We start from the raw sequence: 66,587 nt of genomic DNA on the forward strand, positions 1-66,587 counted from the left end.
AAGGAGCCACTGGGCGAAGTTGTTCTAGATGAAGATATGGACTGATATTGTACTTAAACAACCATATTTCCAAAGAGGATATCAACAGAGTTTCCTTGGAAACGAACTATGAGATTTAATTCAGTGACAGTAAAGCAACCGAAGCAAATTTTCTCATGCAAGGCAACACTTTGGTAGCTTCTTCAAATTGGGAGGTTGGGTCTACTCAATAAATTTCCAGGTCTTTCCTGGGGTTGAATGGGAGCTTGTAATTTGGAGATAGACCTGCTAGCAATCACAAAGAAGAAAGACCAGAGTATTGCATCAGAAGGAGCTGGTTCCCCCTTCAAACTCTCAGTAATTAGGAGGGTGTCATCATGGAAGCACTCAGCTTGATACAGCTTACAAATGAGGCATGCAGCTGAGCGTCTTATAATAAAAGCTGTTGCAGAAACTTAAAAGTAGTTAGAAATTGTATTGGTTTAGGAAAATGGCAGTCGTAGACGTCTCCTCATGAGAGTCATGGGCAGTTGGCTGGGTTTATAGTATCAGACATGAATCCTCTCTATTTAGCTGGCCTTCAGTCCAGTTAGACAGCCTTTCGTTACCACAGAGACAAAGGTATCACGGGTGTACTGCTGGCAATCTCTTGCTGGACTGATAGTTATTGCGATTCATAGACTTTGCAGCTTGTGGAACTATTGGTTCCTTTTCTCTCTTGACAGCTTGTCCAGTTTTATCTGGACTGGTCAGTTTTGTCTCTTCTCTTCCAAACCCCATGCCCAAATGGTGTGGGATTTTCAGAAATAGGATTTTATTATTTTGAGAATCTCTTGGATCCCTTTAACCATCAACTTGAAGGGTGGTTTGTCATGCCTAGCACTGAGTTTTTGTTAGACAGCCTATGTCTCTTTTGGTGGGGGTATTATTAAATGGCATAACACCATTTTAACTACACACACACACACACACACACACACACACACAGAGGCATACAGGCACACACACACAGGCACGCACACACACACACAGAGGCGCACACACACACACACAGGCATACAGGCACACACACACAGGCACACACACACGTGAGCTTATTAAATAATGCTTCTCTATGCCTTTATAAAGCATTCATAGTGTTACTTATTGCTACTTCCTTCCTTGCCTTCTGTGTTACCCCTCTTCTCGCTCCCCAGTTAAAGTCTTACCCCAATCCCCCTTTCCCCTTTCATAGGATTTGTTTTATTATCCTCTTATCCTCCTCTCTCAAGTTCCTTCTCCAGCACTTCCTGACAAGCTTTTCCACTTTCTAGGCTTCATAGTTTCATTAGGTTATGTGTTCAAATCCAGAGATTTGGAGCCAGGAGCCACAAACAAGAGAAAGTATATGGCATTTGTCTTTCTGGATCTGTGTTTCATCCTTCAGCTAATAATTTCCAGCTCCAACACTACATATAATACACTACTAATCTGGAGGTTGATTTTTGTCTGATTTAGTATTACTACCTGGACCCACCACTGTTCACATTTCCTTCCTGACACCTTGAAGGAGTGAGTTTTATCTGCCCTGATGATCAAAGGTGATTAGGAAGTACATTTTGTCAGTGTTGCCTCCATCCCACCTAACTCCTAGGATATTCTGTTCCAAGAAAGTGACTATGGCCATCTCTCCACTAACTGACCAGGCCACCTATCCATCGAAGTGGCGCTAAAATCCACATATTCTCAGGATAAATACAACCTCTATGCAGCCACGTTTTCCTTTGTGAAGCTTGGGGTTGGATGGATACCAAGGGTAGTCTTCATGTGTAAGGGACAGCCAACAGAGAAATATTTCTGCCAAGTGATGTAGTCTAGGAAGAGGGAACAAAAAAGGAGTACCTTGCAGTTCTTAAAAAAAACACCACTGGAATCTAGGCCGACATGTGTTAAAATCCTGCTTTGTTGTTTCAAGCCTGTAAGATCTTTGCAAACTCATATCTGCCAAGTTTTTTTGCAGCGTAATACCAGGTGCAGTATGCTTAACGAACAAAATATACTTTCGCTTAAGTTTGTACCAAGTGGCAACATGCAGAACCACCATGAGTGAAGAGAAATCTTAGAAATCGATGCACATTGGAGAGCTGTCTTTTTTCTTCTAATTCCTGGTGTTCTCTGTCTTGAATGAAGTTAACCCCTAAAATGCCCATGTTCCCCCACATCTCCTAAATCCTGAACAGATGACTTTGGTTGCATGTCTGGGGAAAATGACTGGTAAACAATCAAGCTCCTGCCAAAATTAGAGACAGCAAGAATTTGCTCTCAGATAAGATTAAGCTCAACCTGTGCACTGCCATCTCTCACTTCACATGCATTAGAAACAGAAGATGACCTGGCCACTTCATGAGGAAGGCCACAGATAGCCTATTAACTTATGTACTTACCAGTCTCTTCTCGTGTACCATATTACTCTCAAGGACGATGCTCATGGAGCCACTGCCTTGGTCTTTGAGCCCTTTTCTCCCTCATAAAACCTTGTTGATGAAGATTCTAACAGTTTGACACATGAGGGGTTCAGAACTGTACTGAGTGTACAAAATGTTCTTTTACAGAAACCTGTTGTTGCCCCTACAGTGTTAAAACACTACAGCAGGAGGCTGGACACACACACACACACACACACACACACACACAGAGAGAGAGAGAGAGAGAGAGAGAGAGAGAGAGAGACAGAGACAGAGACAGAGACAGAGAGACAGAGAGACAGAGAGACAGACAGAGAGAGAGAAAGAGAGAGAGACAGAGAGAGACACACACACACACACACACACAGAGAGAGAGAGAGAGAGAGAGAGAGAGAGAGAGAGAGAGAGAGAGAAATATTCTGAGGAATGGCATGAAGTCCTGAGAATTTGGGGGAGAAACTATTTCTCTAAGAACCCTCATTGCTCTTGGTCTTTGAAAATGTGTTCTAAATATTTTTTAATTAGCAAATAGTTAAGTAGCTTTCAAGAATCCAACCATGATGACAGATCTTCTTTGTGGTTTAGAACATTGGCCAAGCAACATTAACAGCAGAATGGACAAAACACAGGAGATGTGTTTACTATACCCGGTTCCTCCAAACCACAGCCAATGTTAATGCACTATGTTTGATACACACCTCAGTTAAGGCAGTAAACAAACTTCACAGCCCAAGAATAATTTTGGCTTATTTATTTCGACGAACACATTCCCACTGGGTTCCTACTGATTGTGAATTAATTTCACTCCCATATTTCCCAAGGGGAATGTTTAAGAAATTATCATATGCAAATAGGTTGTGGCATATTTCCTCTTTAATTAATTTTTTTATGTGAACCAGTTATGCTATGGAGTACTTCTATAGCACACCAAAACTTAGAACTTCTGACAGTCTGCCATAAGATCGAAACCTAAAAAATAGAAAGAAAAAAGAAGAATCACTTCAGATTCGTTTGTCAGTCTTATGAATAGATGATTTGTGGTTTTGTTTTGTCCTTTCTGAATCTGAGAACTGAGAAGTATGAAGGTTTGTTCTTTGCATATTCATGTTTGCTTAGTGACTCAGACAGGTATGGGAGGGGGTATCATCATGTGGAATAAATTGCAGTATTGTTAGTCTCAACATGCAAAGTTATTCTATGATACCTAATTTCAATCTGTTATGCCTAATTAAAGCAGTGATAAAATGAGAAATAGAGGATCTGAATTTTAAATAAATTTAAAAATATATGAGGATTTTAAAAGAACTTAATGGTGCAAAATTTCCAAGTAAAGCAAAGCATCAGGTTTAAAAGTAGGAGTTTTCAGACTTCATCTTCAGGGGCCTAGAAAGCCCAGGACCTAGTCCACTCCAAGTTCAGATTTAATATCTAAATACTCAAAAGTTTCTTGGCGAATGTGTCTGCTTCTATCACATTCCAATGCACCAATGATGAGGCCATCTAAGTTCTCACAACTGCATCCATAACAAACAGCGCTTAGAGTTATGCATGGCTAAAAGGAGAGATGATTTCACTTGCCAACATTATTTCCATTAGTAAAATATTTAATTCAAAGAATGCTGTTTTATCGAAGCACTGAGAGAGTTGATTCATTAGCCATCCAAAGTAACCCTGGGAAACAGTGAGTTAGCCCAGAGAAACCCCAAATTGCACATTATTCTGTGTCAGAACCTCTCCACCTAGTCTTTATAGGTCCTGTGACCTAAGGCAGTTTCATGGTCTTCATTTGACTTATTGCTCAAAAAAATGCATGACAAACAAGAATGTCTGGTAAAGATAAAAGACACGGAGACAGGAAAGTTTGCTCAGTGAGTAAAGGGGTTTGCAGCATAGCCTGGCAACCTGAGTTCTAACCCTAGCACCCACATGGTGAAAGGATGGAACTGACTCCTGCAAGTAGTTATCCTCTGCCCTCTACATGGACACAAAATAAATAAACATCATTTAAAAATGAAAGAAAAGGGGCTCCAGTTCACTATCATCCCGTATCTGGCAGATAATAGAAATGAGTTAAGCACCCAGTGCTGTGTCCTGGCTCCGTATGCAGTCAGCCAATTCCCAGTCTAAGCTGGGCTTCTTTGTTCAGCTGCACGGTACATGGGAATTTGACTCTCAAATTCAGAATAAACGTGGCTCAGAAGCAGACATACAAAATTACTGCTCCCACCTGCACACCACCTCTGTGGAAGCGACAGGACAGAGCAGAGATGAGAGGATGAATTTCCAGGAAAAAGGCATTGCGTCTTGACAAGGCGCAGCCACTGTTGAGTCCTGAGCAGCGACTGCATCAGCAAGCCGATGAAGATCTAGCTGGAGTAATTAAGGCAAACAGCTAATTAGAGGCTTTTGAAGCTGGAGTGAGTGAAAGAAAGGAAGAATAATGTCGAGGCGAGCCAACATGCCAAACCTTCCTGACAAATTGCTTGCCTGAAGCAGAGAGGCACAAAGCTCTACCAAAGAGAACCAAAACTGGAAGTTTTCAGATACCCAGGAAGGATGCAGAATTACCTGGTGTGGAGGGGAGAAGGGAGGCTGACCATGGGGGAGATTTATCTTTAACTCCCCTCTGGCTTAAAATATTGTTCTTTAATGTGCTCTTCTCTTTGTTCATTAAGCTACTGAAAGAAACCACTTCAGGCATTGGTTTATTTTTCTTAACAAAACAAACAAGCCAAAATCCGAAACGACAATAGCCATAAAAGGCCATTGACTTAGTTCTGATATTTCAGCTTTACAATACTGCAAGACTGAATCGTGTTCAGCGGGAATCATGATTTAAGGCCTGATTTCATGCCATTTTGTGGGCTTCTGATAGGTGGTACCATAGCCTCTTGGATGCCGTGCAGTGGCAGCAAGCCACAGTTCTCACAGCTCTTAGATGATTCTGAGGGGAAACAGCCAACACTTTGTAGCAGACTGCGCTGCTGAGCCAATATCTTAGGTAGACTAAGTATGCTGAGTGCAATTAATGCTACAACATATTTGTCAGGATACAATCCCTCCTAAGTCAAGGAGCACATGCATGTAGCTGCTCTGTTCACATACACGAAGTGTCATTGTTTGCCTAAAGCTTGCTCTGAGCATAGAGACAAGAAGGAAATATTTATCCTTGCTCAGGCTATGACTTCATCTCCTCAGAATAGAGGATTATGCCTCATGTGACCCCTTCAGAGATGATTCTCAGTTGTCCTGAGTTGATACTGTCTCCTGGAATAGAGATGTCGGCTGGCATTGAGTCAGACCGTAGTCCACAGCTCTATCATCTCTCCACCTCAAACCACAAAGATGTTGCATGCTTAACTCAAGGGTTTTGGCTTCCGCCTACGAAAATCATGCAAACTCCCACAGTGGGTACAACTTGCTACATACCCCTATCACGTTCTACCACTGAAGCATGTTGGAAACCCCATGCAGTCCTGTTTCGTGGATCAAAAATAAATGTCATCTGAACCCGTTTCCATGTACATGATTCAGATTGCAAAAGACAATTTTAGCGTGAAATTCCCCCATAGGAATCCAGAAAGAAAACTAGAGCCTTCCACATACCTGAGACATACGGTGATAGAAATCTAAATACTACAGATGCATGGATACTACAGATGCATGGTTAGGGGTGGGGGCATACACATTTAATCTCAGCTCTTAGGTAGATTTCTTAAGGGCAATCTGGTCTACACAGCCAGTTCCAGGCCAGTCAGGGCTACACAGTAAAACCTTGTCTCAAAAAAATTGCTTGGAATATTTTTATCATTACAAGTTAGAAAGCCAGCCATGATGTCACAGACATGTAATCCCAGAGTTCTGGAAGTTGTAGCAGTGGGATCATGAGTTTAGGCCAACCTGGGCTTCAATTAAGAGAAATGAGTTGGTGTGGCTTGGTATTTAACTCCCTGTACAGTGTTTGTGTGTTAGACTCCAAGTCCCATCAGCAGGACTGGAAAATATGGAAAATAACCCTAAATGTCAACCCGTAATGTAATAGTTCCATAAGGAATGTATACTCTGAGTTGCACATATTTTATAATAAATTTTGAGAAGTATGTGTGGCAGACATAGAAAAATCACTAACACATATAAATAAAAAACAAATCACAAAACAATACACAGTGTGGTGTGCATGGTTTTTTTTTAGATAATTAAAATTGGGATCATCAAAATTAAGCATGGTAGACATGAATACGCATTCATAAGTGGATTATTAAATGTCTGAAAGAATATAACCTACAACTGGTTACCTCTGAGACAAAATGAGACAGGGGTCAGAGTGACAGAAAGACTTATTTTTTTTTTTGTTCTGTTGATAACAGGAGCTTTGAAGAACAATGATCGTGGGCCTTAGAGACGAGACGGCTCAGATCTTAAGTACACTTGTTACTCTGGCAGAAGACCCAGGTTCAGTTCCAGACATCCACCTGGTGATTCGCAATCATCCGTTACTTCAGTTCCAGGGGGGAATCCAGTATCCGCTTATGACATCTGCAGGAACCAGACGTGCACCTGAGAAAAACACACACCTAAAATAAATTTATCTAGGGAGAAAAAAAAAAACAACGAACATATGTTATTCTATTGTTGGCTTATGTAAAAAAATTAAAGGTTATTGGCAGCAGTTTATAAGCTCCTTACCTATGATATATCTTAATTTCTCCCATCCTGCCTCTCCCTCTTTGCTCTCTTAGTTTTTCAAACTTACAGGATTTCTATCCTATGGGCCTATCAAGTGTCACTCAGTAACCTTCAAAGTACTTAGCAGAACTCTGCTACTGTACTATGGCGGCCGACAGAATAGACTTACAGCGGAGTGCAAGTACGCTGGCTTTCTGTAGTTATGGATAGAAACAACAGAACTCTTCTCGTAGCATCTGAGGTTAGGAGCCCATCCCTGACTAAGCCATTACACGTTGGTTTCTCCTGAGGCCTCTATCCTTCTTACAGATGAATGTGACCATATCCTGCATGCCCTTTGTCTCAGGACTCAGGCTCGGTTTGCCTCTTCTCCCAATTTCTTCTTCTGGCTGCGGCACTAGGCTGATAGATTAGGGTCCGTCCTGATGGTTTCGGTTTAACTTAACTGCCTCCTTAAGAGTTCTCTAAATACAAGCATACAAGCACGTTCTGAGACAGAAGGAACTGGGGTTTCAAAGTATAAATGTGGAAGAGACAAAATTCAACCATGACAATGAGCTGAGTATATACTTTTCCTTAAAGGGTTTCATACCCTCCAGGAGCAACCATAGAAATCTGGACTTGGCTAAACACAGATCCTCATTGTTAACAAAGAGTCCCATGGATCGGTGAGATGGCTGAGTAGTAGGTAAAGGCACTTGTCACCCAGGAGCCACATAGTGAGAGAGAGGATCCATTCCCTCAAGTTGTCGTCGGATCCCGTACCTCTGCCATGGTGTTTTCACGCTGAGTACACGCAGGCATGAAACCAACACACAAATAAATACATGCGATAATTACTTTTCTTTTTAAAAATAGAGGTCTCCAGGTCACCTAGAAGCTACTCCAAAAAACACACATGCAGAGGTCAAGCATCCGCTTATTCACACGGCTATTGTCTACAGTTGAGTAGAAAAGGGGTGGGCTTTAGGTAGAAAAGGGGTGGGCTTTAGGTAGAAAAGGGGTGGGCTTTAGGTAGAAAAGGGGTGGGCCTTAGGATGGGACTCTGCCCTGTCACTCTCCATCAGTTGTTTATGATCCAGATTCTTACCGACTTGGAGTCAAAGCCGGCGTCTTGATTTGTAGAACTCAGTTCAAAATAAATGTCGAGCACGGTTTAGGGTGGCAAAGTCAAACTCTCCTACCCGCTGCAAGAGAGCAAACTTTCAGAAACGGTTAAGTTCTGCCCCGTGAGAAGCGTAACACCAGATTCAGACTGTAAAGATGGTCCCAGGCTGTTATTGCAAACACACTCAAGAGTGCTTCCAGTTTTCTCCTTAGCATTTGCTAAAAGCCACTTTGGGGGAGAGCAAATCCATGCTAGAGTATTGGCTGCTCTTTCCAGAGGACTTAGGTTCAATTCCCAGCACCCACATTGCAGCTCACAGCTGTCTGTCACTCCAGTTCCAGAAGATCCAACGACTTCCTCTGACCTCTGAGGGTACAGGGCATGTGTGTGGTACACAGATGTATATGCAGACAAAAACCACTTACATACAACAAAATAATTATAAGTAAATAAAAACACTTTTAAAAGTTTAAAGACAGTAACTGCAATACATTAGATTCTAAGAAAAGACACTTTGGTACACAGTATTGTGACATTCAGTGTTTTATTTTAGGAAAATAAATCTAGTTCAACACACAAAATATTTCATAATAGTTAACCAGAAAAACTTTAGATAATAATTAGTCAGATCGACAGGTATAAAAATTCAATTTCATGATTCTAGAACATTGGGTTATGTATAAGTGTTTGAATATTAAGACTTTCAATATTAAGTTACCAAAATGGATACAGAAAATGTGGTACATTTACACAATGGAGTACTACAGAGCTATTAAAAACAATGACATCATGAAGTTCTTAGGCAAATGGCTGGAACTAGAAAATATCATTCTGAGTGTGGTAATCCAATCACAAAAGAAAGTACATGGTATGAACTCACTGATAAGTGGATCTTAGCCCAAAAGCTCAGAATAACCAAGACACAATTCACAGACCACATGAAGCGCAAGAAGAAGGATGACCAAAGTGTGGATGCTTCAGTCCTTCTTAGAAGGGGAAACAAAATACTCACAGGAGGAAATAAGGAGACAGTGTGGAGCAGAAACTGAAGTAAAGGCCATCCAGAGACTGCCACACCTCGAATCATCCCACATACAGTCAATACCAAACCAAGACAATATCGTGGATGCCAAGAAGTGCTTGCTGACAGGAGCCTGATATAGCTGTCTCCTGAGAGGTTCTGCAAAAGCCTGACAAATACAGAGGCAGATGCTTGCAGCCAACCATTGAACTGAGAACAGGGTCTCCAGTGGAGGAGTTAGAGTAAAGACTGAAGGAGCTTAAGGGGTTTGCAACCTCATAGGAAGAACAACAATATCAACCAACCAGAACCCCCAGAGCTCCCAGGGACTAAAGCATCAACCAAAGAGTACACATGGAGAGACCCATGACTCCAGCTGCATATGTAGCAGAGGATGACATTGTCTGACATTGATGGGATGAAAGGCCCTTGGTCCTGGGAAAACTCGATGCACCAGTGTAGGGGAATGCCAGGGCAGGGAGGTGGGAGGGAAAGTTTGAGCAAGTGAGGGAACACTCTCATATAAGCAGGGGGATGGAGGACAGGATAGGGGATTTCTGGAGGGGAAACCAGAAAAGGGATAACACTTGAAATGTAAATAAAGAAAATAACCAATAAAAAAGAAAGAAAGAAAAAGTGCTAATTTTAGCATACCTGTTATTTTATGCAAATATATATTCATGGTACATTCTTGAAGAGGACCTGGAAACATGGAAGCATGTTGGTTTTCCACAGTGACAAAGTTATAGAAAAATGAGTCTTTTCTGCTACCCTTAAGCACTCAGTGTTTTGGTAAGACACTAAAACAAAATGTTTCTACTCATATAGCACTTGCCTTAAATAAGGTATTTTTAAAACTCCAAGGGAAAGAATATTTCTGACTGATCAAAATTGGTCAACTAAAAAGCATGGAAATGGCAAACTTCTTCTATAGAAAGATTTCTTTTTTTTTTTTTTTTGGTTCTTTTTTTCGGAGCTGGGGACCGAACCCAGGGCCTTGCGCTTCCTAGGTAAGCACTCTACCACTGAGCTAAATCCCCAGCCCCCTAGAAGGATTTCTTAATGTCCTTTAATTCATTCTTTTTGTGTTTATGGACATGTTGTGTGTGTGTGTGTGTGTGTGTGTGTGTGTGTGTGTGTGTGTGTACAGATATTCAGGGATATGAGTGCATTGTAGAGGCCAGAGGTTGGTGCTGGGTCTTCAATTGCTCTGCACCTTGTATTGTTGAGGCAATATCTTTTGCTTGAACCCAGAACTAACGAATATATATTGCTCTAGTGGTCTGTCAGTCTCTACCCCTTGAATGCTAGAGCTAAAGGTAGACTGACCTGACAGACCAGCATTAACACCGGTGCTGGAGCTCATGCATGCAGGCCAAATGCTGACCCACTAAGCCACTTCCCTAGCTCTTACCTCATCATTTTCTAAACTTAAAAATTTTAGGTTAATTTCTTCAAAAAAATGAAAATGTCCTATGGCATGAACACCTCCTTAAAACACCTTTGAGTTTTGTATAAACTCTATTCATAACCCCCACGTACTTGGGATGGAGTCTCAGAGACTTCTTCCTGGTGTTTACTTCCTGATAAATACTCAAACTACCAGTGGTGCTGTGCTTTAAATGAGTCTTTGGGCACCACATCAGAAACCTTCTCTGTAGAGTTGTTTAGGGAATATTTTGTTTTGACAAGGGCCAGCCATTTGTAAATAGTCTTAAACTAAGACCATAGACCACTTTGTTTTGTTATTTCAGTCACCAGCTTAAAGAAGCAGGGTTTCTCCTAAGCCAAAAAGGTTGCCTGTACATTGTAATGTTGTGATTCCTTTAGATTATGCTTACTTGTGGTCTCTGCCCCCATAAAGTTCTCTCTCTCTCTCTCTCTCTCTCTCTCTCTCTCTCTCTCTCTCTCTTTCCCCTCCCTCTCTCAAAATCCTCACAAGAATCTAACATCTGGAGTCAATTGATCGAATCTTAAGCCTCCATTGCAATATACAATAATTGTTCACCTCAGTTGGTGCTGCTTGGCTGATAAAGCAAGGATGCCTTGTTCTCCACCCCTAAATTTCTCTCTCATTTCCTCTTTCTTTTCCTGCTAGTAAAATATTTTGTATAGATAGAAGTCTTCAACTATAATGCCTCTCATAGAATACCCAGGATTCCCTAAAATCACCAATGCTCTCCAACAGTGTAAATCAAGCTTCTCCATGAAGCAAACTGATTCGACTTGAACATTTTCATCCACACATAAAAAAGAAAGAAAACAAAATGAACGTTATTTGTGCATGTTCCTCATTTGAATCCTCTCACTTCTTTTTTTAATCAGTACATCCTCTCTTCACTCCTATCCACCCACGTGTCCAGGGCATCGCAAACTCTGCTTGCTCTTGCAAATTGTGAGGCCAGTAGCCTCTTCCGTCCTCTCAGTTCTTCCTTGTGCTGTGTTTGTTCCAATGGCTTGCTTGCCTTTGTGAACTCTCTTAAGACATCTAAACCATGCAGATTGCTGTAGGCCTTGAAAGGTGATACAGGGTACTCAGAGAAGGTAAAATAAGAAATTTGGCCTGTCAACGTTTTCAGAATATCTGATCATCTGGGTTTCCTAATATCTGTGGCCAGATGCTTCTAATCATAGACTTGAGGACAGTTTGCCAACATGATTATATCCTAATTCCAGTACTAGTTGTGAAACAATGTACCTATAAAAAATTACTCCTGTTGATGCTTTCTGCATTGGATGCTAGTCCATTTGAGAATTTAAACCCAGATATATCATCCCATTAGTACTGCTGACATTTATTCCTACCCCCAAACCTTCAATTTCATTTCTATGTGAATTTAACACAGGTGCAGACTCTGGTTGAACATGAGGGAGCAATTTTCTGATTCATTCCTTTAAGACCCTGAGGGAAACAGAGAACAAGATGCGCCAAGGTAATACCACATTGTTAAAAATTAGCTTGCTTTTCTGCTAAGGCAAGAATAGATATGCAGTTCTTAGACATGTGAACCGGGTCTCACGTACGACTCCCACCTTAGTCACTATGTGGAAGCATTTTTAAAACTCAGGTTGAAACAGTGCTTATAAAGAACATAGATTTAAAAGATGGTTGTTTTTTCCATGTCTTTTCCTGTTGTTCTTTCCATTCTATAAAGGAAGGATGTAACAGATAACGCAGAGTGGTCACTGCCTCTTCCCCATGTATACTACTCCACAAAAGGCATTCTTTTGCTTAGAGGAGACAGCATGTTATAACACAGTTTTTATAATAATGTACTAAAAATGCTTTGGTTTTATTCGTGCAGGTTATGGTGGGCCTTCTAGCTGAACAATGCATTTCTTTAGTATCTTAAAAAAAAAGAATGAAGCGGGAGGCTAATTAGCATATTTCTTACATCACCAATGGAAATTTGTTATTTGCCCTCAGGATCCACGTTGCCATTCTGCTCAACACTGTTAAATATGACAAGGTCAGTAACCCTGTTTTTGTAAGAATGAATGCTAACAAACTGGGGCCTCACACACGTTGTCATTGTTTAACAGGGTCAGTGGAATTAACGGAGAGCATTATGCACGTACAGTGCCAAGAAGACTCCATCAGCAGTCACATATAATGTTAGCCACATTAGCATACGTAGCAGAGCAACAGATGTCCTGTCTGTAAGCAAGTCAGACTAACACAAAGACGCTGCATTCAAAGTTGAACCCTTGGGAGGTTTCGAATCATGGTTCCTAAGACTATTGAGTTGGGGAGGCCACCATTCTAACCTCATCTTTGCCAAGTCTTTCCTGAAGGTCGCTTTCCACAGCAATAGGGTGATAAGGCTGGCCGGATGACATCTAATGCCTCCTGACCCTGGAGAGCTGTGATTCTAAAGCAATCAGCAAAGCTAACGCACCATCATTGTGAGCATCGTGGCAACTGATTTTAACACAGTGCTTTCTCCCGGGTATCTAGTTTTACTTCTTTTACTTAACGAAGAGGTGAGAGGTGAAGATAGGGAAATTTCAACAAGTCTGGTTGCCTAAAGTGTCCTGTGTTCAGAACCTTACAAATCTGTGGACACTGAATCTAGGGGTTACTGACAGGCGATTGACAGTCTTCCAATCACCAGTGCTATAATTAAGTCTATTTATCATAGCCTGAGAAAGCCTATGTCAAATTCCATGGGAACTGTCATAAGTCCAGTAAAATAAACATTACTAAATTCATTTTTTAGATCAAGAAATATAATCGTCCCAATTAAGACATGTTAGGATAACAAAACTCTGATTATTTGCTTTGTTAAAAATATTATTTGTTTTCTGTCATCAAACAGAAGCAAGTCATAAGCTTCATATACTACCAAGGCTGCTGTGAAACAGAACTTTAGCATCACCTAAAAAACAGAAAACTCATCACTCTATAAATGAAAAAACGAGAGAAAAAAGAAAAACAAAAAAGTCTTTTGGTGGAAGGAGCGAAAACAACGATAAGTGAAAAAAACTATTTAATGGGAAAGTGCTGTAAAGTATTGGAGATTGGCATGTAAATAAAACAAAAATAGAGGAGCAGAGCGTTGCTTTTAAATCCACTTTCGTGTAAATAGGCTTCTAGAATACAATTTATTTTTAATGCAAATTGTTCTAGTGTGATAGGACAAATTTCCTTTACATATCACATTGCTTAAACTATGTCCTCTTATCTTTAATTTTCTGTATTAAATTGTAAATGTTTATAATGGATCTTTTAAATGTCTGATACAGTGCGATTATTCTAAGGCAAAATATTTCTCGGATGAGCAACGTTATTTTACATAAATATCTTAAGGTGAGCACAGTTGTTGGAGCCCCTGGAAATTCCCAGCATCTAGCGGTGTGTCTCTCGCCCGCAGTGCTCTTCCAGGGAATTTTTGCCTGCTGATGCAAAGGTTAGTAAGCAGTGCACTTGTTTGGTTAAGACTTTTAGCCTTGACCTCCAGCTTTAAACCCTTGTCCTTTATTAATCACATGTTTCCTGAATCAAAGAGAATATTTTTGGAGCGGGAAAATTGTTCTGGGACCGAAGGAGTGTTATATACCAAACAGACATGCCCAGATGACAAATAACCCCTGCATGATAGCCAGGGTTCATCCAGCTGGTCGGCCTCATACATGTGATTGATGGTGTTGATGTTCTAAATAGGCCTAAGCTGTGCCAAGTATAGGAGCCATAACAAAGTCCTTCAGATTTACACTGCAGATAGAAGGAGGAAGCGAGAAGGCATGTTCCCAGCACATGGCAGTTCTAAAAATGGTGTCATGATTATAAGTAACCTTGCAGGGTTTGTCTGGTTTCTCTCGAAGTTAAACAAAAACTATTTGCTGGTCAGGAATGGATGGGGTCACATGGGGTCTGTCTGAACTTTATGATTACTAAAATATTTCTCTGTAACTGGACACCTGCTTGAAGCTAGAATAATATTGGACTCCATGAAGGGTCCACACACTGGCTTTTTCTTTGCCTTTTGTGGCTTCTTAGACTATACAAAAGGTTATTTTCTTATAAAAAATACTAGTATCATGGCAATGTATTGAAACCATTGAAGTAAAAGAATCCTTTAAAATGATTTAACCTCAACCGTACTCTTTCTATTTAAGATGATGTGGATTTAATCATGGAAATTCACAAAACTCTTGTTTTAAAGGTATTTAGAAAGATATCCTTAAGACAAGAAAAAGCTAAGAACTCATGTTAGATCTTTTCAACAACAGTACTTAATATTCATAGGAGGGTCTTTTTTTTGCAGATGCATATGAGTTCCTCTCTTTACATTCATATGCAGTTAATTGTATGACCTTCCATAGAACTTAGAGGGTAAATCCTAGGAAACCAGCCCTTATGCCTCATCTTCTCCATAACATTCCTTGTATTGAAATGGTTTCAGTTTGAAGGCTCTGGAAACTTGTCCTCGGAGTTGATATGAGTATGCTGTTCAGGACAAGTTCCAAGCATACACTTTAAGGAAGTTTGTTTTCGCCTTAGTAGCTTAATGCACTATACATCTTTAATGCAACCACACCCACCATAACGCTCCTGGGGCAGTGGAACCGATGACATCTTTGTCTTCACGTAGACTGCCAGAGAGCATGAAACTTAATGTAAAACCCATAGTTCCCACAAGGCATAGCCCAACGCTGTCTGTTTTGGCTGTTGGCTCTTTTATTTTTCCTTTCTAACCTCCTCCTCCTCTTTCTCGTCCTTCTTTTTTCTTCCCGTTTCTTACTAAACTATTGTCTAACTGTAACTACCTTTGTGATCCTCAAGTTGTCCAAGAACAATAGAAAACCGTTCATTAAGATTTTAGTTTCTTACAAAAACACACTTTTCCCCTGTCACCATTCTGCGTATTTCAGGGGACTATTAATAAGAACACTAATAAAATTTGAATATTGCTGAATGAACATGAATACTACAACAGCCTAATGTGATGAAATGTTTAAGAATTGTTGGGCCAGAAATATGTTTCTGCCTGCATGTGAAAAATGCATGCTTGGCCTGCCTGGTGACCTGAGTTCAATCCCCAGAAACCAGAAAAAGGTGGAAAGAGAGAACCGACTTGTTCTATGAGAGAACGAACTTGTTCTATGACCTTCACATGCACTATGTCATGCACACACACACATACACACACATATGCACGTCATGAGTGCACATGTATACATGCACACTAATAGTAATTACATAATAGTAATTAATAGTAACAAATAGTAATTAATCTATTTATTAATAATTAATAAAAACTATTTTAGAAGAAAAGAAATGTCAACTAGTTAGGTCATAAGAGGACCTTTAATATCATTGTTAGTGTTAAATATTTACTTTCAAATCGAGCGTGGACTTAATGGTCACAGAAGCTAGTTGGTTTCTGTGTTAGCTATTATTATAATATTCAGGGTGTATGAATGTGTATAACTACCTAGGAGCCTACATTGATGAGGAATAGCACATCATGGTGCTATCATTATGCTTTGATAAGTTACTATAACAGTGTTTATTATAACATCCGATAAGGAGACTAGGTAAGTCCCAGCAATTTGTGATGAGATCAGAAATCAGTTAGGTTTGGAGGGATGGCCCAGTTCTGAAGAATACTTAGAGGATGCTCACAGCATCACGTGACTTAGCAGGGTCAACTCTGATACACTTTTGTTATTGTTCGTAATGTAATAGTGTAGCAAAATCTTTAGGCGCCCCCGGAGTTACATGGCAAACTCTTGGAGAAACATCAACAGTTGTTCACTTCAAAAGCCACAAGTAGAAACCTCCTTGGGGGAATGTTTCAATGGTAGAAAACACAAAACGGAAATTTCTCTCTCCGTTGTAGTTTTAAAAACCACAACATCGCAGTAGCTTAAGGTTTTAATTTATTGTGGCACTTTGCTGGTTTTGCTGCTGTGACGGTTGTGTTTAAAAGTGTTCTATGCTTTCCCTGTTTGTCCCACAGCATCACACCAAACATAGGAGGTGTTTATTTCCTTCCACCTAGTGAGCAAATATCTAAATGCGTGAAAACATTTCTATACTTTTTTTTTTTGTACATGGCATAGTGAGTGTGAAGAAAAGCCAAGGATAAGGCCTGTATTCATATAACTCCAGAGAATTGGCTCTGGCCACTGTCTGTGTAAAAGGTACAGCCAAAAACAAATGGCTACTTGACAGCATAAATACATAGAGTTTGGCCAAAGAAATAATTCTAGTCCATGCTCTATGCTGATTGGAAAACATTTACATCTAAATTATTTTCAAATTATTTTTGATACCAAAAGATGCAAATAAAGTCTCAAGAAGCCTGTGGCTTTCTTTGCTTGTAAGTGTTCCTGCTGGCACTATGGTGAGATTAGTCATGGTTTTTCATCACATAGCTCGTAGTTGTCCCAATACGTAAGCTTCTCCACTTCAACATCTTAGAGTTCTGACTGCCATGATCTGAGTCTGCCCAGTTTCAGCATTGATTCTAACAGCAGATGACTTCGTCATGAGGGCCGGCAAGCACTCATCCCGGGTTTCTAACACTTAAGTGTACCATCCTAACAGGGCTATGAATCACAGATTCAAGCACTTGACTTCAATCCAGATTCTGAGCGCTCTGGAGCTCTTGGCGGCCAAGGAAGTGGTGACGCTCTTAGCTAGATGTGGTTAAGAAGATGCTCAGAGATCTGAATTCTCTTTTCTTCTGGGACTTTCTGGTCTTTCTTTTTCTTTTTTTTTGATCGGGGCTCTTGTGACTGCTGGTGGGTTTTCTATCATTGGGTCTGTAGTTGCTCAAACTTCCCTTGAAGCAAGGATTATCTATTAATAGCACTTTTAAGGATGTTTGCTTCTTCCAAACTTCCTCAGGAAAAAAAAAAGATCCTGCCCCTGGTTACATAACAGACTGGGAATGTCTGCTCTATTTGTTGCCTTGTGTTAGCTCCTTCTGTGTACTTACCAGGCAAAACAGAAGTTGGGGGTTCCTGGAGCCAAACTAGAATTTAGTAAATGCCTATTATGCCCCACCATCATAGATACAATGTTCCTCTTTAGCAATATTGATACTGCACAAAGTTCCTGTAGGGAGAGCTCAGTGTAGCCCAGATTCATCTCCATTTTATTTCTGTTTTATCCAATGGTGATGAAAAGGCTCCTGTTTCCTTGCTTATAATTTCCCAGAGGGAACAATGAGACTGTCATCGCCATGTTTCAGGTCAATCCCTCAAGCACTCACCTCTGCCCCCTGCTCTTAGCTTCATATTTAGCTTCACCCAAAGTTTTAGTAGGTTCACATTGCCCTCCTTGAGTTCTTTCCCTATAGACTTTCTATCGCTATTCCGAAGGGTCTAAACTATACTCCTCCCCTGTCTGTCAAAAACGGTTAATACGTGAGTATTAACGTCTTGATTTTTATCTTGTAATCGAAAGTTGCCTGCTGTGCACAAGATCCTGCTGGCCGGGAACCTGGCTGTGCACAGCGTCCGCCAGCCTCCTGCCGAGAGCAACCACACACTGAGATACGGGGTGAACTTGGTCACCCTACAGGCATTTGCCAAGCTCTGATTTCTGTGGCTCAAGGACGTGTCTTTTAAAGGCTCTTCATTCAACTACGAATCTTCCCTTCAGTCACCCACTTGTTTGGATTCAGGTGATAGCACTTGGCACAAAGAGACACATTTCCTAATAATGTTTCATTCTTTTCTGTCAACCTCTCTCTCTTTAATTCCCTGCATGTGGTACACTGGGTCCAGGTCTCCTCACTACATACCCTGAGTTCGCTGGCTCCCATTTTTGTGTCCCTTGTTCACCATTATCTTTTTCGAGAGGTGTTTTCTTTGTAACCATGGTCAGCTTTGCTGAGTCTTCACCTTTGTGGTCGTCCGTATTAATATCCTTTCCTTTCTAAAGCATCCTGGAGGGTTTTCAAAACCTTTTGATTTTCAACTTTTCTTTTGTGGCTTCCTTTTGGCTCCATTCTGGACTTGTTTAGCTGTGTCTGATCTGATTGACACGTCTGTCAGGATCATTTTTATTTTTCTGCATTTGTTGCTCAGTTTCTAGAGTTTACTTGAGCAATTTCCCTGTGTTTTAGTTGTCTCTCCCCACTTCCCCTACCACACAAACTGCCATAGATGATTACTATTGCCTACCCACTTGCCTTCGGCAGACACACCAGAGCTAGAGAGCCTTGTAACTTTTGCCTTACCTATGAGACTTTACAAGGCTTCCTCTTCTGTGTCATGAATAGACTTCTCCTGTCCTCCGTGGGAGCTCTTAGTGCATATGATTTTCTTATTGTTTTACTTCTTCTTATTTATCCCCCTTCATTTTAGTTTATACATAGTTTATACGTTTTAGTTTCTGAACACAAATACATGCACACTATATATATGCTAAATATCTCATCTCATACATATATATATCATATATATCATTTGGTTTTATTATCTTTCATGCTTTAATAAACACATTTTGTTTCTCTAGCATTACCTCAACATCAGGAGCCCTTTCAAACACTTAGTAATGCAGCCACTCCTTTGTGAACGCAGTGCAGCCCTTTAGAGTTGGATGAGAAGTTTAGCATATATATGAAAGGGAGATAAGCAAGCACAGGACTGAAACAAGAGAGTCAAACTAGAATGCAAATCTCCTCTTTAAAGGGGAGACAAGAAAAATGAGTCCATGGTTTCATAATTAGGTAAGCCTGCAGAATGCAGATTCTCTGAGGGATCATACAGGATCTCACTGAAAACCATGGTCTCTGGAATAAGATAAAAGAATATTAAGAATATCTGAATGAATATAAGAATATGACTCACAAAATAATTTCTCCTCTATAGTCACTTCAAGAGCACCCATGTTACAGAAAATGTAAAGGAACTTTAATACCCAAAGTCAAGGTAATGAATATTGGATTCAAGATCCACTCAGAGTTAATCCCTTCAACTATGCAAATAGATATTGATGAATTCATTTGTACTAGGGTGTGAGAACACATGGCTCTTGACTTAACATCCTGTGTCTTTCTATGATTTTAAGTCAGTCCCTTAGGTGGTAAGGTATTTTTGTCTCTCTAAGCTGTACTTTTAATCAAGATAAGGCCTATTTGTTCAAGTAGGTTGTTTTGACTTGAGCCAAACATATATATATATATATATATATATATATATGCTTCATCTCATATGTGTGGGGAACATATAACACTATGTGCTTCCTTCCAAGTTTTGCTAATTTAATTAGAGAGCAATGATTTTCCTGCCCTGGAGTCTAAAATAGTATTGTTTTCGAAGATCTTATCTTTGTGATTTCCATTAATGCCTTGCATGGAAGCCTTGTGTTTAACATTCTTGGATATATTGGAGACATGTACATCTGATTGGCCCTTTTCCTTTCAAAAATGGGCACACACAGCAGGACATGCTGAGCCTTTCTTCAGCGACTGCTTACTGACCCCTTGCCAGTTTGTTGTCGCCTCTTAACACTCTGCCTCTTACTTATGTAGAGCATTTCTCTCTTTCCCAAGATTCTTGCAATAATGTTTTCCGACCTAGATTTCTTTTTCATATTTTGAAAGTTTCACACACATAGCAAGATGTAAGGATGGAATCTAAGTCTAAAATTAAAAGTTATGTTTTGTAAACACCTGGCACTTGAAAATAAGTTTATAATGTAGCTTCAGTGTAATTTTGTTTTAACTACAGCCGAGCACATGGGGTCTGGTGTGGGGTTTTCCTCCCATGACCTCATGCTCCTGCTTGAGAAGCTTTTCTTATGACGCCCGCTTGGAGCTTTCATCTTCTTATGCAGATGCTCTACCTGCATTGAAAAACGTTAGTTGCCACCTTGTGCCTCCTTACTTAGTTCCAAGGAAAGCACAGGAGTCCTGTGTCTTGTCAGCCTCTTGCTCACCCCATGCTTTCTGGGTTTTCCAAGAGCTGTATGAGGCCCCAGTGTCCTACCTCTGCCTAAGATCTCAAGGTCTCTCTTGTCACACCTTATTCCCTGGTACAATGATCTCCTTCAAGAAGGCCTTGCTTTTCTATGGAGTTAGGAGACCTTTTGTAGCTCTATAACGCTGAAGAATTCATAGTGACCTTTGCGGCCAGAAATGAGAACGTTGATATAAAGAGGGCCTTGCAATGGAAGCTTTAAGCAAGAGTCCTTTGAACCTGCTGGATAGCCCCGTTCTGTTGGCATCAACACAAGAAATGAATCTGGGCTCATTTCTGCTATCAAATTCTGCACAATCAAGACAGTTGGTCTGCCTCGGCTACTGAGTCCTGGGTTCGCATAGAAACTTTAAAAAATTTATTGAAGTTGTAGCTGTTTCGTCACTTAGCAAGAGAAAAGTTAAAATTAACAAGATTGAAAAATGTTAGGGAGCATCCGTATTTCTATTTTGAAAAAAGATAGTCAAGCATGATGGCCCACCCTTACCATTGCAGTGCTGAAGAGGCTGAAGCAGAAGAGTAGGGATTTGCAGCTAGCCGAGGCTACCTAGCAAGTTCTAGTGTAGGGAGGCCTTGACTCAAAACTCTAATATATAAGTAAATAAGAAAAGCTAAATCTAGGTATGTGTGTGGATTCTAGCTAATTATGAGTTAGAGAACTCAGAGGACTTTTATGTATGCATAACCAATAGTAAAACTACATTTTTTTAGAAAGAAAAGGAAAAAAAGCTCTATCAATATTATACTGCTAAAATAGTTTCAAGGCAGTAACAATTGTCACAATATTACTGGATTCAAGTTTCTTGAAGCTTTACATAAGATTGTTTATTTTCCATCTCAAAGCTAGCACAGACATGTGTAAATCTAGCTTTCCATGCTTTCACCGTGAGAATCTACGTCCCATACCAGTACACTAATTAATTTTTATAATGGCACTTGATATAAATTAGTAGTGATTATGTGGATCATGATGCTATAAAAGCTCTCTACAAACATTCCTGCTATATTAATTAAGAAATGGACATGGATCTGTAAATTCCAATGTAACATCCTTTAAAGGAAGGAAGAATAATAGCACAAAACATTGGTCAGTAAAACAGACATCCTGACACTTGTAAAAATTGCTAATAGCCAGGCGCTCGCAAGGCCACAGCTGCTCCTACTACAATGCCATCAGTTGCTGCCGTACATGTCCTAGGAGGGTATGTCTTCATCCAAGCTTTGGTGGTGACAAAAGAAAGAATAGATTATCTTTGAAATGTGTAGCCTGATCACTACTCTGAGCCCTCTCCATACTCCCAAAGGTAATTTTTCTTCGGCTCTTTCTTGACCTGAAATCAAACCTGGGATTTTGATAATTTTTAGAATCTCTTTGACCAATGATGTTGGCATGAGCGTAACATAGACTAGGCTGGACCTGTTTAACATGTACTTCCCAGAATTACATTTAACCCGAGATTTTCCTGTTAGGAGTTGACTGATGTAATAGTTAAAGTATCCTTTCTTGTCCTTCTCTTGACTTCTTAGTAATTATGCTACACTTTAAAGATTTACCTACGCTACTTTATTTGGAATCATTTTTCTCTCCCCCCCCCCAATACCAAAGCTTCCTGTTACTCCTACTTTTCATTGTTGTGACTAATACCTGAGACAGTGTACAGGAAGATTCCTGGGGACTCAACATTTCAGAGGTTTCATTCCATGGGGTTACCTCTGTCTGTGAGTTGCAGTGGTCTGAGCATCACGTAGAAAACATATGGTAGAGCAAAGCAACTTACCTGGTGGTGAAAGAACATAATACGTCTTTCCAGGAAGTTCTCTGAGTGAGTAATTTAATCTAGGTAGGTCCTGCCTCCTAACTTCCATTATCTCTCAATGAAATAAAAAATACGATGACTCCATCAAGGGATCAAACCATTGATTAAATTAGTTAGGACTTTGAGAATCCAATCACTTCCTCCAAGCCCATCAGCTGGTAAACAAGTTCCAGTATAGGATGCTGTTGTAGGCAACATTGCATATTATTTGTGCATTTGTTTATATTTATTTGTGTGCCCACATGCATGTGGTTCCCCATAGAGGCAAGAAGCTAGTACTGGATGCCATGGCGTGTATTCGCAGGCAGCTTTCAGCAGTCCAATGTGGATGCTGAGAACTGAACTTCAGTCCCTCTGTGTTAATAGCAACTGCTCGTAGTCACCTGAGCCATCTTTGCAGCCGTGGACATTCATATTCATACACTCAGCTTCTTGCTACTTGCTCTAACTCTTCAGATTGTTCTTTGAGATTGGGGGAGGGGTGTATTTTCACTTTGTGTGCAATTTTCTATAGAACTAAGAAATGCTACATCTAAGGAGATGATACAAATCACTGCTGTATAATTAATTAGTCAAAAAAGGACTAAAATACCTAAAACTATATAATTTGTAAACAATAGAAATGTATTTTAGACAGTTGTGGCAGCTGGGAAGTCTGGCTTCCCAGCTAGATCAAGGGGCTAGCAGTCAGTGTCTGGTGAGGGCCCAGCTTCTCTTTCAACATGGTCCTTACATGGCAGAAGAAGAGAAAGCAGAAAAGGTACCTGGTTACTTACATTATCATATAAGATCACTAACACCATTCATGAGGGTTCTGTGCTGGTATCTCAATCTTTAAAGTGGACATCTCTTAACATTGTCATGTCACATCAACATGTGGACATGATCACACCGAAGCATTGTGGATCACACTTATTTCCTGCCATTTCCAGCCTGAGGTGTACATGCGTCTGCACAGCACACACAAAGACATGGCGTTACATTCTACCTTGGCAGACCTTTGTCTGGTTTATTCATTAACTGGCACCTAGAAGGTTATTAATAAAGAGTTATAGAATGTTAAAGTGAGAAAGGGATGGAGGACGAAAAAGAAAGACTCTTATTGACCATCAGCTAGATAAGAAAGAGGGGAGGACAGAAAGGCTTTGCTGATGACTGCAGGATGTTAAACTGGTGATGTTCTGTGTGAGCTGAAAATCAAGGAACACCAGACACAGAGAGAGAAGCAGCAAGATTCAGTCTTTAGTGCCTTGTGAAAGAATACGGACTTCATCCTTGGGTTATAAGAAGCTGAGGAACATCACGGTGTTTGTATTATATAAATATCACTCTCCCCTGGGTAGGGAGTGGATAGGAGAACGTAGTAAACTAGTTAGGAAGCTAATTTTAATTTAATTGCAAGTCAAGTCTAAATTACAATGACCTGCAAAAGGGTTGTGACAGAGTCCTCAACAGTAAGCACATTTCAGAAAAAGTTTGCACAGTGAGGTTGACTTTTGTTAAGGGTGAAAAAGAAAAGATTGAAGTATATTCCTCACCCTTCCCCCATGACTTTCCATCTAGCAGAGTCTGCCTTGCCCTTCAGGATGCTCAGTATAGAAGAACAGCTTTGCTGGGAAGAGGGCTTTCAGTCAGCATCTCACTTTGTAAGGTGGTGAACACATCTTTTTACTCATTGTACCCTCCTCCACTGGGGTTCTTGTGTGCAGGGTCATCTTCATAGGCTCCTTAATACCAGCAACTTCTTTAAGTTTCTCCTCAAAAAATGCTGACTCAGCAGATATAGTCATATACATATATATATACATATATATATACACACACATAAATACACATATCCATACACACACGTATATGTGTGTGTGTGTAAAATAAAAACTAGTCTCCAAGAACTTGGCAGCATGAGAAAAGGAAAGATACTGATAACGTGGAAATGAGAATTGATCCCACTTAAGGCAAGCACTTTTCATAGCAGTGGAGTTTTCTGTCCTAGAAAGATGTGATTGAAGTATAAGTGAACCACGAAGCTCATACTGCTGTAATGAGTTTATAGAGGATTCGCTGAAGTTAGCAAAATAAAAATATTAGCTTCGTGCTGCCAACTTCGAATGCAAACACAGTGATTTCATGTCTCGCTTTCATATTTGACCTTGAAATGTTTCTTTAAACTCTCTTTTGCCCTTTATTCTCAAGACTTAGATGGCATTTCACCTACTAAAATATAAGTTCATAAAGGGATTTCCTTTGTTTCCTGTGGTGGTTTGAAAGAAAATGGCTCCCATAGCTCATAGGGAGTGGTACTATTAGGAGGTGTGGCCTTTCTAAGGTAGGTATGGCTTTTTTGGAGGAAGTGTGTCACTAGGAGATAGGCTTTGAGTTTTCAGATGCTGAAGTCAGGCCTAGTGTAGCATTCAGGTCCTGCTGCCTGATGATCCAAATGCAGAACTCTAAGTTACCACTTAGCACCGTGTCTGCCTGCAGGCAACTATGCTTCCCTTCATGATGATAGCAGACTAAAGCTCTGACCTGTAAGCCAGCCCAATTACATGTTTTCCTTCCTAAGAGTCATAATGCCTCTTCATAGCAATAAAACCCAAACTAAGACAGCTAGATAACAAGAACCTGCCTCTCCTCAGCCACTGTTTCCAGAGCTGACCATCATCTAAGTGATAAAACATGGGAATCAGTTGTTCTTTTAAAATATAGAATAACTTTATTTTAATGAATTGTTATATTTCCGAGATGAAAAACAGTATAATTTTAATTTTGTTCCTTTAGTAATCTTAAGTCGGAGGTAAAGCTGTAGAATTTTAGTTTTGTTGCAGTTGTTATTAATGATTTGAGTGTGTGCTGGATAGTTTTATGTCAATTTAACATAAGCTAAAATCATGTGAGAGGATTCAATTAAGAAAATACCTCCATAAGATCTGACAAGCTTAAGGGATGTTCCCTTCGTTAGTGATTGATGAGGGAGGGCTCAGTCCATGGTGGATGGTGCCATCCTTGGGCTGCTGGTCCTGAGTTCTATAGGAAAGCAAGTCAAGCAAGCCATGAAAATCAAGACAGTAAGCAACACTCCTCCATGGCCTCTGCATCAGCTCCTGCCTACAGATTCCTGTCCTACTTGAGTTCCTGTCCTGACTTCCTTCAATGATGAACAGTGATGTGGAAGTATAATCGAAATAAACTCTTTCCTCCCCAACTTGCTTATTAGTCATGGTGTTCATAATAGCAATGGAAATCCTAACTAAGATGAGGTGGTTTTTTTAAAAATAGATTTTGTAATAAAAATGTTGATTCAAACATATCTACTTTTAGAGGTAGGATATATTCTCCTAGTTTGTTTTATTCAGAAAATAAAGTGGGTATTTATATAGTTGTTTACATAAAGGGGATCATCATTAAAAAGATTGAGCAAAGATACTACATATAAGCATATTGTAGAGTATCACCAAGCCGGAAAATATCTTGATAGATGTCTTGTTTTTAAAACAAATCCAATCAAAAGATTCACAATAAAATTAAACAGAATGATTGAAACTAAGGCAAACTCTGGCACACCACTTGTCCTGTTGTGGTCCTATGGCCTTTCCTTCACCACAGCCTTGTTACCTAAGACTTCTTTCCTAAGACTTGTCTTCCAAAAGAAATGGTGCCTACTCTGGAAACCTCAGATAAATGCTCAGCTACTAGTGAAGGCCCAGCGATCTGGCCTAAGCCTCTTACCTAGCATAATCCAGGACCTAACATCATCCAGGACTTCCTGGGCCTCTGACAAGTCCTGAATCATCATCCACAGAGATCTGTGTTTTGTTTGAGCAAGAACCAGGATACACTTGGGAGCACATAGAAATCATGATGGCTCACCTCACTGCAGCTGAGGTGGTAAGACAAACAAGAGTGGATTTTGTAGCTCATAGGCTTACGGAGGTAAAGTTTCACTGATTTCCTTTTCTAAATGGACATCATATTAAGCTATGCTCTAAATTTATATCTTCAACCCATAGATTCACACAGCAATCAGACCTCTTCAGAGATGTTTCATTGTGCAGTGGACAGCAGCTAATGCAGAAACTTAAAACTGGTCGAAGTACAAAGAGTAGGTGTCACTGAAGTGCTTAGTCATGAATGGGACATCTACATCACACTCCCTCTCCAAGGATTAGGGACCACTGTGGAAGACAGAGCAAAAAGGTTTTAAGATCCAAAAGTCAGGAAGGACCAGAGTCAGCAAAACAATGGTTCTTGGGATGGCAGGACTGCTATACACATGATGTTACAACAGCTATACAAGGCCTGCATGCCAATCCAAGCTCCAGCATTGTGTTGAGGGATCAGGGGAGGTGCTTATGAGCCTCCACCCCTTGATAAGGAGCTACTGATAACTGATGACTTCTAGGGAACAGAAAGTCAATTTTTTAGGGTATGGCCCCTGATAGGTTGACCAGTGCTTTGATGGATATCCCAACAACTTTGAGTATACAGGCAGCCAAAGCTGAACAGTGTGGATTTAAAAAATAGAAGGGTGAGGTCCAAGAAGTTGGGAAAGAGAGGGGATATTCCAAGAACTAAGGAAGAGTCATAAGGAGGAGTCCCAGAGGGGAGTAGAGGATGAATATGAAAAAAGTATATTAGGTTTGTGAAATTATTAACAAATTAATAAAATATTATATTCAAATAAAAATTTAACATTAAAACCTTTTCAAGCACATATACCTGGAAAAGATAGAAGAAATATAACAAAATGTATGGCTAGGTACAACATTGCTTTATGGTTTGTACCAGAAAACATTCTCATTTATGCAGTAAATATATCAAGAATAAATATCATATAGATAGCCCTATGCCATACATCAAGGTCCAAAAGAGTAGATACCAAGTATCCACCCTCAAGGGAGTCTCAATCCAGTGAGGTCTAAGACCCTCAAAGTGGCCATGAATACAAATAGAAACGAAAGTCATGCCTTTGCTGATAGATAATAGGATAAAGTTACCCAGGACACCTAGCCAAGTCACAAGCATCCTAATTTGAAACTAGATGTCCCCAGTGAGTGAGTCATTTTAGGAAGATGCAGAATGGGACATACAAGCATGGTGACAAGTTGCAAAACGGCAAGTCACTGACCTTAGTGGAAGCCAGTGATATCGAGGGAGTGTAAAGGAAATGAAACTGACCAATTAGGCAGGAATTGTGATCAGTAGTATGGTCTGAGAAAAGCTACCCCATCCTCACTAAGGGATGGCAAAACAGTCAAGACAATAGCATAGGCCCGACAAGTTGGGAAAATAGAGAAATTAGCGTATGGCCTCGTCCATCACTTAGTCAAGAAATCTTATTTTAAGTTCATCTAAACCATGCCCATGTTACCAAACTGCTTTAGAGACATATGTCCGTAGCTGGTAGGAATGCAAATTTTATCTCTGATGATACAGTTTCTCTGGGACTCACCCATTGAAATCCAATATCTAATGGATGAATATTAGGAAATAAACCATTTGCCTTGCAATTAGGGTCTTTCTGGGAAAGGACTGATGAAGCCTATGTATATATATAATATATAATATTATATAATCAATGGATACAGATGGTGACATTCATAGGGAACAGTCCCTCATAGGCTTTTGATCTTAAACTTTGCAGTCCCAGAACTGTAAGCAATAAATTCCTGCTGCTTGTGTACTACATAATCTAAAGCATTGTGTTATAGCAGCTCAGAAGGACAGAGACAGCAGTGTGAACTGACAGGAGATGAAATCCGTAAGCTAGAGATAGCCCACTTCCTAAACATAAAGGAAATGGTGACAGCTACCGTATACCAGGAATTATGTTTGCTGCTCTAAGAAACACAGTATTAAACTCCAATGTAGATGTGATGAGTAAGAAATGTTATTTCAAGTGTCCTTGTGCTTCCTAATAAATCTTAAATATGTGTGTGCTAGATGCTTATGAGTAGACATATAATATAGCTATTGTTTCTTGATTGTTGGGTTTTTTTTTTCTTTTTATGTTCAATTGTGCTTTTTTGGTACCAAAATTGGTTAAGGCTATGGAAATTTAGACACATAGACAATTAATGCTGTTCTGAACACTTATTTACCCATAAAGAATCTGAGCATGTTACTAGCCACGGGCTAATCCCACAGAGAAATGGTAATGTTAAGAATATGCAGAGAGGGAAAGACACTAGATACAGATCAGAACAGCCCGAGATCTCCATATGCTTTATATTCATCTGAAACAAGAAATGGAACAGTAAAAATACCCCCTTCATCCTTTAAAAAATATATTTACACAAAGAAAGAGAAAAAAATCAATAGACTCCTGTCAATTAGAGTCAGTGAAAATAAAGTTCTGGGTTAACACAGCGAGTTAAAAAACTAATACAAGCTGCTGGCTGAGGTGTCATGACCCCATCTTATTGTTGAGCTCAGCCTTTCCATTCTAAATCCCTATTTTCTGTTTATAACTTTCTCCAAAATGTTCCTTTTGACCTTCGAGTCTGATAGTTCTCTTGCCTGGTCTCAATCCAAAGGCGAATTTATTCGCAATTTGAACTAAATCTCTTCAGTCATTTCAGTTACTTGAGTTTGAAGAAAATACCTGCTTTGTGCTTGCAGAGATTGTCCAGACTTTTTTCCATGTTCAAATAGCTTAAAAATGACTTTGTTTTGAAGCGGGAGGATTGGCACGGTTATACTGCAGATTCAATTCAGAGAGAATTGGTTAAGAAATTTGGATTGAAGACCAGAAATGATGAGTCTCCATCTCACGTAGGTACATACAAGCAAATTCTCATGACTTCTGCCTATCTCTTGCATCTGTTTATAACAGTGGTCACAAGGGCACTGGCGATAACTCAAAGGTCAAATTTTACCCCTAGCCCAAAAGTCATGAAGATGCATATTTAACTTTTAAATATATGAAAAATAATCCAACCATACCAATTTCCAAACACACAGAAGTGATTTATTAATATACATTTAATATATATGTTGACTGTTAAAGAGAATGTAAAATGTGCACATTAATACACTAGGAGTACCCATATAAATTCTGCTACAGTTTAGGGTATGTAGTTCAAAGGTTCTCAGGTACTAGAATCCTCTAGACTACAGCTCAAGTTTTCTTTTTTTCCCTTTTTTTCTTTTATTAATAAGGACAACATTTAATTAGGGCTGGCTTACATGTTTTGAGGTTCAGTCCATTATCATCAAGGTCGGAACATGGCAGCATCCAGACAGGCATGGTGCAGGAGAAGCTAAGAATTCTACATCTTCATCTGGAGGCTGCTAGCTGAATACTAGCTCCCAGGCAGCTAGGAGTCCACACTCACAAGGCCACACCTAGTCCAACAGGGCCACACCCTGAACCTAGCATAGACAAACCATCACATTCTACCCCCTGGTTCCCCCATAGCCTAGTTCAAACATAAGTCTATGGAGGGCCAAACCTAAACTTAGCATAATGCAAAATATGTTTAGTCCAACTTCAAAGGCCCCCGTAGTCTGTAGCAATGTCAACAATGTTAAAATCTAAAGTTCAAAGACTCTACTGAGATTCATCCAATCATTTAACTGCAATCCCCAAAGCAAGACATCTGGGCAAACTCCATGGATCTCCATGTCTGTCAAAGCAATCATCAGATCTCCAACTCCTTTTTCCTCTTTGTTGACTGCAACAAACCTCTTTCTCCTGGGCTGGTTCCATTCTCTGTTAGTAGCTTTCCCGAGCAGATAGCCCACAGCTCTGGTATTTCATGACTGAAGCTAAGTTGAAGTTCTGGAGATGAATAAGATAAAGTATACCCAGCCAGAGAAAGTTCTTACATATTGAGAGTGGATAATAGGGCTCCGAAATAAGATTTTCGAACTTCCCATGCTCATTATTCAGATGGAGTACATAATTCACTTTATCAATGTTCCCTACTAAATAAAGGACCCGGAATCAAGTATTGATCTGTCAAAAGTATAGAAATGTCAATAGCCCAAAAGCCCAGTTATGCAAACCAGTTATTTGGAAAGTCGAACAAATTCTAACCAGGTGGAAACCAGGGTCTAGTCACTTCTCAAAAGAACAACAGTTATTTAGAAGTGTATGCTGTGTGCTAAACTCTGTCAGGTCCTGGGTCTTTGTCCTATACACTGTGTGCTAAACTCCATGCTAAGTCTTGGGCCTCTGTACCAGGTCCTTAAAGTCAGGAATCTCATGAGAACTTCAGAAGTTATCATATACTTCTTGAACTAAAACGACTACAGAATACATTTGACCAATGATAGCCTTAAATTCCATGTCGACTCATTTCCTATGAAGCTGAATTGAAATGTTGTGGGTGATATCTATGTAATTCAGTGGAATGAATAAATTCACCACTGATTTCTCCTTGGGGATAAAAGGTCTTTCTTGGTTGTGGCATCCAGGTGGTCTAGAACCATCAAAAATATAATTACAAACCGTTATTGGGAGTCAACCTAAGAACAATCTCGTTTTCTTATGATTGATTATTGGCTCTTGGAAGCCTCTCTTTTCTGAAGAGAAACAGAGGTTGGAGTGGATCTTAAGAAAGAGGAAAGGTGGAAGGGAGCTGGGAAGAATGGAGGGAGAAGAAGTTGTAGTCAGGATGATTGTATGAGAGAGGAATGTATTTTCAATTAAAAGTAAATAGAGACAAGGGTGCCACATTGATGGACACACAGTAAACAGAAAAACAAAGACAGGATGGAAAAGAAACAGCATGGCTGTTCAGAAGAGAAGTTAACCATGTATCAAACAATGGGACCAAGCTGTGCCTGTAACCCTTAAATGGAACTTTCTTCTCCAACGCTGGGTAACATTTTAAGTGTAATACGCAAAAATGAAAACACAACGAAACTTGAAGAAAAAAAAGATGGGTCTTCCTCTCATTTCGATTTTTTATGTTATACTGGAAGAAGTGTGGCCTACATAAAATTTTTGTTGACTAATGATGAGCCTTGTAGAAAAAGCTCTGTTGTGTGATACTACCAATGTCTGCCCACAAATGACTGCAAGGTACATGGAAAGGATCCACAGCCAGGATAACACGCATCGACATCAATTGCAATGAACTACCTAGAAGTAGTCAGTAGAAAGGAAGAATAAAGATAGCGCTCCCTTTACATGACCTTTGATGTTTCTTATTGGTATACCTGCCATAGATGAAGGGGAGTCTTGAACAGTTCTCTGAGAGCCTGAGGCATGCTCCGCTCCATAGCACCCGACATAGCACTGCTGGTCTGTGGTAGTTTGGATAAGAACAACCCCATAAGTGCATATGTTTTAAATGCTTAGTCTCCAATTGGGAAGGACTAGGAGGTGCTGCCTCGTTGGAGGTGGTATACCATTAGCAGAAGGTTTGACATTTCAAAAATCAATGCCATTCTCAGTCTTCGCTGACCCATGCTTGAGGATTAAGATGTGAGCCCTTGGCTGCTGCTCCAGGGTCATGCCTACCTGTCTGCTCCCACCATGCTGGTCGTGGTCCCAGTAATTCCTTCTTCTATAAGTTGGCTTGGTTGTGGTATCTTATCACAGCAACAACAAAAAAATAACCAACACATGGTCCCGTCATTTTCTGTCTCCTCATTCATTAAAAGAAAATCATTTCCGTCTCTTAACTTCCTTACACATTTGACTTTGTTGTTGTTGATGTTGTTGTTGTTGTTATTTTAGTTTGGTTGGAATCAGATGAACTAGAAGGTAACACCCCCCCCATGAAATTGTGGAGGACAATGCAAATGTATATCATGATTTAAATGGTATTGTTATGCTATTTAAGGCAGTATAATGAAAAATAATTTGCCCTTCTTATGTTAACTAAAGTTCCTTTGGGTTTGATCAGCTAGTGGCTGAATTTTCTGGCCTAAGAACCTTACAACCATGTTTAAATTACCAAGCACCACCAGAACTGATAGAATGACACTGAGAGGACATATGAGTTCTGATTTTACACATTATAACAGGCATTCAACAGTACTTAATGGATTTCCCCGTAAATGTTCCATGTGATTTTTTTTGGCTCATAGTTAGAGGAGGGAGGAACTGGGGCTGTATGAGGCTGCAGAGAAAATATGAGGAGTGCTTTCAGAGGGACTCAGCTGCGCTCCAGGACAAGGGAATTGTTCTGAAACCTTGCTAAAGCCTGTGCATGCTCTACAGAGAGCTTCCAGAAATAAGAAACTGAGAATATGGGCACTTGTTAATTCCCAGGTCATTTTTTTTATGGCTACAGTGATAAAAATTGGTTCATAAGGTCACAGATTTTTATTAATATTTCTCTAATTACTAATGCCAAGTCACCTTTATGCTTTAGGGAAAGAAAGGAAGCTGTAGGCCCTCAACAGCTCGCTGTTCCCAAACCCCGTGGGAGAGAGACCTCACCGCCTGGACAGGTGGGCACTCCTGAGACTGCAGAGCAGAAGAGACCACCAACACTGCCCACCACTGCCCACATCCCTAGCCCAAAAGGAAACTGTATACGGCCTCTGGGTTCCCTTGGATAAGGGCACAGCAGCAGCGGGTCCCCTGCATCTGAGACACCACCGGAACCTGAAGGGACCGACCAGATAAACAGTTCTCTGCACCCAAATCCCATGGGAGGGGGAGCTAAACCTTCAGAGAGGCAGACACGCCTGGGAAACCAGAAGAGACTGCACTCTGCACACATCTCTGACTCCAGAGGAAAACACCAAACACCATCTGGAACCCTGGTGCATGGAAGCTCCCGAAAAGGGCAGCACAGATCTTCCTGGTTGCTGCCACTGTGGAGAGCTCATAAGCAACACCCCACGAGCAAACTTGAGCCTCGGGACCACAGGTAAGACAAACCTTCCTACTCCAAGCGACCTGCCTAGTGAACTCAGGACACAGGCCCACAGGAACAGCTGAAGAACTGTAGATAGGAAAAACTACACGCCTGAAAGCAGAACACTCTGTTCCCATAACTGGCTGAAAGAAATCAGGAAAACAGGTCTACAGCACCCCTGACACACAGGCTTATAGAACAGTCTAGACACTGTCAGAAATAGAAGAACAAAGTAACACTAGAGATAATCTGATGGTGAGAGGCAAGCGCAGGAACCCAAGCAACAGAAACCATGACTACATGGCATCATCAGAGCCCAATTCTCCCACCAAAGCAAACACTGAATATCCAAACACACCAGAAAACCAAATCTAGTTTCAAAATCATATTTGATCATGATGCTGGAGGACTTCAAGAAAGACATGAAGAACTCCCTTAGAGAAACACAGGAGAACATAAATAAATAAGTAGAAGCCTACAGAGAGGAATCACAAAAATCCCTGAAAGAATTCCAGGAAAACATAATCAAACAGTAGAAGGAATTGAAAATGGAAATAGAAGCAATCAAGAAAGAACACATGGAAACAACCCTGGATATAGAAAACCAAAAGAAGAGACAAGGAGCTGTAGATACAAGCTTCACCAACAGAATACAAGAGATGGAAGGGAGAATCTCAGGAGCAGAAGATTCCATAGAAATCATTGACTCAACTGTCAAAGATAATGTAAAGCAGAAAAAGCTACTGGTCCAAAACATACAGGAAATCCAGGACTCAATGAGAAGATCAAACCTAAGGATAATAGGTATAGAAGAGAGTGAAGACTCCCAGCTCACAGGACCAGTAAATATCTTCAACAAAATCATAGAAGAAAACTTCCCTAACCTAAAGAAAGAGATACCCATATGCATACAAGAAGCCTACAGAACTCCAAATAGATTGGACCAGAAAAGAAACTCCTCCTGTCACATAATAGTCAAAACACCAAACGCACAAAATAAAGAAAGAATATTAAAAGCAGTAAGGGAAAAAGGTCAAGTAACATATAAAGGCAGACCTATCAGAATCACACCAGACTTTTTGCCAGAGACTACGAAAGCCAGAAGATCCTGGACAGATGTCATACAGACCCTAAGAGAACACAACTGCCAGGCCAGGTTACTGTATCCTGCAAAACTATCAATCAACATAGATGGAGAAACCAAGATATTCCATGACAAAACCAAATTTACAAAATATCTTTCTACAAATCCAGCACTACAAAGGATAATAAATGGTAAAGCCCAACATAAGGAGGCAAGCTACACCCGAGAAGAAGCAAGAAACTAATCGTCTTGGCAACAAAACAAAGAGAAGAAAAGCACACAAACATAACCTCACATCCAAATATGAATATAACAGGAAGCAATAATCACCATTCCTTAATATCTCTCAACATCAATGGCCTCAACTCCCCAATAAAAAGACTTAGATTAACAAACTGGATATGCAATGAGGACCCTGCATTCTGCTGCCTACAGGAAAAACACCTCAGAGACAAAGACAGACACTACCTCAGAGTGAAAGGCTGGAAAATAACTTTCCAAGCAAATGGTCAGAAGAAGCAGGCTGGAGTAGCCATTCTAATATCAAATAAAATCAATTTTCAACTAAAAGTCATCAAAAAAGATAAGGAAGGACACTTCACATTCATCAAAGGAAAAATCCACCAAGATGAACTCTCAATCCTAAATATCTATGCCCCAAATACAAGGGCACCTACATACGTAAAAGAAACCTTACTAAAGCTCAAAACACACATTGCACCTCACACAATAATAGTAGGAGATTTCAACACCCCACTCTCATCAATGGACAGATCATGGAAACAGAAATTAAACAGAGACATAGACAGACTAAGAGAAGTCATGAGCCAAATGGACTTAACAGATATAGAACATTTATCGAACATTCTATCCTAAAGCAAAAGGATATACCTTCTTCTCAGCTCCTCATGGTACTTTCTCCAAAATTGACCATATAATTGGTCAAAAAATGGGCCTCAACAGGTACAGAAAGATAGAAATAATCCCATGCGTGCTATCAGACCACCACAGCCTAAAGCTGGTCTTCAATAACAATAAGGGAAGAACGCCCACATATACGTGGAAGTTGAACAATGCTCTACTCAACGATAACCTGGTCAAGGAAGAAATAAAGAAAGAAATTAAAAAATTTTTAGAATTTAATGAAAATGAAGGTACAACATATCCAAAATTATGGGACACAATGAAAGCTGTGCTAAGAGGAAAACTCATAGCTCTGAGTGCCTGCAGAAAGAAAGAGGAAAGAGCATATGTCAGCAGCTTGACAGCACACCTAAAAGCTCTAGAACAAAAAGAAGCAAATACACCCAGGAAGATAGAAGGCAGGAAATAACCAAACTCAGAGCTGAAATCAACCAAGTAGAAACAAAAAGGACCATAGAAAGAATCAACAGAACCAAAAGTTGGTTCTTTGAGAAAATCAACAAGATAGATAAACCCTTAGCCAGACTAACGAGAGGACACAGAGAGTGCGTCCAAATTAACAAAATCAGAAATGAAAAGGGAGACATAACAACAGATTCAGAGGAAATTCAAAAAATCGTCAGATCTTACTATAAAACCTATATTCAACAAAACTTGAAAAATCTGCAGGAAATGGACAGTTTCCTAGACAGATACCAGGTACTGAAGTTAAATCAGGAACAGATAAACCAGTTAAACAACCCCATAACTCCTAAAGAAATAGAAGCAGTCATTTAAAGGTCTCCCAACCAAAAAGAGCCCAGGTCCAGACGGGTTTAGTGCAGAATTCTATCAGACCTTCATAGAAGACCTCATACCAATATTATCCAAACTATTCCACAAAATTGAAACAGATGGAGCACTACCGAATACCTTCTATGAAGCCACAATTACTCTTATACCTAAACCACACAAAGACCCAATAAAGAAAGAGAACTTCAGACCAATTTCCCTTATGAATATCGATGCAAAAATGCTCAATAAAATTCTGGCAAACCGAATCCAAGAGCACATCAAAACAATCATCCACCTTGATCAAGTAGGCTTCATCCCAGGCATGCAGGGATGGTTTAATATACAGAAAACCATCAACGTGACCCATTGTATAAACAAACTGAAAGAACAAAACCACATGATCATTTCATTAGATGCTGAGAAAGCATTTGACAAAATTCAACACCCCTTCATGATAAAAGTCCTGGAAAGAATAGGAATTCAAGGCCCATACCTAAACATAGTAAAAGCCATATACAGCAAACCAGTTGCTAACATTAAACTAAATGGAGAGAAACTTGAAGCAACCCCACTAAAATCAGGGACTAGACAAGGTTGCCCACTTTCTCCCTACTTATTCAATATAGTTCTCGAAGTTCTAGCCAGAGCAATCAGACAACAAAAGGGGGTCAAGGGGATAAAGATTGGAAAAGAAGAAGTCAAAATATCACTATTTGCAGATGATATGATAGTATATTTAAGTGATCCCAAAAGTTCCACCAGAGAACTACTAAAGCTGATAAACAACTTCAGCAAAGTGGCTGCGTATAAAATTAACTCAAATAATTCAGTAGCCTTCCTCTACACAAAAGAGAAACAAGCCGAGAAAGAAATTAGGGAAACGACACCCTTCATAATAGATCCAAATAATATAAAGTACCTCGGTGTGACTTTAACCAAGCAAGTAAAAGATGTGTACAATAAGAACTTCAAGACTCTGAAGAAAGAAATTGAAGAAGACCTCAGAAGATGGAAAGATCTCCCATGCTCATGGATTGGCAGGATTAATATAGTAAAAATGGCCATTTTACCAAAAGCGATCTACAGATTCAATGCAATCCCCATCAAAATACCAATCCATTTCTTCAAAGTGTTAGACAGAACAATTTGCAAATTCATCTGGAATAACAAAAAGCTCAGAATAGCTAAAACTATCCTCAACAATAAAAGGACTTCAGGGGCAATCACTATCCCTGAACTCAAGCAGTATTACAGAGCAATAGTGATAAAAACTGCATGGTATTGGTACAGAGACAGACAGATAGACCAGTGGAACAGAATTGAAGACCCAGAAATGAACCCACACACCTATGGTCACTTGATTTTTGACAAAGGAGCCAAAACCATCCAATGGAAAAAAGATAGCATTTTCAGCAAATGGTGCTGGTTCAACTGGAGGTCAACATGTAGAAGAATGCATATCGATCCATGCTTATCACCCTGTACAAAGCTTAAGTCCAAGTGGATCAAGGACCTCCACATCAAACCAGATACACTCAGACTAATAGAAGAAAGTCTAGGGCAGCATCTGGAACACATGGGCACTGGAAAACATTTCCTGAACAAAACAACAATGGCTTATGCTCTAAGATCAAGAATCGACAAATGGGATCTCATAAAACTGTAAAGCTTCTGTAAGGCAAAGGACACTGTGGTTAGGACAAAACGGCAACCAACAGATTGGGAAAAGATCTTTACCAATCCTACAACAGATAGAGGCCTTATATCCAAAATATACAAAGAACTCAAGAAGTTAGACCACAGGGAGACAAATAACCCTATTAAAAAATGGGGTTCAGAGCTAAACAAAGAATTCACAGCTGAGGAATGCCGAATGGCTGAGAAACACCTAAAGAAATGTTCAACATCTTTAGTCATAAGGGAAATGCAAATCAAAACAACCCTGAGATTTCACCTCACACCAGTGAGAATGGCTAAGATCAAATACTCAGATGACAGCAGATGCTGGTGAGGATGCGGAGAAAGAGGAACACTCCTCCATTGTTGGTGGGATTGCAGACTGTTACAACCATTTTGGAAATCAGTCTGTAGGTTCCTCAGAAAATTGGACATTGAACTGCCTGAGGGTCCAGGTATACCTCTCTTGGGCATAAACCCAAAAGATGCTCCAACATATAAAAAAGACATGCGCTCCACTATGTTCATAGCCGCTTTATTTATAATAGCCAGAAGCTGGAAAGAACCCAGATGCCCTTCAACAGAGGAATGGATACAGAAAATGTGGTACATCTACACAATGGAATATTACTCAGCTATCAAAAACAATGACTTTATGAAATTTGTAGGCAAATGGTTGGAACTGGAAAATATCATCCTGAGTGAGGTAACCCAATCACAGAGAAACACACATGGTATGCACTCATTGACAAGTGGCTATTAGCCCAAATGCTTGAATTACCCAAAATGGACAGAACACATGAAACTCAAGACAGATGATCAAAATGTGAATGCTTCACTCCTTCTTTAAAAGGGGAACAAGAATACCCTTGGCAGGGAATAGAAAGGCAAAGATTAAAACAGAGATAGAAGGAACACCCATTCAGAGCCTGCCCTACATGTGGCCCATACATATACAGCCACCCAATTAGACAAGATGGATGAAGCAAAGAAGTGCAGGCCGACAGGAGCCAGATGTAGATCTCTCCTGAGAGACACAGCAAGAATACAATAAATACAGAGGCGAATGCCAGGAACAAACCACTGAACTGAAAACAGGACCCCCATTGAAGGAATCAGAGAAAGAACTGGAAGAGCTTGAAGGGGATTTAGACCCCATATGAACAACAATGCCAAGCAACCAGAGCTTCCAGGGACTAAGCCACTACCTAAAGACTATACATGGACTGACCCTGGACTCTGACCTCATAGGTAGCAATGAATATCCTAGTAAGATCATCAGTGAAAGGGGAAGCCCTGGGTCCTGCTAAGACTGAACGTGATTGTTGGGGGGAGAGTGGCAATGGGGAGAGGATGGGGAGGGGAACATCCATAAAGAAGGGGAGAGGGAGGGATTAGGGGGATGTTGGCCCGTAAACCGGGAAAGGGAATAACACTCGAAATGTAAATAAGAAATACTCAAGTTAAAAAAAAATGAGTAACTATATTTAAAAAAAAAGAAAAGAAAGGAAGCCGTAAGTTCCCTTCTGTAGTCAAATCAGCTCTTCAAGTTAATAAAGTAAGAATCCCAACTTATTCCTCATTTTGTTGGCATGGAAGTATGATTTTTTTGTTAGTTAAACTTGATATTTTTCATATTACTTTTATTATTTATTTATTTTATAGAGCATAATTTAATTGGATCTCTTTCCTTTTCTCCCTCCCAATCCTTTCCTACAAATTTATGGCATCTCCCTTTTACTAACAGTTGATGCACATGTGTGTGTGTGTGTGTGTGTGTGTGTGTGTGTGTGTATTCCTAACTATAACCCATTCGGTCTGCATAATGTTACTTGCACTATCTTTTCGAGCTGTATACTTGGCAGTGGACATCCAGTCAGTGTGCTCTTCCCTAGGGAAGGCCATCTCCCCTACTCCCAGGTTTACTGAGTTACCTATTGCTCTTTGTGTAAGGTAGAGGCTTCATGGGCTTTTTCCCATCCCGTTTGACACATCTGTTTGTGTTGTCCTTTTTCAGATCATTTTTGCTCAGTGTATCTTCTGCTATTACTGGGAGACACAATCTCTCCAAACTTCGCTGAACCTCTTACAATGCCTTCACTCTGTTCTGCAATGTTCCCTGAGCCTTAGGTATGGCCGTGCTTTGGTGATGTGTCCACTGGGATGGAGCCACACAACTTTGCATTTTGATGGGTTGTGGTTATTTTTTTTTCTTTTTTTCTTTTTTTCGGAGCTGGGGACCGAACTCAGGGCCTTGCGCTTACTAGGCAAGCGCTCTACCACTGAGCTAAATCCCCAACCCTGGTTGTGGTTATTTTATTTGGTTGATTTGGTTTTGGTTGTTGATTGTTTTGTTTTGTTTGGAGTGGTCTCCATCCCTTGCCAAGAGAAGTTTTCTTGATGAGGCATCAAAACATAACTTATCTGTAGGCTCAGGGATAAAAGTTTACAAATTGTTGTCTATAACGGTTCACAGATTTGAGTGTTTTGTCATCAGAGAGGATTGAAGTGTGGCCATGTTGGAGTGGATTTGGTCTTGTGGCGTAAATGTGTCACTGGGGGATGAGCTTTGGGGTTTCAAATGCTCAGGCCAAGTCTCTCTCTCTCTCTCTCTCTCTCTCTCTCTCTCTCTCTCTCTCCCCCTGCCAACTCTAGCTGCCTGCTGATCTAGATATAGAAATCTGAGCTACTTCTCTAGTCTCAGCTACTTCTTTAGCACCATGTCTGCCTAAAACATCCATGCTTCCAGCCATGATGACAGTGGACCTATAAACAAGTCAGTTAAATATTTTCCTTTGTAATGGGTGCAGGGGTCATGGTGTTAAGGATTGTGATGGCTTAGTAAATTAGTGGATATAAATTCTCCAACAACTATGTTTTCACTGGCAATGACTAGGTCATTGGCTAGGTCTCTGGTACCAAGTATTGTATCTTTCTCTTTGAGTGGGCCTTAAGTTCAATTAGAGACCTGTTGGTCACTGCCAAGATATGCATACCACGACTCTACCCTTAAGGTTATCACGACATCCTGACCATTGATGTAACTCAAAGACTTCATACTTGGATAGAACTATTGCTTTCTTTTCTCTTTTGGAAGCTTGCATGTCACCCTCTGGTACCATGAAGGCTAATTCTCAGGGAGGGCATGTTCATGTCAGTTTCAGCTCAGGGGTCTCTGGAATCTGTTTCTGAGCTGCATGGTGTCCTCAGCAATAGGGATTTACTTTCCACATCTAGACAGTGGAGGGGAAGGGTGGTAACTAAGACAATAGCAGTGGACTGTATGTTTCAGGAGACTCTTATAGAACCCTGGCCAACAACTCAAAAGAGGGCTTCTCATATGTATTAAAGGTTTTCTTTAAAATGATCTTTGACCCTTGAAGGGAGCACCATCATCAAAGATAGAAAAGTACATTAAAACTATTTGTGTATATTTTCTCAGTTACATGCATTATGGGCTTAAGGATGTTTGGGATTTGGTTTGGGATTTTGGTAAATAGTTAGTAGTATGACTCCTTGTGGCTTTCCAGATATTTCACACACACACACACACACACACACACACACACACACACACACACACCCTTCATTTCTCTGAAGCTATATATTTTCTATTGTTGGGATTCTGAATACTGATTAGCATCCCCAATGTTGTTTGGGTTTGGTAGCTGTATGTATATGGACTGGATCCCCAGGTGGGGCAGGCTCTGAATGGCTATTCCTTCAGTCTCTGCTCCAAACATTGTCTTGGTATCTCCTCCTATGAATATTTTTGTTCCCCCTTCTAAGAAGGTCTGAAGCATCTTCACTTTGGTTGTCCATCTTCTTGAGCTGAAGGTGGTCTGTGGATTGTATCTTGGGTAATCTGAGTTTTGGGGCTAATATCCACTTAACAGTGAGTACATACCATGTGTGGTTTTTTTGTGATTGGGTTACCTCACTCAAGATGATACTTTCTAGTTCCATCCATTTGCCTAAGCATTTCATGAAGTCATTGTTTTTAACAGCTGAATAGTATTCCATTGTGTAAATGTATCACATTTTCTGTATCCATTCCTCTGTTGAGGGACATCTGGGTTCTTTCCAGCTTCTGGCTGTTATAAATAAGGCTGCTGTGAACATAGTGGAGCATGTGTCCTTGTTATATGTTGGAGCATCTTTCGGGTATATACCCAAGAGTGGTATAATGGGTCCTCAGGTAGTACTATGTCCAATTTTATGAGGAAACTGCAGACTGATTTCCAGAGTGGTTGTACTAACTTGCAATCCCACCAACAATGGAGGCGTGTTCCTCTTCCTTCACATCCTTGCCAGCATCTGTTGTCACCTGAGATTTTTATCTTAGCCATTCTCACTGGTGTGAGGTGGAATCTAGGAGAGTCATCACCTATATTTCCAACATATGATGAACAAAGGAAACTTACAATAGTTAGGTTACCTGCTGTACTTGAAGCAGAGACCTTCCCTATAACAGAACTTCCTTTGTAAGTTGCAGAGCAGTTCATGTGTAATCCACCAAAATCAACTGAAAATTCCTTTTACTGAAAATTGGAAAGCAAGAAAGATAGGAATGGAGGGAGAAATTGTAATTAAAGAAATTAATTCACAGGAGGATGTCTGTGGCAAACTACAAGTGAAATTCCCAGATCTCTGGTTTATATATGATCTGTTATGTGTAAGTCAATTCTCTCACCGTGGCTTTCATAACAGTTTCTAGGACATGGGCCTACCAAGCACAGCTGACTACTGAGTTTAAAAATTAACAAAGAAAGAGCATGCAATCAGAAAGCTACAATAGGTTTCTCTCTAGACTGCAAGTGCAGTGTGTGTGTGTGTGTGTGTGTGTGTGTGTGTGTGTGTGTGTGTTCAAAAAGAGGTGATTCTTAGTTAACCATTTACACTCCTTTGCAAGGGGCATCTAAATTCCTCCAGCCCCTGAGAAGCTCACAATCACATAAATCACACTTTTTTGTACCATTCTTGAAATATAGTGTCCTGATATAGTAAAATACTATTTGTCAAGAACATATTAACAAATGACTTCTTAAATAACCCCCGAATCTCCTGAAGCCTGTTTTCTATTGTTCAAGGTTGATGCTGCAATTGCCCCTGTTACTCTCTTTCTTTCTATTGTGCTGTATGCGGGGTTCAGACACCCAGGCACGCCTTACTCACTAATTTATGCTCTGTACCTTTTTGTAGAAGAGTCAAGGATTTATATTTAGAACTCTGGGACAGATCTTCCTATCAAATATCTGTATGACCTATGAGAAGTATGCCTGTGTGGTTCCTCTTATATAAAATGGATATAACAATAATATCTATTCAATTTCATGTATCTTTACTCATTTTTGCTTATTTTCTGTGGACTCCATGTTCATGCCACTGAAGATATCCTTGCCTAAAACTTAACAATGCAAGAGTTTTGTTGCAGATCTCTCACTGCCATGTTGAACACTCCTTTAACTGAGGCACTTGCAGTCCCTACTAAAATGTAAACACATCATGCTACATTCAGTCAACGGAGCCTTTCTGTATTGTCACCTGATTGTCATTGATTTCAGATTATAGCAAACATCTAGCAGGGCATGTGTAGCTGTATTTCAACCAATGTGGGATGACAATGTAGGAAAATAATCAATATTCATATGCTGCACATTGTGGAAAGGATGGTACCAGAAATTAGATATTATTAAGAAGCCATGAAAGCCCAAGAGGAAGGAACGTGCAAAGGAGAGCATCAGAACGAAGTAAAAGAGAGGCCTTTTCATTAACTAAATTCATTCTTTATAATTTCATTCCTACATACAATGCAATCCCATTCTCACATTCACAGCTTCTTATTGTCTTGTTAGATATTGAATTTAACCAGGTGCTCTGTGTGGCCATGACTTTGGAACAATCTATTTGAGCCTGCTGAGCTCAGCATTAAATACACAACAAATGTCATTGACTCGTCCAGGATGCATCAGTAGCCAATAGTTCACCAGGGAGAGGCATGGTACCATAAGTTCCTCCCCAATTTATGACTGACCATTAATAGGACCAATCTTGTGTTGGTCCAATACAAATAACCATGGCTACTATGAGTCCATTGTTGCAATGGCTGTATCATACCCAGAAGACTGTATTCTCTCTATATCTTGGGTGGTAAATCCTTTCTGCCCTCTCTTCCATGACATCCCCTCAACTTTAGAAGAGGTGGGAAACATATCCTGTTTGAGAGATACTTGAAAAGGCACGTGACTCTATATTGACTGATACTCACTGCAAAGAGATGTCTAGCTTACAAATTCTGAGAGTTGGATTTGTCTATGGATAAAAACACAGTAAATTAGAATGCCAATTGATGCCTTGACAATTGAACAATAGTAGTTCCCCTCTAGTACCATGACTTCCCCAGGCCTGTGTTTGTTACTGGATTTATAGTGCCAGGATTAGATTTTCTCCTGTGGAGCAGGTCTCAAACCCAATCACAGAGAACACCCTGCTGACTCTCCCTATTTACTTGTTTAGACAATAACTAATTAATACTAACTGCAACAACAGTAACAATGACAGCTATACCTAACATGTCTCAAGCACATGAAATCACGTTCCTGATTTGTATCACTTCATCGAAGTCTTTCCATGACTCAGTGATATCAGGCAATATTAGTTTACAAAGGAAGATTTTGGAGATGGAGAGCACAAATGATTTGCTCATGTTGCTCTAGCAATGACTCTGGTTCATGACAGACAGAGCTTTGAACCCAAGTGAACCTAATCTATCTTACGTTTTAAAGATTATATAAATACATGATCATACTTGGCTACCATGTGTCTCAACTGAAAATTCTGCTGGCATGGCCGTTATAAGTTCAGGTAAGCCTGGGGGGTTGAGTTTCCAGTGCACTATATAAGCAGATCTCAGTAGCAGGTCAGAACACGACATCAAGACAGAGGAACACACAGAGACCTAGCCAACATGAAGGCAAAACTCAGCCTTGTTCTATTTTCCTCGTGTTCCCACAAAAGCCTCTGTTGCAAACAAAGAAATAATCTGCATAAAATAACCTTAAATTTTCAAATTTATGGAAAAGGTAATAAAGTCAAGGTTTGAATGAGGGAGCAGAAATCCACACAGTTAAGACAGCACGGGGTGGGGGTAGTTTGTACGCACAGCAGCAAGCTTGGCTGAGTCAAAAGCTGAGTATCCCAACCGGCACCAGGGGCCTTTCTGCAAGTGAAGTGGTCAGCTGGACTGGAGATGGCTGAGCCTCTAGCAGAGTGAACCTGTCCTGCATCTCCAATTAGAGCCGAGGGAGAGGGATGCTAGCCCCATGGTCCAGAAGAGACTGAGAGTGTCATCTAATTTCAGAGTACAAGAAGAGGGCTGCCACTTAGATATTCACTTTTTCAGTCATTTCTAAGCTAGAAGACAGCACAACCATCTGACATTATAATATTAGTTCCACAGAAACATGACACACAAACTAATTTGTCACAGTTGAGGTGTGTGGCACGTAAGGAAACAGGAGGACCTCCTGAACAGAGTCTTCTGGAACACATGTCTGGGGAGATGTTTTAGTTAGTTAGGGTTAATGCTGAAAATTACCACAAACTGTATGACTTAAAACAACAGAAGTTTTATCTTTTGGTTCTTGGGGTGAGAACTCAGGGTTCATGCATCAGTGGGTAAAGCCTTGAGAAAGCCTCTGCAGAAGAAAGCTTCTTGCTTCCTCCAAGCGTCTGGAGGTCTCCAGCAGTCCTCGGTCTCCTTTGGCTTGCAGTACCATCACCCGAGTTTCTATCTCCATTATCAGTGCACCCTCTGCCCTATGTCTGCGTATCACTGTGAACCCTCTTCTTTTTTTTTTTTTGTACCTTATATCTTTTTTTTTATTAACTTGAGTATTTCTTTTTTTTTTTCCGGAGCTGGGGACCAAACCCAGGGCCTTGCGCTTCCTAGGCAAGCACTCTACCACTGAGCTAAATCCCCAACCCCAACTTGAGTATTTCTTATATACATTTCGAGTGTTATTCCCTTTCCCGGTTTCCGGGCAAACATCCCCCTCCCCCCTCCCCTTTTTTATGGGTGTTCCCCTCCCCATCCTCCCCCCCTTGTTGCCCTCCCCCCAACAATCTAGTTCACTGGGGGTTCAGTCTTAGCAGGACCCAGGGCTTCCCCTTCCACTGATGCTCTTACTAGGATATTCATTGCTACCTATGAGGTCAGAGTCCAGGGTCAGTCCATGTATAGTCTTTAGGTAGTGAGCCCTCTTCTTTAAAAGAAAAAAGGAATTCAGTGCTTGGATATGGAGCCCACTATAATGCAATCTAACTTCTTTGTAACTCTATAGGCAAGGGTGCTGTTTCTAAAGTCAAATTCTGAGGTCCTAGGGGCCATAGATTTGGAGAGATACTCATGAAGCCATTCCAATGGCTTGTCTGTCTGTCTGTCTTTCTGTCAGTAGTTGGACTGCTCTTTTAATAGCACATTTGCATATCTTTTCAAAGTGACCACTACCATAATGCCTGCACAGCCCACAAATTAAAGTTCCACTAGAATTTTCTTTGTACCACCACAAAATAACAAAATCTTTAATAATATATTTGCTGAGGGAAGAAAATGAGCAGAGATTGAATTCTTTCCATAGTACTGTAAAAGAAATTAAGTTTTTACCATTAAACTATAGAAACAGTTTATTGATGATAATGATTGAGAATTTTAAGAGATTATAATTTTAAGTCTTGATTAGAAAAAGATACATAGTGATTTGATTTTAAAAATCTGATAAAATAATTATAAAATATTTTGTTTATATTTCTAAAATTATAAGATTAATATAAAATTAATATAGAATTTTATGTTTCAGAAACTAATTCCTTCTATTATGTTTTTCTTCTAATTAACTTGGTTATAATAAAAGCTTACAACATTCCATATAGACACTTCTATCTCTCCATTCTTTCCAACCTGTTTTAAAGTGGATATAATTTTTGTCTCTATATCGAAGCATGAACAGTTATAAAGTACTATTACAATCAATAAAGAAAGTTGACTGAGTCATAAAAAGGAAAATCGGAGTGAAATTTTTGCAAGGTACGTTTATGAATATCTAAGAAAGAGATAGTACCAACTTCACACAAGATTCTTCAGAGAATAACGAAGAAATGCCTCACTCAGATTTTGATATCAAGTTAATATAATCCTGATACTGAGCCATGGCAGTTCCTAGAAAATATTAGCCAGTCTCATTGAGGAACAAAGGTGTGAGAAGTTTTCAACAAAATATTAGTGAACTAAGGACAACAATGCAGTTCACGGACACTCATGCTCTTGGGAAGTCCTGGGTTCAATTCCTATCATCCTATGGTGGCTTCAGTAACTCCAGTTCCAGGGGATCTAATATTCTCTTCTGGCTTACACAGATTGTAGGCTTGCGCATGTTACACACGTGGAAGCAAAATATTCCACACACAACATATAAAAAGTTGGAAAATTTTGAAGATGGTACAAAAAATTTTGGATATATTCCAGGAATGAAAGTTTGTTTGGCACGATAAAATAGAGTGATATAATTTATTACCACCAAAGTAAATTGAGAGAAAAATGGTATTTTAGTAATTGTAAAATAACACATTTAAATTTTTTTGGAGTGTTTTTGTTTGTTTGTTGTTTGTTTCCTGAAACAGGGTTTCTTTGTGTAATAACCCTGGATGTCATGGAACTCAAGGCCAGGCTGGTCTTGAACTCAGAGAGCTCTACCTGCCTTAGTCTCCCGGATCCTGGAATTCAAAGTGTGAGCCACCACTGCTCAACTTAAAATGTCTTAATAAACAAAGGGAAAGGCAAGCAGATGTCTGTCGGCATGAGGAGGCCATGAGGAGGCCTAGTCTATACAGTGAGTTCCAGGCCAGCCAGGGCTACATAAGACCCTGCCTCAAACAAAACAAACAAACAAACAAACAACAACTACAATAACAAAACACATTTTTAACAAGTTAACGTTTTCTCATTTGTATGAACCTATGGGGGAAACAAACCGTAGTAATAAACATATACACTGAATCGCAGCCCATTAAACAAAATTAGAGGTGATTATATTACTTTCATTATATTTTCAAACACTAGTATGACTAAATACTATATGCCCCTGACTTGTGTAGCCACCGTTGACATAGCTACCTGCTATATTTATTTATTTTAACACACTGCATTTTTCATGAATATAGTCAATGACATTATACACTAAAACTCAGTGAACTATTTTTAGAAAAGGATATTAAGTTGGGAGGAGGACATTGGGGAGGATATTGGAGAGATAGAAAAAGACAATATGGTCAAAATACATGGTATACATGTATGACATTCTCAAAGAGTGAAATTTTAAAATATAGAAGATAAAATAAAATGAACTTCCTAATAAAACAATGAGCAAAATATGTGATTAAGATCCCCAAAGAATATGTGTGGATGACTCACAGCAGATGCTAGCCAGGATGTGGAGAAAGAGGAACACTCCTCCATTGTTGCTGGAATTGCAAGCTGATAGAAACTAGAAATATCATCCTGAGTGAGGTAACCCAATCACAAAAGAACACACATGGTATGCACTCAGTGATAAGCGAATATAAGCCCAAAAGCTTGGAATAGCCAAGATACAATTCACGAACCACATGAACTCATGAAGAAGGACGACCAATATGTGGATGCTTCAGTCCTTCCTAGAAGGGGGAACAACAATACTCACAGGAGGAAATACAAAGACAAAGTGTGGAACAGAGACTGAAAAGCTATCCAGAGACTGTCCCACATGGGGAGGCATCCCATATACAGCCACCAAACCCAGACAATATTGTGGATGCCAAGAAGTGCATGCTGACAGGAGCCTGATATAGCTGTCTCCTGAGAGGCTCTGTCAGAGTCTTACAAATATAGAGCCGGATGCTCGGAGCCAACCATTGAACCGAACAGGGTCCCCCTGGAGAAGTTAGAGAAAAGATTGAAATAGCTGAAAGGGTTTGCAACCCCACAAGAAGAACACATTATCAACCAACCAGACTCCCCAGAGCTCCCAGGGACAAAGCCACCATCCCAAGAGAACACAGGAATGGACCTTGGCTCCATCCCCATATGTAGCAGAGGATGACCTTTTCAGGCATCAGTAGGAGGAGAGGTCTTTGGTCCTGCCAAAGCTCAATGTCCCAGTTTAAGGGAATGTCAGCGCAGGGAGGAGGGAGGAAGTGGGCGGGTGGGTGAGGGAGGACCCTCATAGAAGCAGGGGGTTGTGGGATAGCGTGTTTCTGCGGAGGAAACCAGGAAATGGGATAGCATTTAGAATGTTAATAAAAAATGCAACAAAAAACAACAAAAAAACCACAAAGTCAAAAATATGAAGAAAATAATTGTCATTATTGTAACTGAAGAAAATTATAATGAAATATTAATTAATATTTAAGAGATTTATAACCATATCTCATAAGCAGTTGGGAATGTAGAGTAGTGTAAGCACTTTAGAAAGTATATGATATCACCCAGCACACTTAAATGGTACATCCTTTCTAACCCAGTGTTTCTATTCTGACCAGTACACATTTGCAAAACTCCTATGTGTGTGCTCCAGAAATTCAAAAAAAAAATGGAATGTTTACATGATCATTGTTTTTACATTATTGAAACAACTGAAGCCAACCCAGATGTCTGTCAACAGAAGAATAATTAAGATCAAGCAATAGATATTATGTAGCATTTAAGAATAAGAACGTCTTAGATTCACACAGCACAAAATGATCATGGAAGAATAATGTTTACAAAAAAACCAAAATTACAAAGATGTAAATCATGGAAGCTCAGTCATAGATATGATTGTGCTTACATGAAAGTCATAGAATTATGAAATGAATTAGATCTACACATGTATACTACATACAATCATAAAAGAAAGCAAAGAAATTAATAACGCACTATTCAGGGTTATGGTTACCTCTGGGAGGCAAGAATTAGTGGGTCTGGGAAGGATCCACGCCAAGAAAGATTCTGGGACAACTGTGTTCTATAGCTTAAGCAGAGAGGTGGGTATATGACGCTTCATTTTATATTTCTCTTGTATAATGTATGGATATTTTCCTATGGGCTTCAAGAAGTCACCTTATACAAAGTACTTGTATCTCATAGGGGCATTATGTCTGCTTTGATTTTTTATTTTTCATGGTTGATCCAACATAGAAATTGTCTCAGTGTTATTTATCAGTTTCATCCTGTGTGTGCAAGGAATAAATATAAGTAAAAATAAAATCATTTTAACTATAGATTTTAACTATAGCAGCTTACTGAGATCTGGGAAAGCCTCACGAGCTCCAATTGCCATCTCTTGCAGAAGTTGAGTGTTGAGTCTGGGAAGAAATGGGACAAGGGAATGAATGGATGGGGAAAGGAGGGTGTGCCTTCAGAAAGATTAGCCAAGGTGCCTTGCACCATTTCCTGTTTTTCACTCTCCAACTCCAGAAATTCCTGAGCTTCACCAGATCAACTGCCTGAGTAGCCCATTGTTGGAATAGTAGAGCAACACAGCCAAAGGCAGAGAAACATCAGCTTCAAGACAAGGGACCTACCAGCACCTTCAAAAACAACTTCTAGCAAGTAGTAAAGAGAGAAAGACTAATAATGATCACATCCCTGGAGAACACTTCCATCCACTGCCCCTTCTCTTGGTCTCATATCCCTGAAGATAGGAGAGAAGAAAATTCATAAACATATATTCCAATGTTGTTTCACATTGTCTACTCATACAAAGGAGATGACCACACAACTCTGCCAGCCATGCTCCTTACTAATATACCTGCCCTCTCCCTTATGAACCAGTGTTTATGAACCTACTAGGTGCACTAATAATTTCATGCAACTAGTGGCAATACCCAATAACAATATGAAAAAATAATAGGAACCAGAGTGAAATGTATGCTTTCACGCTTTATTTAAATTCCAACTCCTCCAGCGTCTGGTTGCTTTTCAGCTCAATATAATGTCTTCAGGGCCTGGGCCAGCAATCACACTAATTTGCATGAGCACCACTGTTTAAATAGCTCCTTAGCTCTCTGTGAATGTCCTTCTATATTCTATTACCTCTCTTATGCATTAATCAATGTCTCTATTCTAGTAGGACTGGAGCATAGGTAGAGAGGTTGACAGTAGCTTCCCAAGCTGCCAAGCTGGTAAAGAAAGAGAGAAAAAGCAGCCCTCCATGGAGAGTATTAGAAAGAACAATAGGAGGAACAGTAGTCCTAACCCCCAAAGAGGAGGCTCAAACTTTTGTTTGAGCTGTTATGGTCCATTTTATTTGACCTGCAATGTTTTTGTCTGAAGTTGGACCATTAACCCTTCTAGGCTGACGTCGCTATCAGAAAGGTCGGTCACAGGCATCAACAGGGAGGGGGTTCCAAAGATGTCTGTGCCCCAAAATCTTACAAACTAACAGCTAAAACATAGATAGCAATCCAAAGTCAGAGCAAAACCTTTCCTGGCCAGTCACGGCCTTGGTGAATTAACGGAGTACATGTTCTAAAGCCATTGCCATCTGCGTGTATCCATGACTCAAGACATGTAATACGTTGTTTATTGGCATAGTTAAGACTCATAGGGGGGAAACTCAAATGCATACCCTTGTCAAGTCTGCGTATGTTTTTATGAGTCACAGTTATGTCCATAGCAAAGAAACGCAACCTATCTTTCTCTCCTGTATGGATGAGTGTGGAAATGAAAGGAAGGCTTCTTTTTCCCTTGGCCTAATTATGTTCTTCACCCAATGGTTCAGCGTGGTACAGAGCAGTCAGGCATTACCAAAAGGTACACCTAGGTCCCTAGTGGTAGGTGTGTCTTTGCTACTTAGTTCCAGAACCCCATAGGTTACCTGACCTCTAAACTTAAGCATTCTCTTCAGGAAAATGGAGACATTAATAATAAATTTTAAACCTCTAAGAGCACAATCAACTCTGTTTTACCTATTTCACGGCAGTTGTGTGTGGTTTGGCCTAATACTAGTATATACTCCATGGTGTTGTTCTAAGGATTGTGGGAGAAAAATAGCATAATTTGAATTGTCATTGCAAATTTTTCTTTACTCATTCTGTGGTTGAGGCTGGGGTTGAGAAATGGAATCCTCTTTGGCAATGAGTAAGAAGAGGACGCCAAACAGGACGGCTCCTGGCAAATCTTGCTGAGCTTTATTTAACCATGACTGGGAAAGGTTCTCCTCGTCAAGGTTCAGGGATCGTATGGAAGTGCCTGGTGAAATTCTAAGCAGAAACCTTCAGCTTTCCCAGTGTGAGAGCCAAGTAAATCTACCTCCACCATAAAGCTGAATGAATTAGCGTTGTTGAATTAGAAATTGTCAGCTCGTACTTGGGCTTGCCAAAGTACCTTCAGGGAGTCCTCCAGAAGCGCACAAAATAGCATAGAGATTTAAATTTTAAGGGTCTTTATTTTTCTCTAATCTTAACTGGGTAACCTTTAAGAAGTAAGACCAGAAACAAACATACAGTAGTGAAACAAAATACTAGGGCAAACTACAGTCAAAGGATTCTCAGCTTGGGTGTGTGTAAAGGATTAGACTATTCATTTTAACACAGAATCCAGCCCAACCAACCAGCGTGCTCACACGGTTTGATTTCCAAGATACCTTAGAAAAAGGATGAAGAGGGTGAAAGGCCCAGCATTTTAGTGCTGGCCACCTCTCAAATGCTGCATGTATCACTGTATAGCCTTAAAGAACAAGGTCCTCTCCAGTCCAAACAACTTCTCTGAACTCAGAAAATAGATTCTGCTATCCCCTTAATCCTGGGCTGAGCTCCAAGACGATTGGAACTCTCCATAAGATATTTCTAAAAATATTTTGGATTTGGCAAATGCAACAAAATTTTGCTTTTTAAATAATTTTCTGAATTTTTATTCTGGGGGACATTCAAGGATAAATTTAATTTTCATGTCTTTGATTAATTTGGACTTCACATAACATGTTCTAAGAGCTACTTTACAACCTAGGAAGAAATGTCAGTTGTATTCTCCACAAAATGGACAGACTCAAATGAACTAAATTGACCACATGCTTCTAAGTCTTGTAGAATTGATACTTGGAGAATTCTCTTCATTCACCCAGATGTTTATAATGCATAACATTTTCTAATATAATAGGTAGGAATAGAAAGTAAACCTTTCCTCTCTTGCTCTCTTGCTCTTACTCTCTCCTCTTGCTTCTGCTCCCTTGCCCTCTTCCCTCTCTCTCACCATTTCCCTCCCTCCTCTCTCTCTCCACATGTTCATGGTCAGCCTCTATACACCACCCCCCCTCTGGCTTTCCCTCAACTCCCCTCCCCATCCCCTGAATAAACTCTATTCTCTACTAAAAGAAAAGAAAAGAAAGAAAGAAAAGAGAAAATGAACCTTCCAAGATTACCACTTTCTAAAAAAGGTCATTAATCTAGAGGTCATTAACTAGAAAAAAAATGACAAATTTAAGGGAAACTCAGAAAGTACCACATGAGTGTTCCTAGGTCACAAAGTATGAAACTATCTATTAATTATAATTATGAGTGCCAATGAAAGTTTGATGGAAAAAAAAGTTTATCTGGTCCTTTAATATATACACAGTTTTGTTCTCAAACCGGGCCGCCTCATTCGTGAACAACGAAGCAATGGCCAAGATTAAGGTTCGGGACCTGAGCGGTAAGAAGAAGGAGGAGCTGGATGAACTTAGTTTGATGAACTTAGTAAACAGAATTAACATGTATGGATTAGCGAAGTATGCAAATCACTTACCAACCGGATGATCTGAAGGTGGAACTGTCCCAGCTTTGCGTGACAGGAGACCAAAGTGACAGGAGGCACCGCATCCAACCTCTCCAAGATACGAGTCATACGCAAATCCATCGCCTGTGTCCTCACTGTCAGACTCAAAAGGAAAACCTCAGGAAATACTACAAGGGAAAGAAGTACAAGCCCCTGGACCTGCGACCCAAAAAGACAAGAGCCATGAACCGCCGGCTTACCAAGCATGAAGAGAAGCTGAAGAGCAAGAAGCAGCAGCGGAAGGAGTGGCTGTACCCACTGCGCAAGTATGCAGTCGAGGCCTGAGACGACGACAATGACAATAAAGTCCAAGACTGACGAGCAAAAAAGAGAAGAAAAAAAAATAGGAAGTGTAAATTGGTTGACGGGATTGGAGGTAAGAGAAAAATGTGAGAAAAATGTTTGTGAAGTTGTAGAGTTAGTAAATTAGTCTAGATTATGAAGGGCCTTGAACATCTTGTTAAATGATTAGACCTTTATTATTTAAATAATGAAACTATCAAAGACTTAAGTTATATAATGAGCCATTTTGAGATGATAATCAGGGTACACCCTGTATGAAATAAGAGATGGAGATTATGGAATTTAGAATATTAATTAGAAGTCTTTAGCATAGCCAAGGCAAGAAGACAAGAGTTTGAATTAGTTGATAGAATTTTGGATTGGAATCAGAAATTGAAATAGCCAGGATAAACTGACACCCTTGTTCTGTGTTTGAGATGTGTGAGGTTCAGAGCAGAAATAAAGGGTGATTCTTGGGTTTCTACAAGGCCATTATTCAACACAAATACAACAGGGTACTAACAGAATTTTAAAAGAAGTCGTGTCTGAGTTTGGATCTTTGGAGCTCCAATTGCTAAATGAACATCAACAAAAGAGTCAAAATTCATTTGACAATTAGAAAAGCAATCCTCAGAAACAAACAAGACAAAACTTAACCCATAGCATTGGAAATGCCACATTAAGGTACATGGTGTGAAACCTGGGCTAAAATATAGTTCACCCTTATAGTAATTATTTTCCATTGCTATGATTAAATAAATGTCAAAAAATAAGGGGGGTTGTCTTGACTAAAACTTTCAGGTTTAAGTCCATCGTGGGAGGCCACAGGGGAGTCACAAAGTAGGTCACGTTGGGTCTGAGGTGAAGAATCAGGGAGAAATGAATATTGGTGTCTTGCTCAGTTTCTCTATTTCCCCTTCTTACTCAAACCACAGTCCATGGAATGGTCCACTCATAGTCAAGGTGAGTAAATCCTCTTCCTCCCCTAAGCTTCTCTAGAAACACATTCACAGACATACTCAGAAGTTTGTCCTTGGTGCTTCCAAATCTTGTCAAGATGACGATGAAGATTGGTCATGACACCATTTGAAGCCAACTTTAATATTCTCTGGTTTCAGGGTATTGAACCCATATTCTTCTACATGCTAAGTAAGTACTTTACCACTGATCTATATCCTAGTCCATGATTCTTTTTATACCTAGTTGTGTTAACTTCAGAAGCCCACCAAAAATTAGCAAGTGTACTGATTGGGAGGCTGAAATTTTCTCACAGTTCTCAAAACTTATAGGCATAATTCCTCAAATCAATGTATTGGTTTTCTGAGTCCTTTTTCCTTTGCTCATATGTTGCTGTTTTTACCTTGAGTCTTCAAAGAGTCTTTTCTCTTTATTCTACATCAAATTTTCAGATCATAATTATATTCACTTAGGGCTCACTCTGGTGAGTTCATTTTCAACTTTGTTACCTTTGTAAAGGCCCTTTCTCCAGGTACAATCACATGATGAGGCAGGAGGGATAGGACAGCAAGACATGAATTGGGAGGTGGTGCAATTCAATCAACAACACAGGCCAATATTTGTTGAAATGAGTCATGGAGAACTTGTGTGCAGAAAAATGTAGAAAAAGAAAATTACAGGTAACAAAGGACTGACTTTGGCTTTGTTTACCTTGTTGAGTAAGACAGAAGCCCAGAAGACACACAAACTAGCTAACCTTTCTTGGTGGCAGTTTAAAATAATCTATTAGTAATTGAGTGTGCTGGGTCGTTTGATGAACTTAGTAAACAGAATTAACATGTATGGATTAGCGAAGTATGCAAATCACTTACCAAAGCTTAAAACATATGATGTAATGTAGAAACAGAACAACAAGATAAAATACAGAATCTAAAAACAGTGTGGTATACAGTGTGTGTGTGCATGTGCATGTGTACATGTGTTATATTGTCATATAACACTAGTTCTATGACAGATTAGTCAGGAAGAAATAGATTTTCATCAAAGTTGGTAGTGAGCTGGCTTGTTCTATGGAAATGATTCTGTATGATATTTCAAGAGAAATCCCAGGTGGCCTATGAAACATATCTGCGAAAGGCAATGCTACATAGATAATAGAAGTTATAGGGGCTGGAGAGATGGCTCAGTGGTTAAGAACACCCGACTGTTCTTCCAGAGGTCATGAGTTCAATTCCCAGCAACCACATGGTGGCTCACAACCATCTGTAAAGAGATCCGATGCCCTCTTCTGGTGTATCTGAAGACAGCTACAGTGTACTTATATATAATAAAATAAATCTTTAAAAAAAAAAAAGAAGTTATAGATTCTTTCCCAACTACATGGATTGGATAGCCATCGCTTGAGATAACGGCTTAAGTCATCTTTAGAATTGTGAGTATTCCCAGTATCTACTAGACTTTGACCAAGATGGTAATCTATACTAGGCAGAAGGTATGACAACCAGAGTCTACTACCTAATAGAGTTTGGGTCTTAGAATGCTCTGTTTGAAGAAAATGACAACAATAAAAAACCCAAATCAGAAGGGCAGTGAGTACTAAAGGTTTTTGCCCAAATCATGCTTTGCCAATCACTCAGACTGTCAGTTGCAGTAGCCCCGAGTACAGGAGACTTCAAGGCCCTGGCAGATAAAATGCCTGTGGTTCTTAATCGCTGTGGTAACTAAGATGTGAAGTGGAGATGCTGTAGCGGAAAACTCTAGAAAGTAACTATAACAAAAAAGATAAGCATGGAGTGCTAATTTAACCAACTGACAACACAGGTAGGTAACTAGGTGTTCTCTGTGGTGCCCTAAAGATTTTCTTAGCACACATAGCTGCTGTGCAGATGTAGCTAAGATTCACGCTCAGATTCTGTTATAATCACAGGAGTTATTTCATTTAAGAACACCCCATTATAGGGTACTACAAAGATTAGAGAGCAGTTGGAAATGATTCTAACTCTGATCATTAAGGGAGAACATCTGAACAAAAGAGAGCCAAGCTGACAGTTTTACAGCTCAAGATGTCTCTGATTGATTTCAGCAGGGACTATCACCGAAGTCCATTACTTGATGACAGCACAACAGATGTATCTTTTTGTTTTAGTTATGGTTTCTATTGCTGTGATCAGACACCATGACCATGGCAACTCTTATAAAGAAAAACATTTAATTGGAGCTGGCTTAAAGTTTAGAGTTTTAGTCAATTATTGTCATGCTCAGAAGCATGGGGGTCATGCAGACAGACTTAGTGCTGGAGAGGCAGCTGAGACTTCTACATCTGGATCTGCAGGCATCAGGAAGAGAATGAAATATACTAGGCTTGGCTTGAGCTTCTGAAAACTCAAAGCCTGCTCTTAGTGACACACTTCCTCCAACAATGCTCCATCTACTCCAACAAGGCCGCACCTCCTAATAGTGCCCCTCTGGGGACATTTTCATTCAAACTACCACACTTATGAAAGAGAGGGGAGAAGCAAGCACCTCAAATGCATTAGCAATACATACATGCAAGAGAAAAACAATCCATGAATATATTCAAGAGCCTGGTCTACTGGAAATGTGTAAGCCCAGTTTTCTGGAATATCCTTATACTAAAGAAACCTTATTACACCTTAGACCTCGTGACGTGAAGAAAGATGTATAGCACCAACTGGGTCTCTTGGACAGTGAAGTTAACAAGTGGTTAAATGAACTGTTCTGACATTTCTGTATTACTCAAGGCCATACTTAAAGAAGAGAAAAGTCTAGGGGCTCCTAAGAAAGGGTGATGCTGTTAGGAGAGGGCTTTGTGGCCTGTCATGAGACTGATAACCAGAAGAGCCATTCTGGTAGTTTATGAGCTGTTAGTCATTTGTGGATAGCCAGGAGGATAGGCTATCGGAATGAAAATATATTCTTGGGGTTGGGGATTTAGCTCAGTGGTAGAGCGCTTGCCTAGGAAGCGCAAGGCCCTGGGTTCGGTCCCCAGCTCCGAAAAAAAAAAAAGAAAAAGGAAAATATATTCTTAAAGTACAAAAATCTCAAATAAATATAGCACGCAGTATTGCAGTGCCAGATTTCAATTATATTACAGACACATAGCCACAAAAACAGCATGGCAGTGGCATAAACAGACAGACATATGCTAAAAGCATACAAACGAGGACTGAGAGATAATCCTTCAGAACTACAGTTGCCTAGTTTTGTTTTGTTTTATTTTCCCAAAAGATGTAAAACTATACAGTGGAGAGAAAGCCTATGCAGTAAATGGTGCTGGAGAAAGTGGATACCCAGGGATCCATAAATGAAGCTGTATTCACACCACTTACCCTATATAAAGATCAATTGAAATGGATCAAAAATGTCAATGTAAGGTCTGAAACCCTGAAACTGCTTGAGGAAAATACGTCAATACAGAGTCATGTACATGAGTTTTTAAAGGGACTCCAATCATTTGGTCGTCAATAATTGCAAGAATTGACAGATGGGGTTGCACAAAATTAAAATTACCGCACAAGAACAGAAACAGAAACAGAATTCAGAGACAGTCTATAGCATGGGAGAAGGTCTGTTAGTAGTATGTACGATTGAGAAGTAGTGGTTAGAATATATAGAGAAAGAACTAAAAAGCAAGCAAACAAACAAGTAAATAGCACCACCCCACAAATAACCCAGGCAATCAATTGGCAAGTGAAGTAAACAGCCATCTCTCAAAAGACCAGTCACAGATGGCAAGGCATACAGAATGAAATAGTCATCATCCTTAGCCACCAAGGGAGAGCAAAACCCAACAATCCCAGCATTCCCTGTCCCTGTTGGACTGATCATTATTTAAGTAAAAAAATAAGTGATGATGAACATGAAGAGACAATGAAACCCCGTCACCGTAGTGGAATGTAAACGGCATGACCACTGCAAAACTCAATCTATGGTTTCCTCAAAAAACAGACAAACAAAAAAACTAGAACCTCCACTCCTGAGAGGAAACATGCCCACCATGTTTACTGTGGCGAGGTTGCCCTTTATGGATTCCAACGAGGTGTTCTTCAGCAGAGGAGTGAATAAAGTGAAGGTGTTAGACACACAGTAAGCTTAGTTCTGCCGAGAGGAAGAGCGGAATTATGCTATTTCCAAGAAAAATGGTTAGAATGGGAGATCATCTGAGCAAGCCAAGGAAGGCAGACGCAGGAGGCGAAAATGGCATGCTCTCGCCTATCTGGAGCTGCACGTGCACGCACACAGGAAAATGATATAAAAATAAATGGGGAGTCCGTGAAAGAAAGGAGGAGCAGAAGAAGGGCAGGAGGAGAGAGGAAAGAGGAGTGATTATGAGCAAAGTATATGATGTTTTATCAGAAACATCAGTTTGAAACCCTGTAACTTGCTTAAGTGAAGACTCCACCACATAAAAGGAAGATTAAATAAAGATAAATAAAATGTTACGATGCCCTTAAAAGAAAAAGGTCACGAAGACACAGAATGCAGAGACAATCAGTACTTTCAAATAAACTTCCAGTATGTAAAAACAACAACAACAACAACAAAAATATTACTCTATTTTCTTTAGTCACACAACAAATTCGGAAGTTTGTTTTCAGAACGGACGCCCTGCATAGGTGAGTTAACAACTCCCATCGCAGTTGGTACTGGAGAACATGTCTTCTATTTTATGCTTAAACTTGTTAACTGTGGCAGCCTGGAGGCAGGAAACATAATAATTATCTCTGTCTTACTCCCGACACACCTTCCTTTTATTTATCTTTCTTTTTTAAAGTCTGGATGAAACTCTAGCCAGGGCAGCTCTTCCCCTGATTGTCAAGCTTTCCAGTAATCACATCAGAAGGGTTTTCTTTTCTTTTCCAACATGTGGGCAATTTTCATTATTTCGGCGCAGCAGTGACCTTTGGAATTCCAAGATCATTTTCTCTCCCCTTCCTGGTGCCCCCCATAAGAAACCCAGAAGCACAAACATCTGAGGCGCTTCTCTGCGTCTTCACATCTGCTGGCACAGGAGACGAAGGCCACTGTGGTGGATTTACAACAGCAGGTGTTGAGCTGAGGGGGCGATGAGCCCGCTGGGTTTGAGAGATGGGCAGAAACAAGGCTTAATTCTTAGTTTCCGGGCTGTTTGGAAACGCTTGGAAAACAAAGTACATCTGTGAGCACAGAGCTCACAAGAGAAGCTGTGGTAAGCAGTTGTTACCAGTGAAGCCACATAGGACTTTGCTTCCAAAGTCCTGAATTTTATATCAAATTTTCCTCTCCAATGGCTCATTCTTTCCAACCAGAGTTATATCTCCCCGAGACACCTAGAATCCACAAAATATTATTTCCAGGGTAGCTTGCTTCTCCTTCTATCTAGTTTCCAACTCGTGACACAGCTCTGATACCCATACACAGAGACAGAGTGGGGCTTCTTTCCAAGGTTGATTAACTCAGCGGAAGTCATTGGCCAGGAACAATGCGAGAATGTGAAACGCCATCTATATTATCTGCCGTACAAAAGTCTCTGAAATCATTGCTTTTCCTTTGCTCGCTGGTAGTAACGACTCTAAATTACAGAAACAATGGAAGCACTGTGTTTAACCCAAAATATCACTGAGATCCATTTTAGGAAAATCTGTTTCTTTCAAATTTTCTCAGAGAAGTACATAGTGTTGCAGGGTGCGCTGTTATCTGCCGGTGTAAATGGTATAAATGGATAATTGCTTAAATGCGGCTTCTTTTAGAGGGAGTTAGAGGACTTTACAAAAGCATCCCACTGTGCTTGCCGTACAGGTGAGCCTTTTCCAAGCAAATAATTTGACTTAAGGGATTGTTAGAAACTTTTCTTATCTCTTTTATCTGGGCAATAATTGCTAGATTTCTAATCTGCTTTTTTAAAAAACCAGTTGGGGTTTGGTTTCTCCACAGTATCTTCAAAGTCAGAAGATATTTAATGGGAAGGCTAGTGAGAGTGTTAATGATAAATGGTCCTCTTTATCTGAGTACCAAGAGCTATTACCTTTACCACTCTCTGGCACAGAGAAGTCCACAGTCGTGACTTTCCCCCAAGGCTTTACAATAAACAATCCATAAGTGTTCCATAGATTCTTCTGCAATCAAAATCTTCAGTCTGTCAGCCTTACTAATTTTGACGAAGTAATTTGCAACTTAAGTGCCCTGCAGTACTGTGGGTGATGGGAAACCCACCCTTTCTCTAGATGGGGGGCAGGGATGTCTGTGAGGACCAGCTTCCCTGCTTCCGGTGAAAGCCATTGTTCTCTTTTGAAGCCTCTGATGCTTGCTTACCCATCACATTCATGCTTAAACTTTCAAATGTGGACTGTCTATCTATTGCAGATTACCGAGATTGCAGAAGGATTTTGCCTAGAAGCTATGAATGCCTTCATATTCAAACTTGTTTTTCACACTTATAAATATGGTTTTTAATACACCAAATGATCACTAAAGTATTTTACCTCTCCATCTGGAGGTTTAGCTGACCTTGCTAGCCACCAAGAGAGTATATTCCACCACTGGCAAAGAGAACCAGTAGGAATTCAGGGGTATCAGTAGGAACCCCACATCCCCTTACCTTTCTGGCCACTAGAGAGAAAGCACATTTAAGGAGAATGTCTGATGAATGCTCGTGCTATCATCTCCTTCCAAGAACAAAAGCCACATGAGGACAGACACATGGATAAGCCAATCCATGTACCATAATTCTGTCTGCCAGTTGACATCCACATGGAAACATGTTTTGTTTGATGTTTGGTTGGTTTGGCTTTTCAAGCCAAGGTCTCTCTGCATAGCCTTGTCTGTCCTGGAACTCACTCTATTGACCCTGCTGGCTCTGGCTCTGAACTCAGAGATCTATCTGCCTCTGTCTCCCAAGTGCTGGGATTAAAGGTGTAAGCCACCACCGCCCAGGGGAAAAGTGTATTTTAAAATGATTTCCCAAACATTTGTTTTAGCTTTGCTTCACTACTGTTTTGTGGTATGACCAAGGATAGGGGGTGAGAGGTGACAGAGTCACATGATGAACTCTGGGAAATCCCAGGAGACCAGACTCCAGAGGCCAGCATCAGATCAGGGTGCAGATCTGAGTTTTGCCCTGCCCACAAGCTTATATACAGTGTGTGAAGAATCCCAAGCCCCTAAATCCTTAGCCAATCATATCTAGCCACACTGTCATGGTGATCCAATGAAAGCACTTCTTAATGAGGTAATTCAGAAGGAAGGGGCGGGGGTATTTCCACCTGAGAGGAGTTCAGTGAAGACAGGCCACTGCCTTGGCCTCGGTACCTTTTTGCTGTCTGACCCATGTCCCGGGAGCCATCTTGGATCTAATGCCCTGTACTGCGGATCAGGACTCTCTCCAAGGAGTCGCTGGAGTCTGTGGCACCTTGCTCTCCATCCCACTTCGTCCTTTACAAGGTCAACTTCCACATCCCCTACACTGCAGAACCAGTAGAAACGCTCCTCTTTGTTTCACTGGATATCTCCCTTCTGCCTACTGCTTCCGTGTTGATGTGAGTTCTTTTGTCTTTCCTGGCTCTGAAAGCCATGAGGCAAACATGCGTACACATAAAATAATTCTACAGACTGATATAGGAAAGGAGGAGAGGGAAGCAATAAAGGGGGGAGAAAATGAGGGGAAGGGAAGAAGAGAGGAAGGGAAAGAGGCTGATTAGTTTCCAGGTATTCCGGACCTCTGTTACAGCACCGGCTGCCCTTTATTAACGGCCACGTAAGAGACACAGAGACAGACCACTTAGTTGAGCCTGTCCTTGAATCATGACTCACAGAAACTGTGGGAACATTTGTTTTAAGCCACAAATTTTTGGCTATTTTACAATATTCACTATTTTACAATATCCAGAACAGACGCTGTGCCTATATTAAAGAAGGAACAGCCAGTGCTGTTGAAACCTTTGAAAGGGTTAAAAAATCACTGTATATATGTATCTATTGTGAAAGAGCATGCGGGTGTATCGTGTTGCACGTATGGAGGCCAGAGGGTTTGCAGGAATTGGTTCTCTCCTTCAATCATGTGGGACCTGGGGATTGAACTTACTTCGGCAGGCTTGTCAGTTAAGTACCGCTGAGCCACCTCACTGGCCCCGATCCTTGGAAACTTCTACGATCCGTGACAATAAGAAGTGAAGGACTAATAAACTCATCACCAAGACACTGCTTTCCATTGCTCCTTTTACTTGAATTCGTCTCATAGAAAGAACGGGGACAGTAACCCTACCGGGTTCATGCAGGATCAGCTCTGGTGGTTTATACCCACTGAACAACATCATGATCATAGCATGAAGATTTTTTTTCCATGCTGGGTTCGGAATTTGTCGAAATGACTCTTGCATGCACTCTCTCAAGCTGTAGACACATCGTCACCTTCTGGAAGTAAGAGCAAAACAGCCTTGTGTTACCTCTCACTAACAATAATAATCTTTGCAAAGTCCGTTTTTCTTGTTGCTGTTGTTGAATATGTTGAATATGCTTATCTTTGGTGAAGGTGAATATGCTGTCTTTCCATTTAAAGTGGTACCCTCATCTGACGTGGAGCAGCATGTACTCAATATACACAACTATCATATACACAGCTGCTGTAAGATGGGCGGTTTTCATATTTAAAGGATTCTGCCTTCCTCTTCATCCTCCTCCTCTTTCTCCTCTTCCTTCACTTCCTCCTCCTTTTCCCCTTCCTTTTGCATTTAGCACTTTGCAAAGATTAGGTACAGGGTAAAAGAAGAAGTAATACAAAGGTAATGATTTGGTTTGGTTTTAAGGTAAGGTCTTATTATATAGCTCTGCCTGTCCTAGAACATACTATACAGAACAGGCCGGCCTCAAGCTCACACGCTTGCCTCTGCCTCCCTGGTGCTGGAATTGAAGTTGTGCACCACCACATCCAGCATTAAGTTCATTTTTTTCATCTATAAAGATTTCTACAGTGAATATGCTGCCAGAGAGTCTGCCGTGCTGGGGTAACGGCGGTTATTAAATGTTCCGCATCTAAACTGGTAGCAACTAAAATCAGGCAGTGATGTTTGGTTTTGTAGGCTTCGCTCTGACTCTGAAAAATTGCTAAACCAGTGACGTTAAGAAGTTGAACGTTTGTGAGTCACCCAGCAAAAACCCAAGTGTCCCAGTTCATCCTAACTAGTCTACCTGAAGAGTTCAGGAAGCGTGGGAACAAGCTTCCCTGTACAGAAAATCAGAATTTCGAACTCTTTTCACTTCCCTTGGACGCTGGTTATTATAGGCCTCCCCTGGCTGTCTACGGATTATTATCCATAGCTCTCAAATCTACCTCCAAGGTGGCAGGCTTTCCCTGCCTTCACTGAATGTTTGTGCTTTCAGAGGCAGCTCAGGAACTTCCTACTACTCTACTGCTCTTTTAGGTAGCCAATGCCTAACTTGCATATATCACATAAGGCCTGATTCACTTCCTCTGTTGAACGTGCGATCAGCACAAGCTGCTCCCATCCAACCTGCCTACAGTTTTGGCAGACCTTAAAAACATTACGATTCCAAGATACGCCATCAGCTTAATATCTGATCTCATTAAGCTAGGCTGCTTTCTAAGCACAATGTAAACAAGGTAGGATTATTAGCCGCTTCCCTGAGTCAGACGATGTAATTAACAACAGCTAGTTGTTAAACTTGGATGTCTGTCTGCACTGTGCTTAGATTTCACTGTATCCTGCGCCGTTGCTGAGCGTGAAAAGGATTCTGCTTCCTTCATAGCTGTGAAAGAAACTACAGAGGAAAAGATTTACTCTTCTCTCTCACGTATTTACACTCATGTCTTCAGAGGTATGAACAGGAAATTCTTAAAGGGAAAAGAATCCACTGGTTTTTTTTTAAAGTGTTATTCATCAATTTTGTGTGTTTTTCTCCAGTATTAAACAGAAAGAGTTTATATTAAATTTCAGCTATGTGAAATAGAATGAAACATATTTGTTACAAATATTTACTTAGATAATTAACTTTTTATGTTGTCTGCGTTAGCAACAACTGAGCTTAAGGCTGATTTTTTTTTCTCTTTTTCTAACAAAGAAAATTTGAAAGCCGGCTCTTTTCAGGGTGTGCCTGGACTTGGCTTGGGTTTTCCACAGTAAACTACTATTTGCCTTTATAAACTATTCTACCTTGAACAAAATCTAAACCTGGGTCAGGTCTGTGATATGAACAAGAAGAGAAGACAGAGGAGAAGCAGCAAGTGCACGCTGACCTACTTAGCATCCTGTTGCTTTGATTTGGAAAAAGACTGGAGTAAATTAGCCCTTTTTCAAAGCGACATGAAAGTCTCTGTTTGACACCAGGCTTTGTTGCTATCTTCATAAGACCTTTAAAAGCAAACTATGCGTTTGACTAGCTGTGTACTATATACACGTACCCTCTTGTCCTCTAGCCTCGGACTTCAGGCTCTATATGGGCTTCCAGAAATTCATGAACTTGGCTTTCCAGGAATGACGTCAGACAGGGAAGTCTGACTTACGATGGTGGGCTGCAAAATGCTCTGTGTTAATTAAGGCTGTTGACTATCCAGGAAGGGACATTGGCTCATCTTAATCATGTGACAAAATAGAAATTAAGTATTCAAGAAACAGGTCATTGCTAGAAAAGGCTAAAATCCTGTCTTGTCCATTTAATGACATATACTCGTGTAGCCCCTTTGTGACATGTACCCTTGACCTTGTAGTATATTGTCCTAGAAAAGACCAAAACAGTCATTCCCCAGATACAACCAAATTCACTTCTTATAGCAATGCAGCTAATAGTAACATTCTCACCTGACACACAAGAAGTGATAGTCCTTGGCCATCAGGATTTCCTATACTGTTGTTGTACAATGGCCTTACCTCTGTCTGATATAGAACAAAGGAAGGATGTGTCTTTCGTAAGGGGTGAACATCTTCAGTCTCCTCGTGTTTCAGGAACACATAACTGATGTTTCTTTTCTTTCTTTCTTTTTTTTTTAAAGGAGGGAACAGTTTATACTGAAATTTTATGCAAATTTCTTCAGAAATTGTTTTCCCTCCCTAAGAGTTTCCTGAGTTACTGCCTTCTGCCCATTTTAAATGCTGAGTTTGGCACAGAAAACATTTAAGAAAATGACAGAAAAATGAGCGTCATCAGCAACTTCAAAGTGAGGCCATACAATTCAGAATTTGTTACCCAAGTCTTCCAGGACTGAGCCACACGTGGAGGTATTTTTCCCCTCATTTCTCAAAGCAGAAAAGAGCTGTGTTGACGAACACTCCAGCTTATTAATTTTGCAATTGATTATCCTGATTGCATGAAGATTTCAATTGCAAAAACAGGTTTTTAAGGACTAAAAATACAACAATTATGCAGGTTACTTATTTAAGCGCAGAAGCAACTACAGGTTTTTAAAGCAGCAGACACTTGAGAACGCGGGAAGCATTTGCCCCTTCCTTCACCTGCCTGAAATTTCTTCTCATGTTTTTGAAATAAAAGAGGCCAATGCATGGGAAATGATGGCAATCACACAGTAGTTCAAAAATCTGAAATGAATGATTTGTGGGCACATTATAGATAATTAAACTATGACATTGTCTTGATAAAAATATTTGAATGCAATTAAACAGAGCCTGGTCTTCGGAAGGGGAATCAAGAAATCCTCTCTGGGACTTAACAGCCCTCCGGTCCTGAGGCTGTAGCTTCATCAGAGCATCCTCCTGCCTGCTCTGATATGTGAATAATA

At 40.2% G+C, this 66,587-nt stretch overlaps 1 long non-coding RNA gene and 1 pseudogene across 1 annotated transcript; one reads left to right on the forward strand and one right to left on the reverse strand.

The window, feature by feature from the left end:
• Nucleotides 1–6,116: 6,116 nt before the first annotated feature.
• On the reverse strand, nt 6,117–50,332 carry LOC134486724 (uncharacterized). The gene is made up of 3 exons (XR_010066096.1): nt 50,093–50,332; nt 8,200–8,296; nt 6,117–6,980 (listed from the first exon to the last, which is right to left on the reverse strand). It is a non-coding gene; the product is annotated as an uncharacterized LOC134486724 (long non-coding RNA).
• Nucleotides 50,333–53,448: 3,116 nt separating this feature from the next.
• Rpl35-ps9 (ribosomal protein L35, pseudogene 9) lies at nt 53,449–53,908 on the forward strand (annotated as a pseudogene).
• Nucleotides 53,909–66,587: the final 12,679 nt, after the last annotated feature.

This window comes from Rattus norvegicus, chromosome 4, assembly GCF_036323735.1.
Source record: "Rattus norvegicus strain BN/NHsdMcwi chromosome 4, GRCr8, whole genome shotgun sequence".
NCBI lineage: Eukaryota > Metazoa > Chordata > Mammalia > Rodentia > Muridae > Rattus > Rattus norvegicus.